The sequence below is a fragment of the Muntiacus reevesi genome, chromosome 11 (assembly GCF_963930625.1).
Source record: "Muntiacus reevesi chromosome 11, mMunRee1.1, whole genome shotgun sequence".
Classification (NCBI taxonomy): domain Eukaryota; kingdom Metazoa; phylum Chordata; class Mammalia; order Artiodactyla; family Cervidae; genus Muntiacus; species Muntiacus reevesi.
In genome coordinates this window covers 13,409,211-13,480,831 of record NC_089259.1, presented here as the reverse complement: position 1 = coordinate 13,480,831, position 71,621 = coordinate 13,409,211, and the positions used below count along the sequence as shown (strand labels likewise).

General features: G+C 45.7%; 1 protein-coding gene across 4 annotated transcripts; it reads right to left on the bottom strand.

The window, feature by feature from the left end:
• Positions 1 to 21,193: 21,193 nt before the first annotated feature.
• On the bottom strand, positions 21,194 to 46,636 carry SERP2 (stress associated endoplasmic reticulum protein family member 2). 4 transcript variants are annotated; one of them, XR_010658536.1, is made up of 5 exons: positions 45,981 to 46,128; positions 39,119 to 39,191; positions 29,129 to 29,227; positions 28,150 to 28,397; positions 21,453 to 21,495 (listed from the first exon to the last, which is right to left on the bottom strand). XR_010658536.1 is itself a non-coding variant. In XM_065902230.1 (5 exons), exons 2-4 carry the CDS (start codon positions 46,062 to 46,064, stop codon positions 29,172 to 29,174), a joined length of 213 nt encoding a protein of 70 aa, XP_065758302.1. In that variant the 5' UTR covers positions 46,065 to 46,098; positions 46,523 to 46,636; the 3' UTR covers positions 27,589 to 28,397; positions 29,129 to 29,171. The 4 variants fall into 4 exon arrangements, 3 of the variants coding, with proteins under 3 accessions (XP_065758303.1, XP_065758302.1, XP_065758301.1); XM_065902230.1 differs by lacking the exon at positions 21,453 to 21,495 and adding an exon at positions 46,523 to 46,636 and having other exon boundaries at positions 27,589 to 28,397; positions 45,981 to 46,098; XM_065902229.1 differs by lacking the exon at positions 21,453 to 21,495 and adding an exon at positions 46,322 to 46,410 and having other exon boundaries at positions 27,589 to 28,397; positions 45,981 to 46,098.
• Positions 46,637 to 71,621: the final 24,985 nt, after the last annotated feature.

Genomic DNA, 71,621 nt, shown 5'->3' with positions numbered 1-71,621 from the left:
CATTCCCTTCTCCAGGGAATCCTCACAACCCAGGGATCAAACCTGGTTTGCCCACATTGCAGACAGATTCTGTACCATCTGAGCCACCAGGGAAGCCCTTCGGGGGCAGGCGTAAGGGATTTGAAGACATGAAAGCTATAGAATTGAGAGGACAACATGACCAACTAGATACCACAGTTCCTGGGAGGAATCTCAGGGCAGAGACCATGGCCTTGGAAGTTTCTTCTAACCCAGCAGTGCTGACGCCTACAGAGTCACACAATAGAATCGAGGATTGAGGCACACAATAGGATCGAGGGGAGGGGGCTTCCTACATAGCCTCTGGCTCTACTCCACCGCTTTCCACTTTCAGAGGGGACACTGAGTCCCAGAGACATGAAGTGACTTCTCCATGATCACAGAGTTAGTGGCCAAAACAGCCCTGGACCCAAATGTAATTGCAAAGGAAAGGGAAAACTTGGTGAAAGAGGAAGAGAGGAGGGGCATTCATTCATTTGTCCACTTTTTCATCCAACAAATGAGTATTGCCTTTTAGATGCTGGGGCCACAGATATGAATACAACCTGGTATTTGCCTCTAAGGAGCTTCTAGCCAGGGAGGGGATGCCAACGGCTGTTGGAATGAAGCTCTCAGGATACCGAAGGACAGAAGGAGGAGTCATGTGTGCCTGGGTTGTTGAAGTGGGTGGTTGATGAGTATCACGAAAAGCTTCCAGAAGGAACAACTTGACTGAGTCTTACAGGATGAGGTGGACTAGTGGAAAGGATGTGTCAGACACCCAGCCAGAAAGCAAGCTGTGTTCCAATGCCGCCCTCAGGCTGAAAAAGTCAGTGCTTCTTGGAAATCACGTTTTGATTGGCGGGGCAATTGGGAGGGAAGGTCAGAGAGCAACGGGGTAGCACATGTTACAGCCTTGCCCCTCGGAGGTCTGGCTGGTGCACATTGGCCAGGGGAGCAGGGAGTACGTTGCATCCCTCCCTCAGCTAAGAATGGGCGCTCCTGAGCGGACCCCTGGGCTCCGGGACTGACTCCATGGCACCGCCAGCCGCCAGACACCACGGGCTGAGGGCCAGGACCCTGGAGGCGAGGTGGACTCGTAAATAATGCAAATAAAAAGTGACAGTGCTAAAATCCAGGAGAGAGCATTGGGGGAGGAGTGATTACCCTTAGCTTTGTAGGGGCTTGCAGAGTCAGGAATATTGCGGCAGGCAGGATTTTGACAGAGTGGATGGGGAGTCAAGGAGTGAGAAGAGCAAGGCTGGGCGGGGGCCTCTGAATGACTCTGATGAAATCTCTGCCTTGGGGAGGAGCTGCCATGGATTTCAAAGCAATCAACAGCTGGAAGCTGTGTTTTCTCTTTTTCAGAATTATTTGCTTATTTCTGGCTGTGCTGGGTGTTCGTGGCTGCTCGGGCTTTTCTCTAGTGGTGGCGAGCGGGGGCTACTTTCTGGTTTTGGTGCTTGGGCTTTTCACGGCAGGGGTTTCTCGTGTTGGGGAGCACGGGCTCTCGGGTGCGTGGGTTCCAGTTGTAGCAGCACATGGGTTCAGTAGCTGCGGCTCCTGGGCTCTGGAGTGCTGCTCACAGTTGCCGCTCTAGAGCACAAACTCCGAGACTCGTGGGCTCTTCCCAGACCAGGGAACGAACCCATGTCTCCTACATTGGCAAGCGGATTCTTTGCCGCTGAGCCACCAGGGAAGCCGTGGAACCCGCGTTTCCTCAGAGCCTTGATTCCTTGTGTCTGCCCAGCCCGCCTCCTCTCGCCTGCTGGGGTCAGGGATGCTCTGAACCCTGTGCTTTTCCCTTTTGCCTGCTACTTTGTAGAAGTTAGATAAATGCCTATTGATGAATGAATAAATGGGAAAGAGTGATAAGAAAAAATTTGGGAGGACTTCATCTTTGGTAATTCTGGGACTATAAGACAGAAGGTTTTGTTTACCCAGAGGACCCAAATCTTAGCTTCTTCTCCCAGGCCTCTTAATCCTTTCCTATGCCTTGGATCTGCTTAGTGCTTAGCGATCCCTTCTCAGAGCAAGCTTTAGTTTTGTTTTTTGTTTGTGATTTTACAGTCTTTGAAAGGGAATAGATTAATTCTTTCTGGTTTGTTTGTTTTAATGACCACCGCACTTATTTCAAAAAGCATTTCTCGACAAAATCGGAACTCAACATCTCCTAACAGTGTGAATTCAATGAGGATAACTTTAAAAAAGAGAGAGAGAGAGAAGGAAAGGAAAGGAATGGGGGGAAAGAAGGGGAAGAAAAACTGATGCATTTGCCAATCTCATCATCAAGGTGGGACTCTCTGGCAGGGAGGTGGCATCATGACCATCCCCTTGAGGTCCCCTCACCAGGAAGCAGTGATGCTGACGGGTAGACAGGGTCTACGCTGCCTCGACTGCCCACAAGTGAGCATGTTACTGGCAAACGGACACGCAGGCTGGGAGTGCTGAGTGTCTCAGGGGCTTAGGGGCCACCGGACTCAGTGGGCCCCTCTTTACTCCAGAGCCCTCACTTTCTCTTCTCATCTTGAAGAGACAGGGACCGCATCGACTCTGGCCAAGGAACACACACTCCTTCTGCAAAACCTTAGGCTTTTGGAAATGTCTGAACATCTGTGATGCTTTGCCCTTACAAGCATTTTCTTTCAGAGGTTGATTGCATCTCCCTTGTAACAAATATTTATAGTCCCTTTTTATGATTATCATCGTATAGTTCATGCCTTTGGTCCACAAATATTTGCCGAGTGCTCACGTCAGCAAGAGCAAACCATCCATGCTCCCTCCAGGACTGTGGGGCCTGTCGCCGTGCGGGTAGATTCCAAACATTCTTCCCAGTTTGGTTAAGGGAGGCCCTTAGAGTGCGGATGAGGAGCACTGAGGGGAGAGATTCCGGTCCTGGGCTGACGGGGGCCTCACTGCGGGCCTGCCGGGAGGTGAGAGGGTGTCAGAGGATGAGGCTGTGGTGGGGAGTGTTGATGTGAGCACAGTGACAAGGAACCCATGTGGGGTCCATGGGGTCGGCCCAGGCTGTGGCCCTGCGGGAGTGAACTGGTTGACATGCGACGCTGATTGGCAGGCTTTATGCCACTCATTCCTTCCCCTGATCCATCCATCCACGTACATCTAAAGAGACCTTCTCTACCTGTGTACCCTCTCCAGGTTCCACGCAGCCTTGAGTGCCAAATACAAGCCCCTGCTGCCTGAGAGGAGAAACAGGAAAGTCAGTGGTTGGAATCTAGAAAAGGACCGAGTGAGCCTCAGCCAGAGGGGCTGCCTTGGAGCAAAGGAGAAAGTGACCAGCTCTGCCGGAGGGGCAGGGAGGAGAGAAGAGGGGATTCCAAGGAAGCAGGAGCAGAGAGGTGTGAGGCAAGACTGCCTGGCCCGGAACCAGGTAGTTCAGCCGGAGCCAGGCTGCTCGCCTCAGAGGCGGCCGGCTGATTGGCAGGGAGAAGCGTGGTCACATTCAGGGCCACCAAGGGCTGGGGCCCAACCCGATATACTCAGACTGGCCTTCAGAAAGCCTGAGTGACGCCCGTGGGGAGGGCTGGCTGGGGGGGCAGGCCTGGGCTGGGACTGATGCTGTGGCCCTGAGCCCACCCAGGACCCTGGGAGGAGGGGCGGATCCAAGAACCATCTAGAAAAACATGGACAGGTAGCAGATGGAGGGAGAAGGAAGCCGAGGGGAGAAGGGAGGGCCGGGGCCTGTTGCCGGGTCACCCGCGTGTTTGGCCGCAGGAAGCTGGGCTCAGTTTCGAGCGAGTTCTGGGGTGCCTGATGGGGGAGCCTGGGCACAGCTGTTGGTTGGAATTTGGAGTTCAGGAGAGTCGAGGACCCTGGATCGGAGCTTCGCTTCGCACAGTCCTGTCCTGATCAATGAGACCAGCTGCAGAGCTGGTGAAGGGGCCTCTGGGGCTGCCACCTGTGACCTTGTGCGAGTCCTTTCTCTCGCAGGCCTTGCCTTCCTCTTCTGTCCACTGGATTGGGTAGTGGTACGAATGTGATGCTATAACCTATACATTGTGCTTAGAACAATGCCTGCCGCACATGCATGCGTGCAGCACAGACACACCCAAAGCGTGGTAGCTGCTGTGTCAGGACTGCCTGGGACCCCTCACATATTAAGAGGTGGTTGAAGCCTTATGAATGGATGAGATGGCTCAGGCAGAGAGCACTGTGAGGCTGAGGATGGCGTGGCCCTGAGCACGTAAGGATGTTTTCTTACTTCACCACTGTTTCTGCGTCTCTGAGTCAGGTTACTGGTCAGAACAAATCACGGGGCTGTGGTTTAAAATCTTTTAAACACAAGTTCTCATCGGGCCTTCTAAATATATCAAACCATTTAGTTTTATGAGTGAGTCAAATTAAACCTTTACTCTTTATATTGCAAGAAGAACAAAGTGATACTGTAAATACCATAGATGGCATTTTTAAGGTGCGTGGGAACCGCGGTTGATCCCAGACTTGCTGTTAACCAGCAGGGTGACCTTGGGGAGACATCCACTCTCTCTGAATCCGAGTTACTGTAAAATGAGTCACTCAGATGATAATCGTCGCTCAAGTTTCTTCCAGTCCCAAAAGTCTAGGTCTAAAGGCAGCTAGCTATCTGTCTGTTGTAGTTACTTGATATTGGAGGAGGAAACGGCAACCCCCTCCAGTATTCTTGCCTGGGAAACCCCATGGACAGAGAAGCCTGGTGGGCTGTGTGTGATCCATGGGGTCACAAAAGAGTAGGACACGACTCAGACTAAACAGCAAGTTACTTGATGTACTTGAAAGTTAAGTGGTGGATCTTCTTTAAAAACATCTGTATGTGGTGGGAGGGATTATCCACAGCAGGCAGGATGCCAAACCAGTTGGGGAGAGGACAGTGGTTGCGGGTCTGGGAATCCTGCTGCCCCAGCTGGGAGGGTAGCAACTCAGGTTGGGGCCCCTGTATGTGCTGGAGGTGGACACCACCCCCCATGACCATATCAGACACTATCTCTGCCTCCATTGCATTTAAAATCTGTCAGGCAAGTGAGAGAGTGAATAAGTCTCAATAATGAATGAAATGATGCTAAGATCACAGGTAAATTCCTCAGTCTCTTCAAGATTCTCCGTAAGATGGGGATACAGACACTTTACTCAAGGGGTGTTATGAGAGTAACTGCCTCAGCATGGGTTTTTTCATTGATTTTTGATGGGATTTGCAGGGATGCATACAGTATGTGTGTGTTGTGCTAAGTCACTTCAGTCTTGTCCAACTCTTTGCAGCCCTATGGACTGCAGCCCACCAAGCTCCTCTGTCCATGGGATTCTCCTCCAGGCAAAAATACTGGAGTGGGTTGCCGTGCCCTCCTCCAGGGGATCTTTCCAACCCAGGGATTGAACCCACGCCTCTTATGTCTCCTGCATTGGCAGGCAGGTTCTTTACCACTAGTATCAGCTGGGAAGCCTGTATAGAGTATAACAGAAGCTAATAAATAAAGACATGGAAGCAAAGGGATAATAAGATGAGAGAAAGGTAAATTAGTCTCCAATGGCACATGGATGGCCTTTTGTAGTTGCTAGCAGTAGGCAGCAAATTCAGTTCTGAGCTTCTAAGCTGTCAAAGAAAGCAAAAAAATATGATCAGCCTGATTATATCACTTCTGGTTAGAATTTTTCAGTGGTCTCCCACTGCCCTTAGAAGCCAGGCACTTCATCACCCCACATCTTCCTCTGCTCACAACAGCCGCTCACATCCCATGGCAAAGAGCAGCCCACCTTCTCTCTTTCTTGTGCCAGCCGTGTTCCCGCTCTTGTATTCTTTCTTTCTGGGCTTAGCTCACCGTCTCTTCCTCTAGGAAGCTTTCCCTGACCCCAAGGCTGGTGAGAGTGTTGCTGTCTGCTCCCCAAGAGTCCTGCACCTCTTCGCTGTACTTGCTGGTCTGTCTTCTCTTGGTAACCCATCTCCTTCCCCTTGGCTCCCTCCCTCCAGAGTACTGGGTACACAGTAGATGCTTAGTAATTATCAGTAGAATGAATGGATCTGCTAAACGTTGCACAGTCCTGAGATCTGTGTGTCAGGCTCCCCCACGGATCTTCAGAAAGAGGATGTCCTGTGGTGTGGGGGACACCCTGGTGGCATGACTCACAGCCTGGTTGGCTGGACTGAGTAAGTGGTGATCTACTAAAAATGGAAAGAGGCTGATGGTGGTGGTTCCAGTAGGAATCTCAGATGATGAGAACTGATGTGGGAGTTTCCTGCAAGGGAGGGAAGGCACGGGGAGAAGAGTGAGCTGAAGATAGTTTATAGAAACCTGCAGAGGGCATTTTAGGGAGCCTGCTTTCTATGACCACCCCTTGGAAGGTGGACCTGTAGAAATTAGTGAGATTTTTGAAAATAAACAAAAGATCAAGCCCAGAAAAGAGAAGGCAGAGGATGGTACAAACCCATAGACCCAGAGGACATATTCTAGGACAAAGGTCACAGAGGTGAAAGGCTAGTGACTAATCTGAATTATCCAGACAATGAGTTCACATAGTGAAACCTTTCAGACTTGCTGAGCTGTGAAGATGCTGTGGTGAACTTCATGGAAAAATCAGAGAACCACAACAGTCCACACTAACATTTCACAAGTAGACATTGGTCCAAAGATATTTGGATATTTCATCATTTTATATCTAGGTGCCTCATCTTAGGCATATATAGACTTTCCAGGTGGCACAGTGGTAAAGAATCCACCTGTCAATGCAGGAGATGCAAGTTTGATCCTTGGATCAGGAAGATCCCCTGTAGAAGGAAATGGCAACCCATTCCAGTATTCTTGCCTGAAGAATTCCAAGGACAGAGGAGTATACTGGGCTATAGACCATGGGGTTGCAAAGAGTCTGACATGGCTGAGCAAATGGGCACACAATACATTTATATAGGTGCCTTATCTAAATTATATATACATATGTGTGTGTATATCAATCATTGGGTTCTAAGTTATTTGAAAAGAGTAAGAATATGTCCATTTCATGCATTTCCCACAATATCTGCCTTAGAATCTTCATACCATACTTGGTTGTTGAATTAAACTGAATTAGAAGTATTAGAAAGGCATGGTTTGCAGATGAAGAGAAGTCATGCTAAGCTTAGTAGTATAGGCTTGCACTTTAGACGGCTTACAAAGGATCACTTATTTATAAAATTATTCACTCCCCCATAAAAAAAAAAATGACCCAGAGCCTCTGTTAAAAAAAAAAAAAAACAATAAATAAAAAACTCAGGGATTTTACACAGTAATATATTCCATGCGAGTCATCGCTATGAAATGACTTCCAAGGAAATCTGAAGGGTGCATTCATTAAGGGTGTGATGGTCCTCCCCTCCATTGGTCAAACCACAGCTGGCATAATTCTGTTCTGGGCCCCATGTCTTCTACAGAAGATGGATAAAGCCAGAATAGATTCAGGAAATAATGGCCAGGAGAGAAAAGAGCCTCCAAGTTGTGAAATGTAGGAAACAACCACATGATGATTCCATTTACGCTTTCATTCCCCTATTCATCCGAACTGGAACCTTGATACTAACAAGAGACTATTTCACCTCCCTTAATCCCTCTTGGATCCTGGCATTGCTCTGTGTTCCCCAGTGTCCCCGGCTGAGTTCTGGAGTCCCCTGTGTCTCCTGAGGCCCTGTAGCAGCCCCCATCCTCTGGGCCTGCTCACCTCTACATATTCCACCTGACTGTCAGGGCGAGCTTTCCAAAATGCACAGCAGTTTGTGCCACTCCCTGCTGAAAATTTCTAACAAACACGCCTGCATTCAGCGCCTGACTCAAGCCCACTGTTAGCTGTATCCTATTCTCTCCAAGTCACAAGCACCCTCAGCTCTGGCCAGGCCACAGGCCCAGCAGGTCTTCCAATAGGCCGTGTACTTTCTCATCTTCCACTTTTGGACATCTGGTCTCACCTCCACAGTGAGCTGAGACAGAAACTCAACTCTAGCTCATAAACAACAAGAGAAAGTATCATGAATATAATAAATGCCTGAATATAAAGTAACCCATAATATAAAATATTTTCCAGTAAGAAGATTCTCTGCCCTGACTCAGTTTTCCCCCCAATTGAATATTTACATTTACTGGGGAGAAGGGTGAGACGGCAGCAGATAGTTTTAACTTTATAACCGCCCAGCATCCTGATTTCAGAGGCAAAAGACAGTTTTCCTCCTTAGCAGAAGACCCCACCCTGCGGAAACGCTGAGGGTCTGGTCTTTAAAACCTTCCCTGAGCCAATCACTGTGATCAGGATATGGGGGCTTACTCTGATTGGTTCCTGCAACAGAGAGGGGCGGGGCATAGTGTCTGGGACCCAGAACCGTAGCAGAGGAGGAGTTCCCAAAGGAGGAGTTCCCAAATGAAGGGATGCAGGGGAGACGGACCACCATGTCTACTCTCTTCCAAGCCCTCCCTCACCTTCTTTGAAGGGTCAAGTGCTTCTTCCCAAGTGCATTCAGAAGTCCTCATGAACACCCCTCTCAGCACGGGTTGTATCACTATGGTTTTCAGGGTTGTATAACCTTCTTGCTCATCAGATGTAAATTCCGAGAGAGCAGGGATTTTATTTGTACTGGTCATCTTCTGTCTACCCTCCATGTTCACTCATCACCCTCTTCACCCCGCTGCCCATCTGGACTGTATCACTGAGCCTCTGGGCCTAGTTTGGCCTAGGGATCTCCCAGCAGGAGATGAGGGGGAGAGAGGAAAGAGGCTGAGATATTTGTCCCTCTGGCTCCTTGCTCTGCTGTTCACAGCCCCAGGTTCTGCACTATCTTTTTAGGTTTCCCTATACCCTTTCCACACCAGATAAATAGCTCCTTTATTAAACTCTCCTCATATTACCCAATTAAAGCATGCCACCTGGTTCCTGCCAGACCAGGCCTAACACAGTGCTCTATTCATCTTTGTTTCCCCAGGACCCGCACTGAGCCTTCCACACCATGGGCACTTAATAAATTCAGGAATTAAGGAATGATTGAGCATTGGCTAGATCTAGGAGGGTTGAGTTCCATATTGAAAATGGATCAGGGGAATAGGTTTCAAATATTTTTTGGTCAGGACTCAGAGAGAAACTCAGCTCAGATTGCAGTGCAGTGGACGCATATGTGTTTTTATATAGCTGAGTGAGAAGTTTTGTGAAGCAATGCTTACTTTCATGATTTGCAATGCACTGTGGTATTTTCCATTTAATTCTTTTCTGTTTCAAGTTCAAATTCTCATTTGCTGTTGTTCAGTCACTCAGTTGTGTCTGACTCTTTGTGACCCCATGGACTGCAGCACGCCAGGCTTCCCTGTCCTTCACTATCTCCCGGAGTTTGCTCAAACTCGTGTCTATTGAGTCGGTGATGCCATCCAACCATCTCATCCTCTGTTGCCCCCTTCTCCTCCTGCCCTCAATCTTTCCCAGCATCAGGATCTTTTTCAGTGAGTTGGTTCTTTACATCAGGTTGCCAAAATATTAGAGCTTCAGCTTCAACATCAGTTCTTCCAATGAATATTCTTTAGGATCGACTCATTATGGTCTACTAAATTGTCTTATGTTTCCCCCAAATGGTTGTAACCACGGCTTGAGAAGCACTATCCCAGTAGCATTTAGCTTTTACTCCCTGCTGGAGACTCTGGGATTCCAGAGGGAGAATTCTAAGGCACAGTGGGTGACAATGTAATAGTGTCATAGGGACAATGCATTTCGTGAGAATTGGCTTCATTGCCTTGAAAAATCAAACAAAACTGCCATTTTATCTTCTGTTTCTCATAGAATTCTTACTCAAAGTTAGCCTTTTAATGTTGAGAGTAATTTGGAGGAAGGAATGGATGAGAGCTCTTATAACAGCCTGATATATGTGAGCAGTGTTAAGCATTGTGTTCATAAAGTCAGTGTGGGGACCACAGGCCTGGGAGCCTGAGAAAGGTGAAAAGGAAAGCTAACCGTGTAGGCCTGTCTAGGGGACCCTGCGCCTCTCCTCTGTCACCTGCTGCCATCAGCAACTCCGTCTCCTTCTTAGTGGCTTATGCTGGGCTTAGGTGTGTCCCACTCTTTTCGACCCCGTGGACTCTAACCCTCCAGCTCCTTTGAAAAATCACGGGATTTTTCAGGCAAGAATACTGGAGTGGGTTGCCATTTCCTCCTCCAGGGGATTTTTTTTCAACCCAGAGATCAAGCTCTGTGTCTTCTGCACTGGCAGGCAGATTCTTTACCTGCCGGGCCATCGGGGAAGCCCATCTTAGTGGCCTGGTCATATGTAAAGCTTGACTAAGAAGGTGCCACCAGCCAGTCCCGGGCCATCCGGGTCTGGTAGTCAGCAGGCCATGCCATCCACTTGCAATTGGATATTGTCTTCCTGTTTCAAACCCAGCCCAAGTCTGTGGTCCCCTCCACCTCAAAAATTGTATGATTCTATTTTAAAAACTAAGCTTTATGTTCTCTAAAATTGACTCTCCCCTCCCAATTCACCATCTGTCATTCTCTTGGTTTCTGAACTGTAACGCCAACTTGGAAGAGTGGAAGATGGTAAGAGATGTTACTTAGCTGTGATTTGGTATCAAATCCTCAAACCCCATCTTGCACTGGACATCACCTCCCTTCAAAGTTCTTGAGAGAGAAAAATGCCAAGAAGATAAGCCCAGATGTGGACTCCAAAGTGGAGGCTTGGCCTGTGATACAGGCGAACTGTCATATATTTGTCTGTGTTCATTCTTTCTAAAAATTCCTCCCAGCGCCTAGGATATGTTGGGCATGGGGGAGAGAACAGTGGACAGAGTCCCTGTTCTGGTGGAGCCGATGTCCTGGCAGGGGAATCAGAAGAAACAAATAAGCCAGTGTATAGTACCAGTGGGCTTCCCCAGTGTCTCGCTGGTAAAGAATCTGCCTGCAATGCAGAAGATGCAGGAAATGCAGGTTTGATTTCTGGGTCGGGAAGATCCCCTGGAGGAGAGCATGGCAACCCACTCCTGTATCCTTGCCTGGAGAATCCCATGGAGAGAGAAACCTGGCGGGCTATAGTCCATGAGGTCGCAAAGAGCTGGACGTGACTGAAGTGATTGAGCATGCATGCGTGCATAGATACTAGCATAAAAAATGTTGGTAGTGGAGAATGGAGATTCTCCATAAATCCAGCTTAGGTGTGTGCCAGGCAGTGTGTGTGTGTGTGTGTGCGCGCGTGCACTTGGGAGCACCATTTTAGTGGTATCAACGAGGGCTGTTTGAGAAGAGAGCTGAGTGGATTTGAGCCAAGGAAATACTAAGGGAAAACTGCCCTCCAGTCCACACCAAACCTTGGCCACCATTTTAAAACCAATAGGCTCAGGGATTTTAAAACTTGTTTTTAATTGTGGTAAAATATATATAACTCAAAATGTACTCTCTTAACCATTTTTAAGTGTCCAGTTCAGTGGTATTAAGTATATTCACAGTTGTGCAACCATCCCCACCATCCATCTCCAGAGCACTTTCCGTCTTGCAAAACAGAAACTCTACATGCATTAAACAATGCTCTGTTTTCATCTGCTCCCCAGCCCCTGAGAACCATCACTGTACTTTCTGTCTCTAGGAATCTGACAATTCTAGGTACCTCATTTAACTGACTTCCCTGGTGGCTCAGTGGTAAAGAATCTGCCTGCAATGCAGCAGACCCAAGTTTGATCTCTGGGTTGGGAAGATCCCCTGGAGAAGGGAATGGCAACCCACTCCAGTACTCTTGCCTGTGAAACCTCACGGACACAGCCCAGGGGGTCACAAAGAGCGGGACTTGACTGAGCGACTAACACTTTCACTTTCCTCAGGCAGCAGGGAGATCAGTGAGCAGCATCTAGGGAGAGGGGAAAGGGCAGGGAATTCCCTGGTGAGAGAACGCAAGGGCTGCCTGGCCCGGGAGGAGGTCAGGGTGCAGCCCAGGGCAGGACTGAGGGCGAGATGCTGGGGGCACGGCCGGAGGAGCGTGCAGAGGCAATGCTATGAAATACCCGAAAGCCAGGGCAGAGAATACATCACCTTGTTAGAGAGTAGAAATTGCTGCTCCTTTGAGAGAGAGACAGAGACCAAGGCATAAGGAGACAGCCCGGCATCCACTGGGGATGTGTTGTCAAGGGGCGCTTCCTAGGGAAAAGCCCAAGATTCAAGGCTATTTTCAAGGCTGGTCCTCCGAGGCCTGCGCCCGGCCTCCCTGTGCAGTAACGCCGGGCAGTCAGGCCATCCGCCGGCTTCCTCCTGTCTCCGTTGCCACGGGTAACAAAACCCAACTGTGTTATTACATCAGCGACTTTTCCCTTCCTTGGCCCCCTGGGAGCCCCGCCAGGTTGGATAGCAGCAGGAACCTTTTCCAACACAAATAAATGTTGATCTCAGGTAATAGCGCTGATATTAGAAAACAGGGAGAGACGCCCGTAAGGGTTTCACTCAGATTGAAAGGAGTGGGAGCCAAGCCCAGGCCTTTCAGGGCTGTGGCCCAGGCCCGATCTGGGAGACCCAGAGCTGCAGAGATGGCTCTGGAAATACAGGTTTGGTGACTTCTGACAGCGAGTGCCCTTAATTCACGGGGGAGTCTTTCTGCTTCTCTGCCATCCTTTGCCTATCCTCAGTATTTGCTCTAAAATAGAAACACCCAACCTAGGCCCTAGGTTTCCCTAGGAGGGAAACCTCCTGCCCTAAAGGCAGGGGATAAATAAAGGGCTTGCCTCCTGTGCAAAGAGCTCACATTTTCCCACATGCAGACCACGGATCAATGTCATCAACCTTTCTCCTTTCTTTCATTCTTCCAAATCACATTTCAGAAGAGAGCAACCATGCCAGTTTTGTGGATGTATGTCTACTATGTAGATACTTTCTGGGTCCCCCTCATCAGTTCAGTTCAGTCGCTCAGTCGTGTCCGACTCTTTGTGACCCCATGGACCGCAGCACTCTGGGCTTCCCTGTCCATCACCAACTCCCGGAGCTTCGTGTCTCCCTCATAGTGGATGCCACTGTATTCCAGCAGCCACCTGGCATCCTCAGGTGGAAAATTAGATGCTGTGTCCAGCCTCTGAGTGAAAGGAAGGCCATCGAGAATGCCCAAGGTGACTTTGTACCCTGGAGTTTTTAGGAGCCCGTGAGACTAGCAAGAGATGGCAGCCCCCAACCCACCCCACTCTCTGCTCTTCTTGGGTTCCCGAGACACATTCCCCTTGTCCATGGGACCAAGAATGCTTCTTCTGTGTGTGTCTTGCTCCCTGACGGTCCTATTCACACCTTGTCACCAGAAATGCATCTTTATTTTACTCTCGCTTGTCCCTTGCCAAACCCCAGCTTATCCAGTCTGAATAATGGTTTATCGAAACAACACTAGTCAGAGGAAAAATAGGGGGAAAAATTAAGCCCCTTTCGCCTGTAGAAATAATACAGGTCTTGTGTGTGTTAGTTGCTCAGTCGTGTCTGACTCTTTGTGACCCTATGGGCTGCAGCCCGCCAGGCTCCTCTGTCCATGGGATTCTCCAGGCAAGGATACTGGAGTGGGTTGCGATGCCCTCCTCCAGGGGATCTTCCCAACCCAGGGGTCGAACCCGGGTCTCCCGCATTGCAGGCAGATTCTTTACCGTTTGAGCCACCAGGGAAACCTGGACAAATTTTTACCATCCCTCCTTAGAAACATACCCCTGCTGGATGTGGTTCTGAGAGTGGAGATTGAGTGTGTGGAAGGGGGTCACGTGCGAGACCCTGTGACCTGGCCCAGGCACAACAGATGTGGAGATAGTGTGTGAATGACAAAGTAACTCACTAAAATGTCAGGAGAGTCCTTTCCTCCTCCCTCCCTCCCTCTCTCCCTTCCTCCTCCCCTCCCTCCATCTCCCCCCACCCCCTGCCATTCTCCATCTGTTTGGAATCTCAAGTGCTATGGGAATTAATTGCGTGTCCAGTCTCCATTCTAACATATTAGGAGGTTTGAAGATAGCAAGCATAATGAGAAGGAAAGAGGCAGTAGGTCAACCCCTCCACAGATACAGTTGTCTTCTGTATATGAATTTAGAATCTTGCCTAAAACAACGGGAATTACTATGCGCAACAGTTGTAATAGAGGAAAGAGGGGCAAAGACCATAGCATATACATCTTGAATTCTTTCTTCAATGGCTTGGATGGATTGTGTTGACCCATTCCACACTTCCCCTTCTGGGCATTCTTGCTGCTGGAGCACGTTGTTCTAACATAGGGCCCTGGCAGAGGTAGGATTTTGAAAACGTAGCAGCATTTCTCTGTATAGTCTCCACCTGTCCTGAGTAGCAATTACTCTTATATTATTATATGATTGCCAACAATAATTACATATAATCGTACACGTATATATAATTATATATATAATTTGTATAGCATTCTACAGTTTTTTCAAAGCAGTGTCACATACATCATATCATTTGCTTCCCACAACAGCCCTGTGATGTGGGAGGCAGGAGATCTTCAAACGGATGAAGGAGGAAATCAAACCAGAGAACAAAGTGATGAACAGAAGCCAGGAACTCGGGGGCCTGATTTCTGGTCCTGAGCTCTTTCTATGGTTCAGTTCTGCCTTCCACAGCTCCAGCCTCACTGAAACTATGCCCTCACCAAGAAGCTATCGTTCGCTGACTTATTTATTCATTCATTTCATGAACACATCCGTTGGTGTTTAGTTGCTGAGTTGTTGTCTGACTCTTTGCAACCCCTTGGACTGTAGCCCGCCAGGCTCCTCTGTCCATGGGGTTCTCCAGGCAAGAGTACTGGAGTGGTTTACCATTCCCTTCTCCAGGGGGTCTTCCCGACCCAGGGATCTAACTCACATCTACTGCACTGCAGGCAGATTCTTTACCACCGAGCCACCAGGGAAGCCCCTCATGAACATACATGCTCCGTCAGTGGGTTGCCATTTCCTTCCCCATCATGAACATGTTGATGCACATGAACAATATTGAGCACCAAATTTTCAATACAGACTTTTTTTTGTATTGAATATCGAAACAAAACCAGCCATTCCTGTGGTGCAGAATCAGTGCAGTGGTGAAGAGTGCAGATGAAGGGCCAGCCTGCTTGGGTCTGCAGTCCAGCTCCTCTGTTTAGTTGCAGCGTGACTTCTGGCAAGTGTTTCAAACCTTCTGGTCTGTTTCTTCATGGGTTCAGTTCAGTTCAGTTCAGTTGCTCAGTCATGTCCGACTCTTTGAGACAGCTTGGACTGCAGCATGCCAGGCTTCCCTGTCCCTCACCAACTCCCAGAGTTTGCTCAAACTCATGTTCATTGAGTCAGTGATACCATCCAACCATCTCATCCTCTGTCGTCCCCTTCTCCTCATGCCTTCAATCTTTCCCAGCATCAGGGTCTTTTCTAATAAATCAGTTCTTAACATCAGGTGACCAAAGTATTGGAGTTTCAGCTTCAGCATCAGTCCTTCCAAAGAATATTCAGGACTGATTTCTTTTAGGATGGACTGGTTGGATCTCCTTGCAGTCCAAGGGACTCTCTGGAGTCTTTTCCAACACCACAGTTTAAAAGCATCAATTCTTCGGCACTCAGCTTTCTTTATGGTCCAACTCTCACATCCATACATGACTACTGGAAAAACCATAGCTTTGACTAGAAGGACCTTTGTCAGCAAAGTAATGTCTCTGCTTTTTAATATGCTGTCTAGGTTGGTCATAGCTTTTCTTCCAAGGAGCAAGCAGCTTTTAATTCCATGGCTATAGTCACCATCTGCAGTGATTTTGGAGCCCAAAGAAATAAATCTGTCACTGTTTTCATTGTTTCCCCATGTATTTGTCATGAAGTGATGGGACCGGATGCCATGATCTTAGTCTTTTGAATATTGAGTTTTAAGCCAGCTTTTTTACTTCATGGGTAAGACAGGGGTAATTACGGCTTCTATCCGAGGGGCATTTTGTGACGCTTCAACGAGCAGATACTCATAGATACCAGAAGAGGACCTGGCCCACATTAAGCCGTATGTGTTAGTCATGAGTCTAACCTACCTTATGGGGAGACTGAAATAACACAGTGACAACAAATGTGTGTGCAAGACTATTAAACGCTTGAGAATGCTGCATGGCAAAAGGGAAAAGCAAATATCGTATATTAATTACATATATATATACATGGAACCTAGAAAAATGGTACTGATGAACCTATTTGAAGGGCAGGAATGAAGACGCAGATGTAGAGAATGGACTTGTGGACAGAGCGGGAGTTGGGGGGCGGGAAGAAGAGGGTGGGAGGAATTGAGAGGGTGGCAGGGAAACACACACATCACCAGATGTGGAACAGATAGCTAACGGGAAGTGGCTGTGTAACACAGGGAGCTCAGCGTGGCACTCTGACAGCCTGGAGGGGTGGGATGGGGTGGGGGTTGGTGGGAGGTTCAACAGTGAGGGGACATATGTCTACTTATGGCTGATTCTTGTTGTGTGGCAGAAGCCAACACTCCATTGAGAAACAATTATCCTCCAATTAAAAACTGAAAAAAGAAAAAGAGAATGTTTTTCAGCAAATTTGGGGTGATGACTCCAAATGCTTATTTCTTTCTGGATCTTTCTTCTTCTGTGTTTTTTTTTTTTTCCTCCAGATTTTATTTATTTATTTATTTTTAACTGAGTGGAGTTTTCGTGCAGGCTTTCTCTAGTTGCAGAGAGTAGGGGCTACTCTCTAGTTGCGGTAGTTTTGGCGGGAGGGCTCAGTCACCCCAAGGCATGTGGCATCTTCCTAGACAAGGGAGCAGATTCTTTACCACTGGACCACCAGGGAAATCTTGGACTTTCTTCTTAGTAGTAACATATTTTGTCTCCCCCATAGTTGACCTCCATCTTGCTCCCATCAAGAAGTAATGGATGAGTTATAAACATCTTAGGACCAACCAATGTTTGTGTTTTTGTTTTTTTAATTTATTTTTTGACCACATCAAGCAGCCTGTGGGATCTTAGTTCTCTGACCAGGTATCCAACCTGAGTCCCCTGCATTGGAAGCAAGGAGTCTTAACCACTGGACCACCAGGGAAGTCCCCATGGCCAATTTTTAAACTATTCATTTGGAATTCTCTTCCAGAGCTCTGTGAAGCTCTGCTCAGGTCTCTTTGTTCTCCTAATGCAATATTTAAAGTTTGTATCTGTCACAGTGAGATAAACTAGAAGTCTCTGTGTACAGGCTTCTATCTTGGGGACTTTCGAGATGTTGTAACATAGTCTGTGCCTCTGTTTTGAACATTCAAGGCTGAGAATCTTCAGTTACTTCTCAGAAAGAGCTGACTCCCTGGCTCCACCTTAAATTTGGCTTTGCCTTCAAGGTCTCACCCTATCACTCCAGCTTTCCACTCATACCTTGGCACTGATAGAATTAATATCCTTTCTATTCATCCTGAGAGATTCCCTCACAACTCTACCAAGGCAGATCAATTGCCTATATTACTTTTATTATTTAAATTCTAAATTCCTTCTTAGGAGAATCTGCCTTCTGTCAAGAGCAATGGGTTTGTGGATATGCAAAACCTCCCAACATAATCCAGTGTTCCAGGGGATGAGGGCTTGTGTACCACAATCTGAGATTTGTTGTTGTTCAGTTGCTGAGCTGTGTCTGACTCTTTTGTACCCCATGGACTGTAGCATGCCAGGCTCCTCTGTCTTCCACTATCTCCTGAAATTTGCTCATATTGATGTCCACTGAGTCAGTGATGCTATCTAACCATCCCATCCTCTGTTGCCCCATTCTACTTTTTGCCTTAAATCTTTCCAAGCCTCAGGGTCTTTTCCAGTGAGTTGGCTCTTTGCATCAGGTGGCCAAATGATGGGAGCTTCAGCTTCAGCTTCAGCATCAGTCCTTCCAATGAATATTCAGGGTTGATTTCCTTTAGAATTGACTGGTTTGATCTTGCAGTCCAGGGAATTCTCGAGTTTTCTCCAGCACCGCAAATCAAAAGTACCAGTTCTTCGACACTCAGCCTTCTTTATGGTCCAACTCTCACATCTGTACATGACAATCTGAGAACTGCCACTCAAGAGCAAGGCTTGGCAGGACTCACCGGCTTGTTAAATAAAGTTTTATTGAAACAAAGCCTGTCCATTCATGTATGTGTTACCTATGGCTGCTTCCAAGCTACAAAAGTGTAGCTGAGTAGTCTCAAGGCTGTATGGCCCACAAAGACTAAAATATTTACTCTCTGGTCTCTGCCGAGAAAGTCTGCTGACCCCCATGGAGAAAGGCAGACCCACAGGTGGCAGATGGAAGCCTGAGGACTGGATGATTTTCAAAGAAAGGAGCTGAGACTTATTGCGATGCCTTCACAATTTGCAGCTGAAGCCTGATGATGAGTTGTGTATGATAAAGGATATCACTCAAATGATATTTTGCCTCCAAAGCAAATGTAATCCAGGGTGGAGTAACCGCAGGCTGTTACGTCAGGATGCTCTCATGTCTGGAAGGGCTGAGAACTCTCTTCCAGCCCTGTGCAGCCGACATATCTCTCTGTGTGCGTTCATCCCCTCTGAAGCTATGAGCACACTCTCTGTGCACGGCCTTCCCAGAAACAGTGTTTGATCTGTCATGATGCCCTGGGAGGCGAGAATCTGGAAAGAGCCAGAATCTGGAAACAGCCCTTCGCATTTCCGCTGCAGACGAATTCCCTCTTACAGAGATTTTGAGGGTCAAGTCGTAAGCACCCTGTGCCCCTGTGTGTGTTCTTCTTAACGACAGAGATGCGCAGGACCTGGAGCGAACTAAGACACAGTGTCTTAGGGTCGCTGAGCTCTGCGGAGGGTCCCAGATGTTTCCAATGTCAGAGGAGGGAGGCCTTCTCATGCATCAAAGTTGATGCCGTGTTAGGTTTGGGAATATTGCCTCTGAGTCCCCATTTGATTTAATTAAACTAAATCTGCTGGTGAATTGGTTCCCAAAGGCTTAATGAGTGGATGGGCAGCATTGAAATCGTCTGGATATTGCTTTTAAAAATACCCCATCCCCCACCCAAGCCCACCCCACAATAACTGTGATGCACAGCAAGTGAATGCTGACAAGCAGAATCTGGTGTTTTTGTCCCAATGTTTCAATGGATTCAGGAGGTGCCAGTTCTTTCTCTGTAGGCTCTGAACCCTAAATCCCCAAAACTGCTGCTTAATGTGCTCCTGGAGGTGCTGCTTGGCGGTGACCGAGATGAGTGGTCAGGTTCTCATCAGGATTCAGGATTCTGACTTTCTCACCTCACAAGCCCTGCTTCTCTGTTTCCCATGAAGGGCTTGATTTTCTCCTGAGGAGCAGTGCTTTTCACACTGTAGGTTGCAATCTACTCATGGTTTATAAAGTCCTTTAAAGAGGGTGCAACCAGCTTTTTAAAAAAAGAGGACTGGGAAAAAAACCAGAGTGCATCATATGTGTTAAGGGTAAGGGTTGTTCTGTGATAATTGCTTTAGTAGGTGTGTTGTATATCCAGTTGCCATATGTTTCTTTTTTTCTGCTATTTTACTTATTTAGGCTGCACTGGGTTTTCATTGCAGTGAGCAGGCACTCTCTAGTTTTGATATGAGGGCTTCTCTTGCTGCGGGAGTATGAATTCTAGAATGCAAGGGCTCAGTAGTTGCTTTATGGGCTTCGTTGCCCCATGGCATGTGGGATCTTAGCTCCTAAACCTTGTATCGAACCCGCGTCTTCTGCATTGGAAGGTGGTGGATTCTTAATCACTGGGCCACCAGGGAGGTCCCTACCATGGGTCATGGCAAAAAATGTTCGGAAATCTCCCTTGTACAGCCGTGACCCTAACTTAGGGCAGCTCTGGTCTCCGCGAGTAGAGGGCTCATGGAAGAAGTCACCAGGGCGGGCAGACTGTCACATACGAGAACTTCTGGGAGGTTACCTGGAAACTAACAGAAAGCCAGTTTGTGGACGATTGCATAGCCTGGGGAGATAACTTCACCACAGGAAGTTTTACGGATGGCAGACGACTCAGCCCACCACACCTGTCACCTGGCGACAACTGGGTTTACCTAGAGCCCAGTCTGTCCAAATTTCAGTTTCCATTTCCTTGAAATGGGGATAACCACCCTATTGATTACTACTGTTGTGGGAAAGACCAAATGAGGGGGGGAGAGACTCTTTCCTGTAAAGGATAAACCTCAAAGCTCAGACCCAGCCATCACTTTTCACGATGTCTAATGGGTGTGCTTTTGTTGGCATTAAGCGGGGGAAGAGGAAGGCTCTTAGATCAAGTCTAGGCCCCGTGGGAGTCAGTGAGGGTGTAAACGGGAGCGCAGACCAGGGAAACCTTACAACAATGGGTCTGGCCTTCGGCTGGCTTCTTGGCAGGAAGCCACGGGGTCTGATCTCACACGGATCTTAGTCACAAGAAGAGGGTGGCCAGACAGCCCAGATAGTGCAGGGGCCAGCTAGCAGAGTGCCTACGAGTGCAGCCCCCAAGTGGGGGGAATGTCTTTTGCCAGCTCCGGAGGGCTCAGGGTGGGGGTGGAGGTGGGCACAAGGATGGTAGCCTGTCCCTGAGGCCGCTAATTTCAGAACAGCCCTGCCACCCTCTCCTCAGTGGGAAACAAAGAGGAAGGAGGGAAACGCGGAGGATGGGAGAAAAGAAAGCTTTCAAGAACATCACTAAAAGGTCTGGGGTGAAGGATTCTTGTGGACAAAAAGCCCCCGTCCTCTATTCCGAAGGGCCACTTATAACAAAGCCCCTTAAGTGGTAACTAGAGGTCCTAACTCTTTCCTCCATTTTCGTTTTTAAAACTCACAATTACTAGGGCTTTTCTGATGGCTCAGATGGTAAAGAATCCACCTGCAATGTGGGAAACCCTGATTTGATACCTGGGTGAGGAAGATCCCTTGGAGAAGGGAATAGCTTAACCACTCCAGTATTCTTGCCTGGAGAATTCCATGAACAGAGGAGCCTGGTGGGCTACGGGCCATGGTGTTGCAAAGAGTGACTAAGTGACTAACACACCCAATTATTAAGAGATAAAATAAATGACTAAGAAAGCAAAAATGGAATTAAGATAGCCCCTCCGGAGCTATCTTGACCCCTCGATTTCGGTTTTCTCACTGGAAGCCGCACGGGAGATAAGGTTGAACAAAGACATTTATTTGTAAAAGCAATTCCCAATGGAGCAGAGACTGTATCCATAGAAAGTAAAGCAGAGATCATGGGGGCCCACATGCAGACATCAGTGAAACCCAGGGCGAATCCAGACAGACAGCACTGCTGCAGACGCCGGAAAGCTCCCCATCCTGCCGACTGCAAAGCAAAATGTCCTTTCCGCTCAAGAACACGGGTGTACCGAGATGCCCTGTGAGAAAGCAATTTGATCTGACGTCCACGATGAAGTGATCAGGGAACAGCTGAGGGAGCCTTTGTTGTTGTTTATTTTTTTCCTCTTCTGGGTGACTTGCCGGCTTCCCACAGATACCCGGCTAAGAGCTGAAGTGGTCCTCCACCCTCCAGTGGGAGGGGGCGGTGTCAAACCCCCAGGGCTGGCTCACATGCCCATTCTGATGCTCTGAATGATCTGGAAGATAGCTGGACGAGGAAAACAAAACAGTCTGCTCAGACCCCGACAGCACACAGCTGGAAACCCAACCCCACCGCCAGCCCCGCTTCTGCTGACCCGGGGCCCTGGGCCTGTTAGCACACAGCTGATTAGAGATTTCCTAACAAGGAGTTAAGTTAACAAGAGGTCAGTGAACTTCTTTAAAAAGGCACTCTTGCTCTGTCTGCTGATGGATGCCGCGGGGATTTATGGATAACTCCTGCTAATTCCACCGAGAGTGGAGGCCAGCAAGCCCTCAGATGCTTAGAGATTTGGCCCCCGTCCCCAGAAGGTTCTGATGCTGCTGGGGAGTGGGGAGCAGGGCTTGCGTGCGGGCGGGGCACTCATTTAACAGGTCATCAATGCTGCCTCTTCCCAACGGCTGTGACCTGGAAAAGAAGCTGCCCTTGAACTGGAAGGAAGGCCAGGTGCTGGGAACAGACAGACATGTGGAGGTGGGCCCCCCTGGCTGCGGATAACCTTTGATACAAGTGCATCTTCAGGCGGCCTGGAACTTTCTGAAATTCAATTTGAAATACACCAAGAGCTGCACTGATTTATTCAGGGTGCTGTCCTCACTAAGTGGAATTAACACCTTCCTGATAAACTGAAGGGGTGGGTAGCCTGAATGTCCAACAAATTGCTGGGGCCCATCCCCTCCTTATTTGGGTTACAGCTGATTGGATAGTTCCCAGTCTGGTTTGGCCTAAAGGGTTTAAATGTGTCCCAGGAGAGGAAGGTCCAACTTCTTTTTCACACCTTCCCCAGATGTAAAATATACAATATGGGTCCATCATGATGAAGACAATCATGATGATAACAGCAATGAACATGTACGGAATGATTTTTTTCATTTTTTCTTTTTTTAAGGAACATCTGGGTACCGTGTAATCATCTGTGAACACAGAACAAGCAGAGGTGATTTCAGGGGTTTACCCCCTCTCCCCTTCATAAAGTCTTCCTGGAATAGACCCAGGAATGCTGTATCCTAAGTAACGAGAGTGAAAGGGGCTACTCAGAACCTTCAAAAAACAAAGGGCTTGAGATTTTATCATCTAACATTAGTGAGCATATGCCATGGGCCGGGCACTGTGTTTGGGGACACAAAGATAATTCACAGGGGCTTTTTCTTGGACAGCTAGATTTGAAGGGTAGATTAAGCATGAATGAAGTTGGGTGTCTTTTTTTTTTTTTTATGATTTTTTTGTTTTTGATGTGGACTATTTTTAAAGTCTTTATTGAATCTGTTAAAGTATTGTTTCTGTTTTATGTTTTGGGTTTTTGGCCACGAGGCACATGGGATCTTTGCTGCCCGAATAGGGATTGAACCCACAGCCCCTGCAATGGAAGGCATAGTCTTAACCACTGGATTGCCAGGGAAGTCCCAGTAGTTGGTTTTTTATAAACTTAAAAAAAAAAAAAAAAAAGATCACTGTGTACATCATCATGACTTTCCTAAATTGGATATACATCCAGCGAGATTTAATGTTAGGTTTTCATGAATGTTCAGTGTGACCATAATAAGAAGTGATAACTGATAAGGCTCTGCTGTGATGGTGTTACAGCGGATGCACAGTGTTTGATCTGATCCCCAAATACCTCCAGTCAACTACACATCTTGGGCTCTCCTTTATGCTTCTTAGTGGTTATTTGGGCTCGAGGGTTCTTGTGTCTAGTCACATCTCTGGTGTTACTACACCAGTCTGCAGTGGGCCCTCTTCTGTTATTATGAGCTGCAGACTAAATAAAAAACAAAGACTGGTAGAACTATGTGTAAAACTAGAGTCAACTAGTTGTATGTGAAGGTTGGACTCTTTTCTAGATAAAGGAGTTAATTCAACAAGTCGTGATATTTAACCCTGGCTGTGCTCAGAGGTTTTCTTGGCTTATTCTGATTTTGGGATGACTTTTGACAGGAGAAGTTGCTAGATGGATGAGGAAGTACTCACCCAAATGTATAAACTTGCTGGAATATGGACATTTCCATCTTCCTCTAGCAATGCTAACAAGGAATAAAAAATAAACATTCTGTGTTCTGGCTTCACATATGAGTCCTAGCAAGCAGCTGTATATTCAAGTACATTAGGAAAAAAATATTTACATCCACCACGCCTCAGGCTTTGTTCTTGGGATCAGGAAAATATCCCTAATTTGGACAAATGGGCTTACTTCAGAAGAGAGTGTTAGGGTCAGAGGGAACTGGGTTTGACTCTCCACTCTTCACTGACCAGCTGTGTGACTGTATGAATAATTTAACCTCTTCACACTCGTCTCCTCTGCTGTGAAATGAGGACCATGTTGCTTGCTGTGTTTTTTGTTTTTTGTTTTTTGCTTGCTGTGTTAATATAGGGATTAAACATATGATATAGATGAGGCTCCTCACATATCAAGGTTTTGATACATGGGAGCTATTGGTGTTACTATTACTACAATGATTGTTGTGGCTTCTCCAGGTATGCCCATGAAGACCAGAGCTCAAGGGCTATTTACCACCTGCCAGAGTATGAATTTTTGGAATTCACTAAATAGTTATGGGCCCTGATTTCTTGAATTTATAAAACTGTAGATAATATGTACTCCAAAGAATTGCAAGGAATGACTATGATGACATAAATAAAAGATGCTCACAATAGATGCTCCAAAATGTTGTTTCTCTGTGATATTTATTCTTAGACAACAAATCATTTTCAGCAGTATGTAGGCTGATGACTAGGAAACAGTCTGTGTCTTAGTCCATCAGATTCCATTTAAGTTATTCCATGATTTCGAAAGTGCTGGGTAATGATAAAACCACTCAATTCTAAGGAACTGCTGCAAATTTCTCTCAAGAATCTTAGACAAAGTTTGCTTACCTCAGAGTAGCAACACTTATATTAAAACTTACCTATCTATGTCTGCTTTAAAAACTAAGGAAAGGTCATTTTTGTCCCTTATTGAATCCATGAATTAACATTTAAAATCTGATGGTCTTTAATATGTTTACAGGTGACCCTTTAAAATCGAGTCCTCTTGGAGAAATTACTTTGAATAAAGTCTACTTTAGTTCACCATTTGCCTCCACTGCTAAGATAATGGAGAGAGGGTTGCATTTTATGATTTTTTTTCAGTTGCATCAAGGTCTTTAAAAAGGCTTTACCATCTTATACCAATTATATTAACTGTACTTTTGTGTGCACGCCAGTAATAACCCGCCAAGCAATCCAGGCCTCCCTAGTGCTGACTTTCCGAGGCAGTGAACGGGAAGGGAGCCAAGATTGGGTTCAAAGTGGGAAAGGAAGTGGGGAGTCTAGACCCTGACAAGTTAATAACTTAACAGTGGGTGAACAAAGCAGACAAAACAATTGAGTGGGCTGCAGGAAAGGGGCTGTGGGCAGGCAAGTCAGCAGGAGGAGAATGCCAAGAAAGGGAGGGGTGGCAGGCATTCGAGGTCAGGGGATCCGGCCTTGGGAAGGTCACAGAGGTTCAGAAAAATCCAGGCTAGAGTAGGAACTCCAGAATCCGAGAGCCTCTGTGCTCTCCCATCTGTTTAGGATCTTGGTTCTTGTTAACCTCGGTTGGCTCCATCTCTTTTATTCAGCTGTTCCCTTTCAATGAAGTCCTTAGGGTTTAACATGTGAGAAGCACTTGCAACTCAAAAATCAAACAAACCAGGACAATCTTCTTGACTCCACATCTCCCATCCACAGATACCCTCCTCTTTACAACCATTTCCAAAAAGCTGTCTATAGTCCTCACTTTATCCATTTCCTTACCTTTAATTTCTCATTCCACCGCACTCTAGCTTCTGCTCTCTTCCACTCCACTGAAATAGCTCTTGCTAAAACCACAAATGACTTTCCAAGTCACCTAATCCACAAGCATCCTTCAACCACCTCTTGCCGTATACTCCTCTTCACCGTCACTGAGCGCTCTCTCCTAGAAACTCTCCCTTGTCTTCTGTGACACATGATTCTCCAGGTTTCCATCTTCTTCCTTCTCTCTACTCTTTACACTAAACCAGGTGTATGGGGGTCATCCTGACTCTTCCTGACCAGTCAACAAGAATGCTGAAGTTCCCCAGTATGTATTCTGGCTTTCTCCTCTTCATTACATTCCTTCTCCTGGGTGATCTTACCAATGGCCGCTTAGTTTTCGATGACTTACCAAGATGTGCTGTCAGCCCTGACCTCTCCTAGGAGCTCCAGACCCACACCTTCTACCGTCTGATTGATACCTGCACACAGGTGGCTCAAAGGCCCGTCGAACACAATAGAAATGCCTCATGGTCTCTTCCCACTGGCAAGCTTGGCATCCTCCTCCTCCATCTTGCAAATAAACCCAAAACACCAGAGTCATTCTTGGACACGTCTAGTTGATGACCGAGACCTGTGGGCATTACCTAAAAATCTTGTGAATCTGTGTCTTTCATTCATCCTTCCAGAAACCGCCATCAGCTTTCCCCTGATCCCTGAGACAATCTCCAGCAGGTCTACTCTTGCTCCTCTTCAATCCCTTCTCCACACTGCAGCTAGAATTATTCTTTAGATAAAAGCAAGTGAGATCATGCCATCCTTGAGTTCCTAGCATACCAGAGGCTTTGTATTGCCCAATAAGTGAGATCACACCATCCTTGAATTCCGAGCGTACCAGCAGCTCTCTACTGCCCAATCCTTTGCAAATGACCAGCATTTCCTGGCCCCGGGCATCTTGTCCATACTCACCTTCTCCATTCTCTTCCTCCTTTATGGCACATCTTCCTGTTTTCAGTAGCTCCCTGATCTCACGATCGGACTTTCACACATGCCATTCTTTCTGTTTGAAAGACTTTTCCCATCCTACCCTATTGCCTAGTTTTTTTTCGTAATTCAGAAGTTATTGCTTCAGAGAAGCTGACTTTGACCATCTGGAGCAAGAGTTCTCTAACTTGTGTATCACAGTGTCCTGAACGTGTCTGAAAACAGGAGCTGAACCCCGTTCCTAGAGTTTCTAATCCAGTGGGCCCATGGTGGGAACTGAGAATGTATATTTCTAACAAGATCCTAGGTTATGCTGAGGCTGATGGTCCAGGGACCATGCTTGGAGAGCCACTTACCCAGAGCACACCATCCCTTTGCATTACAGGCACACTTTGTTTTATTGTCTCTTTTTCTTTTTCTTTTCTTTTTTTTTTTTTTAACAAATTTGTGGCAATCCTGTATGGCTGAAGTCTAAGGGTGCCATTTTTCCAACAGCATTTGCTCATTTCTTTCCTCTCTGTCACATTTTGATAATTCTTACATTTCAAACTTTTTCATTATTATTATACTGGCTATGGTGATCTGTGATCAGTAATCTTTGATATTACTGTTACAAAAAAGATTGTGGCTTGCTGAAGGGCTCAGATGATGATTAGTGCTTTTCATCAATAAAAAAATTTAATTAACATATGTAAACTTTTTTAAAAGGTGTAATGTTATTGGATTCTTAATAGGCTACAGTATAGTGCAAATATAACTTTTATATGCATTGGGAAAACAAAAAACTCATATGACTTTATTGAGATATTCATTTTACTTGCAGTGGCCTGGACCCAAACCTGCAATATGTCTGAGGTCTGCTGGTACATGCTTTCACAGCCCTATGTGCCTCTCCTTTAAACATATTCATGGTTGAAATTTTACACATTTCAGCATAATTATTTGACTGACTCATCCTTCTTCCCCACTCGACCACAGGCTCTAGGAGAGCAGGGATGATTTTGTTCCCAGATCAACCCCTGGGTCTAAGCTCAGCACCAGGAACACAGTAGATCCTCAGTACAAATTTATTGAAGAACCAAAAGATGAAAAATTGCAAACAGCATGGAGGAAAATGCATTAAAAAACTTCAATTGATTACTCTGCCAACCAAAAGAATCAGCATCATATGGCAACCTTGAGATTCAATTGGTCCAAGAACTTAGTCCTTGAGGGGAAGTCAAGTCATAAGAACATAAACTTCCTTAAGGTTGGGGGCTGTGCCAGCCCAATCTACTCTCCTCCTGGGGACTGACTGACCCCAGATAACTGCAAGTGGCTGAAGAACACAGGCATGACACAAGTGGATCCTCTAGGATACTGTTGGAAAGCTGGAACCCTACCAGACAATGGGGGCTTCCAAAAATGATGTTTATTGAAAGTAAGTGGTTGACGATAAGAGAGATCAAGGAAGTTGCTGAGAAGAGAGATCAAGAAAGGCCAGAGGGAATCCCCTTTTGGAGGATAAGTCAACTTTAGAAATCACACAACTTTTATTTTTCACTTAAAAAATTTAGAAAATTAAAGCACCAGTAGGAAAAGTATGGGTCCCACAAAAGACAAGCAGAAATGGTTAGAAGACAAGACATCATGAGGTGGTTCTTTCTTTGAAAGAATCAGCACAAAGAAGGTCAAAGGCAAGATGCCATTTCCCAGTGGCTTCTCCAGAGATGGAGAAGAGGGGAAAGAGAGGGAAGCCTGGGACAGGTGAGGGCAGGAGGATGATGTTAGAAGAAGGGATCATATTAGCAAAGAATGGGGTGCTTGCTCTGTAAAGTAAAATGACAGACAGTAGAAGCATTCTTCTGAGAAGGAACCCATAAAGAAACCCAGAGGACCCAAAGGGCATGGGGAAGAAGGAAGCATAGACAAGGGAGGTGTGAAGATCACCTTGAGGGAGCCAATGGGTGATGAGACATCTTTTTCCAGACTGTTCATCTCAGATCCTGAAGCAGGAGTTCCAGAGCAGACGCATGTCCTCAAGCTTTCCTTTGTGGTGAAACAGAGGGATTTTCCGGGGCGGTTCAGCTCCTCAAACATCCCACTTTCCAGTCTTGGGGCTGTGACACCCTCTGGGTATCACAATTTCAAGATAGTTCAGGTAGTCTCCAGGAAAGGCCAGTGTTTATGTGGTCAACCTGTAAACATGGTGAATTCAAATCTATCCTGAAGCAAATGTCCAGGAAAGAGCAAGGTGACAGAGAAGCCTCGTGGCCCAGTCAAGAAACAGCCCATGGCTGGGTCGGGGCTTTACCCATCTCAGAGCAAACCCAGAGAGTCTGTCCAAATGGAACTCTGAACTGTGCACCTTTTCTGGCAGGGAAAGTAAGAGATGTTTTAACAGGAGTTCTTTTCAATACCCAGTCATATGCTAAATGCCTGTAGTTGGTGGAAAACTTCTGCTCCATGGTCGTTTGGGGGAAATGATAAGAGAAAAGGATGTAGGGTGATAAAAGCAGATGGGTTTGGAGTTTAGTTTTGGGAACTAGCTCTCTTTTTAACTACGGGACGCTGGCTGATTTCCTCTACGGACCTGTTTTGTGATTCGGAGAAATGAGTACCACAGCTTCTTTGTAGGGACTGTGTGATAAGAAATAAAATAAAAATGTAGGGCCTGGCATTATAGTAAGTATTCAAGAAACAGTAGTCAAAATACTTGTATGACTAGATCCTGCTCACCCCATGGGCTAGTCTTCAAAGAATTCTTTCTAGAAGGAGAGAAGAGGCTCTAGCTCTAGCTGCCCCTGCAGAGATGACACCACCGATTTCTGGCTGGCAAACCCTGAGCTCTACCTGTCCAGGTAGGAGCTGGGGCTCCTGACTTCCCCAATATCACAGAGTTGTGCTCCCCCACTACAAATGTTCTCACCTTCGCAAGAGTCACAGCGTTATCTTTCTTTCCTTGTAAACATTCAGAAACTTGGTTTGAACCTTGCCAGGAGTGTTGAGAGGTGGGGACACAGCACGACTAAGGGCAAATGACAATAACAACAAACATTTGTAAAACCACTACCAGGACTCAACTAAACACGCTGCACACACTGTCTCATTTAATAATCCCCAGGATTCATTTCCATGAGGATCTGAGGAGTTTTCAGATAGACTCTTACCACTTTTAACAGTGGGAGAACTGAGGCTTAGCGTGGGTATAGATGTGAGTAGCTCGGACAAGGTCACCGAGTTAGCAGATGGCAGAGCCATGTTTCCAACCCAAGGAGGCCGGCGCTGGAGCTGGCACATGTGGGACTTGGTCCTTTCTCTCCTCCACGCCGTCCTTAACAGAACAAGCAGTCCCAGGGAGGGAAGGGGTATTGGCACTTCCAGAAGTGGAGAGGCATGTTCATAAAGGGAGACTGCTAGACCACCTGAAATGAGGCTGGGAAGACAGGAGACTTCAAGCCCAGCCAAGAACAACTCAGGGAATCACTCTTCCTATCTGTTCTGAATAGGCTGTCTTGAGAAAACGGCCCTGCCTGTGATACATCATCTCTACTCCGTTCCACCCGGGCAGGCAGAGTGCCTGCAGAAGACAGGAGAAGAGTACAGTCTGTTAACTGCCAGACAAAGGGAATGCTCCTGCCCAGAAGCAGTGCAGCTACTCACAACTGACGGTGCAGGCTCTGTGGGAAAGGCATTAACTCTGCAATCACAGAGGCCAGCGCTGGGCCAGACATCATTTCCCATGTGATGTGCAAAGAGGGTCCAGATGTGTATTCCCTTCTGGGGATGAAAAAAAATCAGAGTATCCAGCAACACAGGAGGTATCCCCTAAACACCACACACACACACACAGACAGGCACACAGTCAGACATGCACACACATACACACAAAACAGGCAGACACATACAAACACAGAGACACACGCATAAACCCACAAACACATATATGCAAATACACAGAGACACACAAATACACATAGGCAAGCCCCCCCCCACACACACACACATACACATGAACACACATACAGACACGCAAATATACACAGACACAGACGTAAACACACACAGAGGCATACACATACACATACACACACATACACAGGATCTCACTGAAGATCCTGCCTCAGTGAGAAGAGCTTTTCTCTCATTTGTTTCCCTTTAAGATTTGAACAAAGAGGTCTACTGCTTAAAAAAAAAACACCAGAAAGCAAGAAAAGGCTAAAACCAAGAGTCTAGACATTTTGTTCTCAAAATACACTTATTTTTTTCTGATTATACAAGTAATATATGCTCATTGACAAAATTGGAAAATATAGAAAATTAGGAAGGAAATAAGTCACTGGTTAATCCTATTACCCTCGAGGTTTCCCTTTGATGGGGGATATAAACTCATCAGTTTCAAGAAAACCCAGGCTTCAAGAACCACGAAAATGCGCATAATCTCTAATTAGGAAGTGAGTATCAGGTTCAGCCAGAGAGAGAGAGAGAAATGAAGTTGAAATGAGGGACAGATGAGAGAACTAGTCTGAGGGAAGAGAGCGGGGCTGGCTGGCGTGTAAGCTTCCTTCTGAGAGGCGTAAGCACACTGGGGATAAAATGGCGGCTCCAGCGACCGGGCTGAAGCCTCCGTGAGGGGAGAGGACAGACTCTGCTCTTCGCTGCTCTTAGCTTCCTGCTTCCTGCCCAGGTCCAGGGACACGCCAGGGCCCCGGAGACGTGAACGACACCACCGGGTCCCAAGAATCACGGGACCACCGACTGAACTACCACACTGTCTGGTCAGCTAGCCTGTGAGGAAAAAGACCTCATTTTCCCAGGTCCAGGTGAAAATTATAGCTCAAGAGGACAGTTAAAAATGCTGAAGACAGTAACACTTACGGAAAGATCCTAGGTATATAAAAAATAAAAGACTCCAAAGGGGGAAAAGTGCGGAAGACAGGGACTTCCCTGGTGGTGCAGTGGTTGAGAATCTGCTTTTCAGGGCAGGGGACGTGGGTTTGATCCCTGGTCGGGGAACTAAGACCCCACGTGCTGCAAGGCAGCTGAGCCCGTGAACCACAACTATTGGGCCCACACGGCACCAGGAAAGGTCCCGAATGACGCAACTAAGACACAGGCAGAGAAAGCAAGCAGGCAAGAAAACAACTCCATGCACAATCACGCCAGAAACAGAAACGCTGATGCTTAGGGATAAACTTAGCAAAAGATGTGTGGAACTTGCACACTAAAAACTGCCTTAAAACTGCTGAAGACGGCCGTCCAGTGAACACGGCAGAACGGACGTCAGGGGCTGATCTCCCCGCTGTCACTGCTGTGTTCAGGTCAGGCGTTACTGACCCACGGCAGCGCGCTCCCCACACAGCTCCGGGCTGGCTCGGAACCCTCCTCCACGAGGCTCTTCAAAGAGCCCAAGACAAAAGGGAGAGAGGAAGCCCAGGGGCAAGAACTGTGGGCACAAACGGCGTGTGGACGTCGTCAGTGGTCCAGGGAAGCACCGCAGACAGCAAGTGTCTGGAGCAGATAGCGCTCTCGGCGTATCTGTGTGACGGCATCTCTGCTGCCTCAGACAGACACTCCGGGTCACGCTCGTCTCTGAGTCTCAAGATAAAAACAGAAGCTACCAGACAGTTCCCTAAAGAGGCAGGGTTTTGAAAACGGGACTGAGAGTCGGGAGGAGCTGCTTATCTGGAAAGAGGACCCCCGGCCTGCAGAAATGGAAGATGATTTTTTTTTTTTTAATAAAAATGGGAGAGAATAAAACAGCCGAGTCTCTAAGAGAGGGCTGTTGAAAGCCTTGGGACTTCAGTGTCTATCTAGAGGTCTAGGAGATCAAACATAGACAAATGCAACCCAGTTAAAAAGGCCCCAGGAAAAATTTCGGGTCAAGACCTGAACAAGAAAAGTTTCTGCACTGTTTGAAATAATCATCTGAAGGGACTCAGAAGAGGGATGTGACTAAGAGACAGGTTATAGATTTCTGGTGGAAGGTATGTATTATTAACAACAAACTAAACCCACCAAGTAAGACACAGCCCTGAGATGGCCTATGTGGACAATTCCATGTCTCAAAAGAACACGCTGCTCCCCTGAGCTTTTGTATCTCACAAAGAAAACTTTTTAAAAAATAACAGAAAAGGGGTGTATTTTGGTTGCTTTAAGAAAATAAAAACCCAGGGTCAGGAAGATCCCCTGGAGGAGGAAATGACAGCCCACTCCAGTATTCTTGCCTGGAAATCCCCATGGAAGGTGGAGCCTGGCAGGCTACAGTTCATGGGATTGCAAAGAGTCGGACATGACTGAGTGACTGAACACACACACAAGCAAAGGGAAGAAACTCACCGGTCACTTCTGATATTCAACTTTAAAGTACAAACCCCTATTCACTGATTTCAGTCTGCCTGTGGGTGCTTCCTTTCTCCTGCCTGGGTCTGTCTGAAAGGCTCTGATGCTTTCTCGTGGGAACATGAGTCTCACACACTGGGAGTGTCATCACCGAGACAGCGTCCCCTCCTCCTTGGAGTGAAGAGGTGGGGTCTACAGCTCTCTGGAAGGTTCAGACTACTGTGAGTGGCTGCATAACGGCCAAGGAGAGGCACAGCCTGGGAGGATGGGGGGCGGGGGGCGATGGGAGACCAAACCGCCCTGTCACGTAAGGCCCACCCATGGTACCACGACTTCCCACGAGGGTCATGGGGACGGAGGTGGCAGTGGCTGAGGCTGCAGGTTTCAAGCGTGCTGCGGGCCAGCACATACATCCCGGGAGCCGTTCAGTGCCTGGACAACCTCCAGAAGGGCTCTTCCTACCCCTGTTTAATTCATAAGGAAATCAATACAGAGTGAGGAACTGGTCCAAGGGTTTTCAGCAGATAGCGAACCCAGGCTCTGAACCCACATCTGGTAGCACCCCAAACGAACCTCCCCTCGGAAGCCTCTTATCCTTTTACAGCCAGTTGGTCAGTTTTCAAAGAAGTATCTTGCTGGAGAGATCTTTTGCAATCCTGGAAAGTGGAAATTTCCTTCCTCTGAAGTGAGGTGTGCTAGATAATGTCCTCTGACTGGTTACAACCATGGATTCGGGCTGGACTGGGACTCCCGGGGGCCTCCCTGGTGAGGAGTGGGCATTCCCTGGGCGCATGTTTCTGCACCAGGGGACTCTCTGGGTGCCTGGGCTTTGCGTCCTCACTGCTCCCCTGGCTCCTCTCCCATCCTTTTCATCATCTGACTCTTGTCAACGCCCAGCACCGCTGGCATGAAAGGCATGTGTGGAGAATGAGGAAGGCCACAGGAAAGAAGCTGAGGAGGGAGGGGTCAAGACTGTGCTGTGACATGTCACTCCCCTCGATGAGGGGTCCCGGAACCTCCTGGAGGTTTGTTAACTTGTTTTCCCACATAAAATGGAGTAAGGGTGACCAGCAAGTGAGCATTTACTTAAGTGTCAATATTTTTACCAGTCTTCATTCTTTCCCAGAAGATACTAGGAAAACAAATAAAACGGGCATTGCGTATGACTTCTGACCTGAATATTTATTTACCCTGGTACACTGACAGTATTGCTGTGACTTTTTAAATTGAAGTGCAGTTGATTTACAATGTTTCAGGCATACAGCGAAGTGATTCAGTGACACAGATATGTCTGTGTGTGTCTGTAAGCCACTTCAGTCCTGTCTGACTCTTGGCGACCCTATGGAGGGGAGCCCACCAGGCTCCTCTGTCCGTGGGATTCTCCAGGCAAGCAAGAATACTGGAATGGGCTGCCATACGGCAAAGTGATTCAGTGACACAGATATATCTGTGTGTGTATGTAAGTCACTTCAGTCCTGTCTGACTCTTGGCAACCCTATGGAGGGGAGCCCACCAGGCTCCTCTGTCCGTGGGATTCTCCAGGCAAGCAACGATATTGGAGTGGGCTGCCATATAGCAAAGTGACTCAGTGATACAAACATATATATATATATTTTTTTTTCAGATTCTTTTCCACTATATGTTATTACAAAGATGTTGAGTATAGTTTCCCGTGCTATATGGTAGGTCTTTGTTGTTTATCATTTATGTATAATAATATCTGTTAATCCCCAATTCTTAATTTATCCCTTCCCCCTCTTCATCCCCCTTTGGTAGTTGTTAAGTTTGTTTTCTATGTGACACTATTCCTAAAAAGAGCCCTTTGCCCAACCATCAATCAGAAAACTGGGTTAACAGAGTAAGGCAATGAAAGTAAGAGAATTAGATCACACTTTTCGTCTCTGTATAAAAATCTAGGGACTTCCCTGGTGGTCCAGTGGTTAAGTCCCCTTCTAATGTAGGGGACTCGGGTTGGATACTTGGTCAGGGAACTAGGAGCCCACATGCCTCAGGGCAACTAAGCTTGCAAAACTACTGAGTCCTCTCGCCACAACTAGAGAAGCCTGTGCGCTGCAACTGAAGAGCCTGCGTAGCCAAAAAAAATATGAATAACTAATTATATGAACTCAGAGAGGGCGAATGGCCTCCTCAACATCCCCGGGACTTGGTGAAAGGGAACTTAGGGCTGGCCTACGGTATATCCTGTCCACGGGAAAGGGGTCCGCTGGACAGGGACAGGAAGCAGCGTGTCTGCAGGGGTATGGACACCCCACCGGAAACGCCGGGGTATTCTGTGTGAGCATGACAGGCGAGGCGTGGTGAGAGGGCTGCCACCCACATCACAGATGGACAGCAGGACAGCAGGACGTGGGATGTGATGGGTCTTCATTACATTGTGCTACAACGGCAAAGTATGGTAAAGACGGTAAAGTACCTGCCTGCAATGCAGGAGACCCGAGTCCGACCCCTGGGTTGGGAAGATCCCCTGGAGGAGGGTAAAGCAACCCACTCCTGTATTCTTGCCTGGAGAATCCCCGTGGACAGGCGGGCTACAGTCCATGGGGTTGCAAAGAGTCGGACACGACTGAGCAACTAACACTTTCGCTTTCGAAAATCTGAACAGAGGTGAGAGACAGCAGTGAATGAGGGGCTTCAGCCATCCAGGCGCTGAGGAGGCTCATGACGTAAAGCAAAGGAACTGATAAAGAGAAGGGCTAGGTTTGAGGAAATTGCATTTTTTAAAATTTAATTTAATTTTTAATTGGAGGATAATTACTTTACAATGTTGTGATGGTTTCTGCTATACATCAACATGAATCAGCCATAGGTATACATATGTCCTCTCCCTCGAATTCTTTTAAACGTAGAGAAAAGGTAGGTAGATCACCAAATCACTTAGCTGTAAGGCAGAAATTAACACAACGTTGTAAAATCAACTCTACTTTAATAAAATCAAGGAGAAAAAAGACAGGTAGGAGCCTATGGCCTGTGACTCTAGACAGGGAGGGACTTGGAGGGAAAGTGGGAACTGCAAGAGGAACTGAACAAATCGTGACTAATCCCAGAGAGATGGCAACAGGGACAGAGCTAAAGGAGCTATTGTGTTTCTCATGACATGTTTGGCTTAGAAAAGGACACAAAGATAGAAGGAACGGCACAGTACCAAGGACGAATTGAGAAGAGTGACACATTTCTGTGAGAACAGTGCTGAGGCCTGAAATGAAGCTTGCAAAAAAAAAAAGCTAAAGTTGGCAAAAGAAATCTGAAAAGAAAAGAAAATTTTAAAGGGACATTATTTTTAGCTATGATTAAAAAAGGGATGAGGTTCTTTGCTTGGATCACAACAGCATGTTAACAGAGACTGAAGTTGAGATGACCCAACTCCCTGTTCGCTGTCTAGCCTTTCCATAGAAGCCAGTAGTCTTAACTAGGAAGAGGTAAAGAAGCATCCTTATAGCACTTCCCTGGCAGTCCAGTGGTAAAGACTCTGTGCTTTCAATGTGTGGGGTACAGGTTCCATCCCTGGCCAGGGAACTAAGATCTTGCATACCATGTGGCATGGTGAAAGTATTTTAAAAAATAAAATAAAGAGATATCCTTAGAAGAGCCTCAGGCAGGTGGGAAGGGGATGTGGCATGCCCTGAGTGGTACGTCCTCTCAATCATTTTAAGTCCAAATCTCCAGGCCCTACACGCTCCCATTTCAAGCCCCTGGATGAACCAACAGATAGGACAGCAGAGACAATGTACTTGATCCCTGAAAAAACTAGTGGAAACTGGGAAGTTTCCAAAAGATTACTGCCAGCAAGCGTCCCACTGTTCTCACGCAGGAGGGGGAGATACAGTTCCTACTCTGTGACCCAATAAGGCTGGCAAAATTTTAACAAAGATGTAAAGAAGGTTTTAAATCCCTTTGAAAAGGATGGGTACTGAACACTAGCACAGGTAGGAGAAAAATAAGCCAGACTATTGGGTTGCCCTCTTCCTTACATGGGCTTCCCTGATGGCTCATAGGGTAAAGAATTGGCCTGCAGTGCAGGAGACCCGGATTCAATCCCTGGCTCAGGAAGATCCCCTGGAGGAGGGCATGGCAACCCACTCCAGTATTCTTGCCTGGAGAATCCCATGGACAGAGGAGGCTGGTGGGCTACAGTCCACGGAGTCGCAAGACTCAGGCGTGACTGAGCGACCAAGCAGGAACACTTCCCTATATGTTACCTAAGGGCACAGGCCAGAAAGGGTTCCAGTTACTGTGCATCTTGAAGCACAAAAAGCAAAAACAAACAAACAAACAAAAAAACAGCTCTGTATCTATTTAGTTCCTAACAGCACAGGCTGTATGATGACGGAGGCTTTGGCCATTCTTGAGCCTGGGGTATTATCTCAGGCCTCCAAGCCTTTGTCACTCGGTGCTCCCTCATGCGGAATAACCTTCTCTTTGTCTGGCTGTTTGTCCTTCAAAACTCAGCTCAAATGGCAGCTCCTCTGGGAAAGCTTCTCTTCTGCTCAGTATGATTTAGAAGCCCCGATCCACAATCTGATGCCCACGTTGGAATCCTAGTACCCGATGTGATGGTGGTAGAAGGCAGGGATTTGGGGAGGTGCTTCGGTCCTGAGGGTGGAGGTCTCATAAATGGGATCTGTTGTTTCATGTAGTTGCTCAGCCATGTCTGACTCTTTTGAGAGCTACATGAACTGCAGCCCTCCAGGCTCCCCTGTCCTTGGGATTTCCCAGGCAAGAATACTGGAGTGGGTTGCCATTTCCTCCTCCAGGGGATCTTCCTGACCTAGAGATGGAACCCGGGTCTCCTGCTTTGGCAGGTGGGTTCCTATCACTGAGCTACCATCAATGGGATCAGTGCTCTTACACAGGAGACCGCACCGAGCTCCCAAGCTCCGTCTGCCGCGTGAGGATGTCATGTGAGGATACAGGGAGAAGTCTGTGTTTGGGCACAGGGCCCTCACCTGACTATGTTGGTACCCTATTCTGACTTCCAGGCTCCTGAACCATGAGCAATAAACTTCTGTTCCTAAGCCACCCAGCCTATGGTGTTTTGCCAAAGCAGCCGGAATGGGCTCAGCCCCTTATCCACGCTTGCCAAGCCCTCTGTGCGCTCTGCTATCGCAGTGCTCATCCCCTGGGCTGCAACGGACAGCTTCCTTATCTGCCTCCCCACCGCCTGCTGCCTCCTGGAGGAGTTTCTATTTCCAAAGCCTGCCCAGTGCCAGGCACACTGGGGACCCTCACGTCACCGGGACTGCTTGCAGGAGTTTTGCTGAGAGGTTCAAAATCAGGCTGAGGGGATTTGTCTCTAATCATGTTCTGTGGGCTTCTCCAAGGCTAGACTTTTATCAGCGACTTGGAGGAATAATATTTTTTCAAGAACCCATAAAGCTGAGAGAGGAAGATAATTAGATAAAAGGCTCAAGGTTCAATCCCTGGTTGACTATAAAACCTGAAAACATAGATAAGTTTTTATATAGATGGATTTTTCTCCTTAATTTTTCTGTGGCATGCTAACAGCACGTGTTTTTCTTTTTTTGGTTTGCTTTGCTTTGGGGGGAAAATCAGAGGCAGATCATGTGAGGTAACATGTCACAGAATACAGGCACTGAGGGAAATGCCGCATTGGTGCACCATATTTATTGCAATTATCACCAGTGCTCTGAACTATGCATTGCTAATGCAGGGCAACACACTGAATATATCATGTAGTATCACTAACCGTATGGTACATTATCACTTAATATCAGTAAGCTATTTATTATAGATGTTCTTCTACACATCCAGACTTTCTGGCTACACTGTAGAAAACCAGCTTATAACCAACAATGAAATTATAGTAGAAATGTTCACGAAACTTTATGTGTGCATGCTTGCATAGTTGTGTCTAATTCTTTGCGTTCCCATAGACTAGCCCACCAGGTTCCTCTGTCCATGGGAATTCCTAGGCAAGAATACTGGCGTGAGATGTCGTTTTCTCCTCCAGAGGATCTTCCCCACCCAGGGACTGAACCTGGGTTTCATGCATTGCAGCCAGATTCTTTCCTGATGAGCCACCAGGGAAGGCATGTGTTCGAATGTGAGTATAAATATCATTCTCTGCACTTGCCACCTTCTGGCATCAGGTGATTATACCGTGAGGCTCAGGTCCAAGGTTCCGTTCTCCCTAGCATCTCTGCAGAGCGTCTCTTAAGGCCTAAGGCCCCTCCCTCTTTCTGGAACATGAATTTATCTCAGGCAGATAGGTGCTCCACTTTCTGTTCCAAATGCCCTTTTTTAGGTCAGGTCTTCAGAGAAAGCTTTAACTGAACTCTGAAGTGTAGCCAGCCAATTTAATTGCTCAGTGTAATCACTTTATGATTATGATTTGATAACATATCAGTTCTGTCTCTATTCCTATTTGGTTTGCTGGAACGAAAACGAAATCAAAACCCATTAAGAGGAAGGCTTCAGGCAGCGATTAACTTGAATCCCAGACCAATATATTTTTGGCATATTTATCTTGTGGATAAAACATGTGTTTTTATGGGACAGAGGAGACCATGGGATAGTAAGGATAGTGAGAAGCCCATACCTGAGCCGCAGACAACAAAAACGAACAGTGCCAACAGCCATGGTCCCACAGGATATTTCTCTTCTTGTGGCCTCTGAAAGTGAGTGGGAGAAAGTAAGATGAGGTTCATTCATTCAAGAAGCATTTACTGAGTACAGCTAGACACTGTCCTAGCGGCTGGGGACCCATCTGTGAACAAGACAGATCCAGTCTTAACGCCAGTGGGCAGATCTAGATGAAAGTGTGAGTCATTCTGTAATGTCCGACTCTTCTTGACCCCGTGGACTATAGCCCACCAGGCACCTCTGTCCATGGGATTCTTCAGGCAAGAGTACTGCGGTGGGTAGCCCCAGCCTTCTCCAGGGGATCTTCCAGACCCAGGGACTGAACCTTCATTGCCCACATTGTAGGCAGATTCTCTACTGTCTGAGCCACCAGAGATCTAGATGAACAAAGTCAATTTAAAGAATCAAGACTGGTTTGGAAAAGCTCATCAACAGCCTTATTTACATCCCTGTAACTCAATGAACTTGGTGGTTCTTAAATAATCTGGAGACAGACGAGGTATAATACGTAAATCAGTATAGTGATTTGGGAGCCAAAAAAAATGCCATTATTAATAATTGTTTCTGTCGGCTGAAAGCACACTTCATACCGGGCACTCTAGGAAGCAGCCGATATTCACCATTTCCAGCGCTCACAACTCCACATGAGGTCAGTCTTTTCACCCCACTTCTGTAGCTGAGAAACTGAGGCTCATGCTTTGTTAACTTCAGCAAGAGCTGGGATTCAAGTTTAGATTTGCCTCATTATAGAGCCAGGAGTTTTGCCTCCAACAGACTCCCCTCAAATTCCTGCATCTGTGGCTTCCAAGCTGGGTCACAAAGCACAGCCATTTTCTCAAAACTTTCCAAGTGCCAGGACTTCCTTCGAGATCAAGTGGGTAAGACTCTACCTTTCAAAGCATGGGTGCTTATAATCTCAGCCGTGTCTGACTCTTTGCGACCCTATGGACTGTAACCACCAGGCTCCTCTGTCCATGGAATTTCCCAGGCAAGAATACTGCAGTGGGTTGCCATTTCCCTCTCCAGGGGATCTTCCCACCCAGGGATGGAACCCGGGTCTCCTGCGTCTCCTGCATTGGCAGGAGGATTCTTTACCACTGCACCACCTGGAAAGCAGGGGTCCTATCTCTGGTTGGGGAATTGAGATCCCAGGTGTCTCATGGTGTGGCCAAAAAAATAAAGAGAACTCTTTAAAAAATAAAAAATGATGGTTTAAAAAAAGAAAAACATTTTAAGTGCAAGAAACCTGGGAAGTCACTGCAGTGCAAATCCAGGGAACAGTAGAAAGCAACCACATGTGGAGGTGAGAGGAGCAGCATTTTGTAAAAAACCTCCTAATTCTTAGTGAAGCTGACTCTTTGGAGAAATCTCTACTTCTCTGGGAAGCACAAGGGGCCTGTGGTTCCCACACAGATGAGTCCTGCGAACCTCTTGCTCATCTCAAACCAAAAGAACAGAAAGTCCCTCTGCAACCCCTCTGGGTCTGTGTGCCGGTAGGGCTTGGTCCTTACAATCCAATCAATCAATGGAAAACCAATATTTTCTGAGAGAGGCATCTGAAAGTGGAGAATTTCTCAAATGCTAAGGGAGAAGGTAGAGTGAAAAAAAGAAAGAACTCACTAAATATTTCCTCACTGGCATGAACCAAAAACAGGCTGTAGTCAACATAGATTAAAACAAAACAAACTTATTTTATCGTAGATAAGGCAACAATTCTCTGGTTCTCAGCTTACTTGTTCCATTCTTAGAGAACGTTCTCTCTTCTACTTCTGTTGAGCTCCCTTGGCACTTATATCACCAAGTACTTTTTCTAGATAGCACTTAGCAAGATTTGTATTGTGATGTTTATTCTTGTGATGCTTTGTTTAATGTCTGTCTCTCCACTGGACTGCAAGCCCCACAAGGGTAGGTACTGTGTCTCTTTCATGTATCATGGCATACCAATGCCTGATGCAGAACTTAAATATAGTAGATGCTTGAAAAATGTTCATCAAAGAATGAATAAGCATGCAAGTTTCACTAAATATGATGTCTTAGGTCACCTAGGGGCTTCCCTGGTGGTTCAGACGGCACCTGCAATGCAGGAGACCCAGGTTCAATCCCTGGGTCAGGAAGATCCCTTGGAGAAGGGAATGGCTACCCATTCTAGTATTCTTGCCTGGGAAATCCCACGGACAGAGGAGCCTGGCAAGCTACAGACCATAACATTGCAAAGAGTTGGACATGACTCAGCAACTAACACTTTCACTTTCACTACTTTGTAGGTCACCTAGAGTAAAGAAGGATCTAGAAAAGATACTGGCTCTTTTATTAATTCTTCCAAATTGGTGATAGGGTTATTCCAGGATTTCTCTTACTAGAGAAGTATACATTAGTGTCAGGGGCAGATAGGATCTGACTAAAGATCAAAACAACTCACTTCTCTGACTTTGAGAAACTTGTATCTACCAACACTTGTATGATAGCAAATCACACTGAAAGGGGATGGATGGTTTCTTCTGACTAGAACAAGGACAAAATCAGTCAAATAATTGCACAGAATAACTCTTTAATCAGCGTTTTCACTGTGTCATTCTTTGGCACTTAAGACTTTAGTCAAGATGGGAGCAAATAAATAGTTATTTGAACAGTGTAACATTTACTCCTCCCCCATTCACCAACTTCCTAATCATTTGTCCCAGTTGACCAGAAACAAATTCTGTTGCTGTCATTCCACTAATGCTATATTAAAAAAAAAAAAAAAAACCATTTAGTTCTATCTCCAGCAAAGTCAACAAGTGAATTCAGGAGGCTGTAAATGGGATTATTGGTCTAGGGCAGATACCAAATGGAGTCCTTTATTTTTCCTTTGCGGAAACTCCACTCAAATTATCAGGATGCAGAACTTGGAGCATATACCACAGAAATCTTTTTGATGACATTTCACAGTGAATCAATTGTACTTGGGGACTTTCAGAGCTCAAGAACAACTTGGTTGGTCATAATACCTATATATATATTTTTTTTTTTTTTCTTTTTTAAACTAGAGTACAGCTGCTTTACAATATTGTGTTAGTTTCTGCCATACAGCAAAGTGAATCAGCCACGTGTGTGTGTGTGTATCCTCTTCTTTGGATTTCCCTCCCAGTTCCCTATGCTATACAGCCTGTTCTCATTAGCTATCTATTTTATGCATGAAAGTTAAAGTATTAGTCTCTCAGTAGCGTCTGACTCTTGCAAGCCCATAGACGGAAGCCGGCCAGGCTCCTCTGTCTATGGAATTTTCCAGGCAAGAATACTGGAGTGGGTTGCCATTCCCTCCTCCAGGGGATCTTCCTAACCCAGGGATCAAACCCAATGTATTAATCCCACTTTCCAAATCCATCCCATTCCCCCCTCCTCCCTTGCTATCCATATGTTTGTTCTCTATATGTGTTTCTACTTCTGCTTTGCAAATAAGTTCATCTATACTGTTTTTCTAGATTTGAATTCCCGGTGGTCCCGCTGTTAAGACTCCATGCTGCCAGTGCAAGGGACATGGGTTCGATCCCTGGTAGGGGAACTAGGATCACACATGACTTGCAGCACAGGAAAAAAAAAAAAAAAAACAACCCTCTATCCCAATATATCCTTTCCTGAGAGCTCTGAGTTACTTCATTTTTGGAAACATTGCCCAGCACAAATCTGTCAGGACAATTCACTCAAGCCTGAATCTATTGCTGGGAAAGTTTTAAAAAAAACAAAACAAAACACTAGAATCGTGCAAATGACATGGTTCATTTCCAGCAGGAGTTTGACAGTCCCTGGGCCCCAAAATGGGCCTCCCTGGAGGTTCAGACACTAAAGAATCTGTCTGCAATGCAGGAGACCCAGGTTCAATCCCTGGGTCAGGAAGATCCCCTGGAAGAGGAAATGGCAACCCACTCCAGTATTCTCGCCTGGAGAATCCCATAGATAGAGGAGCCTGGCGGGCTACAGTCCATGAGGTCACAAGAGTTGGACACGACTGAGCGACTAACACTTTCATTTTGTTGCAGAATGTGTTTCCCTGTGATAAGATACCAGCAGGAGAACTCTGAAATGTAAATGGCCCCTTTATTCTGAAGAAGTTACTACTGTATAATTATGAAATGATCATCCCATTACTCTGTTATCTGGGAGAACAATATTGATTCACTCCATAGCTGTACACCAATAATGAAATACCTGTATACAATTAAAGGAGTTTACTTCTAAATGACTAGTCTGGCTTTTCCTTTAGAATCTGTTCGTGTGTCTGCATTTCATTCTGAACAAGTTATCCCTTGCAAGTTACTTCTTTCTAAGTATAATAATGTTTGATCTGTAATTAGGAAAATGAGATTTAGGATTTAAAGTGTTTCATTTTGTTTTTCTGAAAGAGAATTTCATTTTTCTTTTTGGATGCTGATCCATGTACAATAAAGTTAACCAAAAAAGCCTTTCTAACCAAGGAAAAAGAAACATACCTTGTGGCTTGGTTTAGAAATCTTTCATTACAAAGTTAGTAGGACCATTTAAATACTCTTGTAGGCGCCAGGCACTTTTGAAGGGCCTGCTCCATGGTATATCAGAACCTATTAAAAATCAACTCACAACACACATTAAACTTTATTTGAAAATATTTCTGAAAGTTGAATTGAGTTGAACTGCAGTCAAGTTGACTACATTTCTTAGATATTTAAACAGTTTTTTCTCTAACTGTTCCATTGTCTTTTCTTACTTTGGAGACAATCATTTTTTTTTTTTCAGGTCCCAAATGTTCTCGAGTGGTCTTGAAAAGCTCAAGGTGGCAGATGCTGACTTTACTAAGTCTAACAGATAACACAGACTTCCCTGGTGGCTCAGTGGTAAAGAATCCACCTGTCAGTGAAGGAGACATGGGTTCGATCCCTGGGTCAGGAAGATCCCCTGGAGAAAGGAATGACTACCCACTCTGGTATTCTTGCCTGGGAAGTTCCATGGACAGAGGAGCCTGGGGGGCTAAGTCCACTGGGTTGTGAAAGAGTGGACCTGACTGAGAGACCTAACAACAACAAATGGATAACACAGCTCTGCAAAAAAGTTTCTGTTTTGTTGTTATTTTTGCAGTCAGATAAGCTGTGGACTGGAGAGAATTAACAAGTGAAGTCTGATTTTTTTTTAGTTCATTAAAAAGAACCACACAGCTAGAAATTTTCAGTAAATTAGCTAGCCTGTATATCATCCTTGAAAGGCTTGATCTTCTAGGGATATAAACACTGAATGCTTTAATATCCTTAAAAATTGTTTTTCAGCATCAATTTGGACAGTAAGATTTCTTTTTTCCTGAGTAAAAATATGAAAAACACAGATCTATGTGAAAAATAGTTTCAATTCAATGGCATGTTGCCATTTTGCTGCCCAACAACTAAATGATCTAGCTCCCAAATGAGAGCATTTCCAGCACAACTTAAGCCTGTAGCTGTGCTGTGCTTAGTCACTTCAGTCGTGTCTGACTCTTTTCGACCCCATGATGTGTAGCCCGCCAGGCTCCTCTGTCCATGGGGATTCTCCAGGCAAGAATACTGGAGTGGGTTGTCATGCCCTTCTCCAGGGAATCTTCCCAACCCAGGGACCAAACCTGGATCTCCCGCATTGCGGGAGGATTCTTGACTATCTGAACCACCAGAGAAGCCTACTTAAGCCTGTAGCTGTGTAAAAAGATCCAGCGTTGATCCTAAGGCTTCTCTGACATAGTACTGCTTGGTTCTGCAAGAATTCTGGTCTAGTTATGGCAAATCTAGCTTTTTGCTCAGTGAATCAAACCAGCATTGTCTCTTTGGCTAGAAGCAATTGCCTCATCAAGTCAGCAGACTCTTCCAGCCAAACTCCAAGCTTCAGCTAAACTTCCACTGAAGTGTCTGAGATAATATTGATAGATTCCAAGTGTCTTTGCTCATGCACTTGGAGACAAACACTACCCAACAACTCATCTGAGGCCTGCCACCGAATGTCCAGAAATACAGGCCTGGCAATTTCTGCTGAAGATCATTTGTTTTACTGAAAACAAAGGAACACCACACACATAAACACACACAGCCCCCTGTGCATAAGGCACAGATTTTACTTAAACATTGTTATAAAGCTTTAATCTACAGCTTTGGAAGCGTAGAATGCCTAGCAATAAACTAGTCTCTAAAATTCTGGAACATATTATCAAGATGAACCTGAATTCACAGAATGAATAAGAGGAATGCTGCTTTTAGAATTTGGCCTCCAAGCCCCTGGAGAAAAGGCAAAGAGGGAAGATGGAAGGAAATACAGGTTGAATCGCACTTTGAATTCCCAATGTACACAAGAAGAGCATTAAAAAAGGCAGGAAGAAAAACCTTATCAGGGTGTGTTTGTTGGGGAGGGCGGGCAGGGATGAAGCCTAGGAGGGAGAGATGGCAAACGGCCTCATTTAACCCATTCATTCATTCATTCAACAAACGATCTCGCACCTACTAGGTTCCTGTCCCTTGTGTCAAGCAGTGGGTTTAACTCTTCCCTTAAGGATGTGACTTTGATCTTTCTCAGAGACAAAGACTCAGTTCTCTCCTGGGGAGGCCCTTCTGCGCCTCCGTGGCAGCCACTCCCAGAGGGCCCACGGCCAACCAGGGCCCTCTCCGCCCACGCGAGCCCAAGTCCGCGCCCCGGCGTGGGGGAGCGCATTCCTCACTGCCCCCGGGGTGCCGGACCCCGCGGGAGGGGCGGCCCGGGGCGCGGAGGAGGCGGGGGTCAGCCCCGCGCCCGCAGTCCTACGCCAGCCCCGCCCCGGCCCGGCCACTCGCCGCCCGGTCCACGCCGCCCCGCCTTACCAGGGTTTTGGCTACGTTCCCCCTCTGGGTGATGTTTTTGCTGTGCTTCTCGTTGGCCATCCGGATCCGCTGTTTGGCCACCATGGCTCGGGCGCCAGGAAACGCTCTCGACTCCCACCTGCAAGGATGCCCCCCGCGTGAGCCCCCCGACCGGGCCGAGCTCGTCCCGCCCGCCCCGGGCGCTGCAGGTGGCAAGGCGCGGCCCCCGAGCCCCGGGCACCCCGGTCCCCAACCCCCAACGAGCTGGCTCCAGAGAGAGGCCAGAGCCCGGACGGAAGTAATCTTTCATCTCAGGAAACCCTCTCCTACTTCCTCGCCATCCTTCCGGTCCCCCCAGCTACCTAACCAGCGCAGCCCCGAGGCGGGCGCTGCGGCGGGTCCTCTGCGCACCCGGCGGCCGGAGCGCAGCGCGCGGAGCGGCTCCGGTCGGGGGACCCCGGGGGAATCGGATCCAGCGGCCGAACGCGGCGAGGCCCAGGGTTCCGGCGGCCGCGGGCTTTGTGCGCTCACAGCGGGCGGGGGCTCCCCGGCCCGGGACCCACCGAGGCCCCGGGGAAAGGTTTGGGACGGCTGCGCTTCGAGGTGGGGTCGCGCAGTCTCCCCGGCACTGCTGGCCAAAGGCAGGGCTTGGAGGCGGCGGCCCGTGGTCCTCAAAGCACAAGTTGAACGAGGGAAGATGGGGCTGGGCCCGCGCTTTTGGGGGACCGTGGGAAGGAGCCTCCCCTTCGAGGGTCTGGGGACGGGCTTGCGCACGGAAGGGCGCCGCAGGAGCTTTCCGTAGTGCTGCAGAAAGGACCGGATCTTCCCGGGGATGGGGAGAAGGGGGTGTGAGGATGGAGCGGAGAGAGGCCTTCCTGCCTGGGCGGTTACCGGGTTACTCGGAAGACGGACAGCGCCACATCTGAGTGAAACGTGGAGGAAAGACAGGCTTGCTGCCCAGGCAGAGTTTGGTGGTCGCCGCCCGGACGTGGGTAACTTGGGCCACCCGGGGCAACTTGCATCTCTTCTAGAGAATTCCATCCGCCCCCTCACCCCCCCGCCTCAGCCCCCCACCCCAACCCTCCAGGAGCATCTGGACTGGGGGCTTCCCTGCGGTTCAAGGGTACAAATGGAACGTTCCTGACTCACAGCCGTTGGTGCCAGGCCCTACAGACTGTCTACTGTGGGCACAGGGCGCGGAGAGGGGTCCAGTCCTTCACCTTCCCGCGTGCTGGGTGGATTGGAGGTAGCCCCTAGAAGTCCAGAAGAGGGGGAACCTCAGCCCAGAAGTTCTGGGGATGGGGGGAGTGGTGGGAAGAAGAGTTAGACCAGCTTTGGCTCATGCACCCCAGTCCTTCCCTTTGGGGCATCTGTGACTGGGTTTCCACCGGGTTCTATGGAGTGAGGTTCCTCTGTGTCCAGGGGAGGTGAGGGAGTGCTCCTTCTCTCTTTGGGGGGCCCTTTGTGCCCTCATAACTGGCAGGGGCTGCTGGGCTGAGCTCAGCCTCATGTCCCTCCCCATTTCTTGTCAATCAGATGGTAATATGGACTGTTTAGGGGCAGCTTTGGGTAACCTAGAAGAAGCAAGAATTTATCTAGCACCATTAGTAAAGTCTGGTCGTTCTTTTTCTACTCTGAAGAAGAGTTGAGTTTCCACACTAGTTTCCATTGGCTTAACCATTACCCACCACCACCATTATTACAGGACCACAAACCAAGTAGGCCCAACCCTAATGCTGCGCTTTTAATAACAATTGAGTTCTTTCTTTTTAAAAGAATTAATTTTTTTTGAGTATAGTTGCCAGGTGATGCAAAGAGCTGACTTCTTGGAAAAGACCCTGATGCTGGGAAAGATTGAAGGCAGGAGGAGAAGGGGGCGACAGAGAATGAGATGGTTGGATGGCACCACTGAATGAGTGGACATGAGTCTGAACAAACTCCGGGAGATAGTGAAGGACAGGGAAGCCTGGCGTGCTGCAGTCTGTGGGGTCACAGAGTTGGACATGACCTAGCCACTGAACAACAGTAGCTGCTTTGCAATATCGTGTTCATTTCTACTATACAGCAAAATGAATCAACTGCGCGGATACATACATACCCTCCGTTTTGGATTTCCTTCCCACTGAAGTCACCACAGAGCTCTGAGTAGAGTTCCCTGAGCGCTGAGTAGGCTCTCATTAGTTCCCTATTTTATTCATAGCATCGTAATGCATATGTGTCAATTCCAAGCTCACAGTTCCTCCCACCCCCTTGCCGTTCCCCCTTGGTGTCCATACGTTTCTTCTCTACGTGTGTCTCTGTTTCCGCTTTGCAAATAAGACTCTTGGCGGGGAAGGGTGAGAGGCCTTCTCCTGCTCAGTCACGCTTGCTGGATCTGGCTGTGTGTGAGGTCCAGGGCCGGCCTCTCTGTTACTTGCCTTCCTCTGATCTCGTCCACATACCTGAAGAGGAGAAAAGGTAGGACCCACCTGAGTTGGGCACAGACCTGGCTCCGAGAAACATGAAGGGAAAGATGCAGAGAAGGTTTTCCATTTGGGCTTGTGAGCAGAAAGGGGTTCCTCAGGGTCAGAGATCTGCCTTCTGTCAGGCTCAGGTGTGCTGCCTTGCTTAGGAAAAAAATTGGTTTTTGACCCATGACTCCTGCTTGATATGGGGCTTCCCAGGTGGTGCTAGTGGTAAAGAACCCACCTGCCAATGCAAGAGATATGGATTGAATCCCATGGTCGGGAAGATCCCCTGGAGGAGGGCATGGCAACCCGCTCCAGTGTTCTTGCCTGGAGAATCCCATGGACAGAGGAGCCTGGCGGGCTACAGTCCACAGGATCACAAAGAGTGGGACATTACCGGAGCGACTAAGCACGCATTCCTGCCTGCTTGACACTGACCAGTTTTACTCTTTTGTTCTTGCTATGCTTCTTTTCACAATATTTTAAGTTAGTTTGTTTTAATTATAGACGGTATACTCACAGCAAACATTCAAACAGAAATAGGATATAAAGTGATAAAGCAAAGGTGTCATTCCCTGCCCTCCCCACTAATTCCCGTTGTTTCTAGGTTACCCTTCTAGTAGTTTTTACTCCTATAGAAGGCTTCTTTTATATTCCCTTTTAAAAAACAAGCCAACATATGCCAACTGTTCTGTCACTTGCTTTTCTCAGTTTATTGCAATATGATCACATCTACTTTTACATCCCTTCTTTTTCTAATAGGTACACAGTCTTCCATATTTATGGCTATATAGTAATATATTGAACTATAGGTGGGCATTACTTTGCCAACAAAGGTCCGTCTAGTCAAGGCTATGGTTTTTCCAGTAGTCATGTATGGATGTGAGAGTTGGACTATAAAGAAAGCTGAGCGCTGAAAAACTGATGCTTTTGAACTGTGGTGTTGGAGAAGACTCTTGAGAGTCCCTTGGACTGCAAGGAGGTCTAACCAGTCCATCCTAAAGGAAATCAGTCCTGAATATTCATTGGAAGGATTGATGTTGAAGCTGAAACTCCAATAGTTTGGCCACCTGATTCTAAGAACTGACTCATTGGAAAAGACCCTGACGCTGGGAAAGATTGAAGGCGGGAAGAGATGGAGATGACAAAGGATGAGATGGTTGGATGGCATTACCGACTTGATGGGCATGAGTTTGAGTAAACGTCAGGAGTTGGTGAAGGAGAGGGAAGCCTTGTGTGCTGCAGTCCACGGGGTCGCAAAGAGTCGGACACGACTGAGTGGCTGAACTGAACTGAACTGATAGGTGGACAGTTATTTCCAGTTATTTTGTATACATGTGTGTGTTTGCCAAGAATGCTTTAGTGAACATCCCTGTGCATGTATCTTTATGTACTCGTGCAGGACACATGTATATATGTATGGAATAGATTGCCAGAGTTGAAGCTGTTGTACCTTTCATGGCTTCAGTGGAGTTACTGCTTTCTTTTGGGGTGAGGCAGTCTCCTGCTCTTGCTGTTCTGTCGCTAAGTCGTGTTAGACTCTGCGACTCCATGAACGCCAGGCCTCCCTGTCCATCACCAACTCCCGGAGCTTGCTCAAACTCATGTCCATTGAGTCGGTGATGCCATCCAATCATCTCATCCTCTGTCTCCCCTTCCCCTACTGCTCTCAGTCTTTCCCAGGTTCAGGGTCTTTTCCAAGGAGTCAGTTCTTTGCGTCAGGTGGCCAAAATATTGGAGCTTCAGCATCAGTCCTTCAAATGAATATTCAGGACTGATTTCCTTTGGGATTGACTGGTTTGATCTTGCTGTCCAAGGGACTCTCAAGACTCTTCTCTAGCACCACTACTACTGTGACTTCCACTGTATCTGCCCATTCCCCTCTTTGCCCTCTATAAGTCTCAGACCTTTATTAGACCTAGAGAATCACCGTTATTGTTTTTTTTAAATATTTTTAAATATGGACCATTTTTAAAGTCTTTTTGGGTTTGTTAAATACTGTTTCAGTTTTGTGTTTTGTTTTTTGGCCCTGAGGCATGTGGGATCTTAGCTGCCCCACCAGGGATCAAACCCACAGCTCGCTCCATCGGAAGGTGAAGTCTTAACCACCGGACTGCCAGGGAAGTCCCGAGGATTGCCATTATTTACTAAGAAGAGTTTTCCCTTCCACCGTGGTTCTTATCCCTTCCTCTCCTTAGCCCCACATGCATGCTCAGTTGTTTCGTTTGTGTCCGACTCTTTGTGACCCCGTGGACTGCAACCTGCTAGACTCCTCTGTCCATGGGATTCTCCAGACAAGAATACTGGAGTGGGTTGCCATGCCCTCCTCCAGGGGATCATCCTGACCCTGGGATCGAACTCACATCTCTTGCGTCCCCTGCATTGTGGGCTGATTCTTTACCGCTGAGCCACTGGGGAAGCACCCTTAGCCCCACAGCCTCCATACTCCAGAGATCGAGCTGGCTCATGCCAGAAGCCGTTCTGCTGGGGAGCAGGGTCCGATGTCTGAAGCTGCATCCTTGGAGTTCAAGAGTAACCACTGTGCTAAGGAGGAGTGAGGCCTGGAGTCATCTTGCTTTTATGAGGTGGGAGGATTGAGGGGGGGAATGGAAACTCGATCAAGAGGAGAAAGCTCCTTTGGGTTAATCATGCTGGTGGCAGGAATTTTATGTCACACAGGTAATTTGTAGTGCTCAACTGCAACTTCTAAAATTCCCTTGGGTAAAGAAGCAGGAAGCTGTTAACCGATTAAAATTGGATTTGGGTTGGTAAGTTTTTCAAACTTTAGAACAAGAATTCATCACAAGCCTGTGACCATTAATCCTAAGTTTGCCCCATGTAGGGCACTGGGTTTTGTACTAGAGAGACTGGGTTTTACCCATCTTTATGAATGATGTACAGTCAAAGCTGCAGCTTCCCTGCTGTCTCAGGTAAAGAATCCACCTGCCAATGCAGGAGACACGGGTTCGATCCCTGATCTAGGAAGGTTCCCTTGAAAAAGGAAATGGCAACCCACTCCAGTATTCTTGCCTGGAAAATCCCATGGACACAGGAGCCTGGTGGGCTACAATCCATGGGGTCACAAAAGAGTCAGACTCGACTTAGTGACTAAGTAACAACAAATAATCAAAGCTTACAGATGTGACTATTGAGCTGGGATGTACTGGACACTTGTCATTTTTCTGTGAGCAACATGCAAACCTTGTGTCTTTTGAGGGGACTCCTCACTGTGTGACTCTCAGGACCTTCTCTCCCGCTATGGGGGCCCAGTAGGGTGTGTGACCAAGCTTGGCCAAGCGGTGCTGCTGTTTGGAACTTTAAAGCTTGAGCAGATAGTGCAAGGACAAAGGGACAGGTTCCACTTCGCCTTGGTGGGGAGGTCTAAAACACCAGCAGTGTTTAGTGAAGAGGGTGATGGTTACGGTGGTGGTGAGCCCAATGGTGATATCTCACATATTCTGCAATCCTTACAGTAAATTCTTCTCCTGCTTCCATTGGCCAGAGTTTATATGTGTTGTTCACAATCAAGAGGGCTTCCCAGGAGGCTCAGTGGCAAAGAACCTGCCTGCCAGGCAGGAGATGTGAGTTTGATCCCTGAGTTGGGAAGATCCCCTGGAGAAGGAAATGGCAACTCACTCCAGTATTCTTGCCTGGAGAATCCCATGGACAGAGGATGGGCTAGTCCGTGGGCTAGCAAAAGAGTCGGACATGACTTAGCAACTAAACAAGAACAATCACAACCAAAAACCCTGCTGAATGTATGTGAAAACAGACAAAACCCCAGAATGTCCTCCTTGGTCATTTCCCTTTCCAGATCTGGAATGATGGCCGTCTCACTTGACGTTTTCAGACATTGACAACTAGTGGCCTCCCCTCAGCCTAACTCATCAAGGGGACCTGGGCATAGAGATCTTGATGACAGGTGCTGTAGTGGCCAGTTCTTGATACTGAATGAGGGTGACAGGTACCCCCTACATAAGGAAAACTAGCAGATCGCTGATGCTTTAAATTAATATTTTCAGTTTCTTCTTCCTCCAAACCGTTTCCAATACTGCTGGAGAAGAGGCAAAGTTGGCAAATCTCAGCATCATCTCCTTTGCACATGTTAAATTCTGATAAGAATGTTCATGATGTGTCAACAGTAGGCAGAGAAAAATAGAACTGACAGTCATCACTGTCTGCTGCATGTGTTAGAATCAACGCCTTCAATTATGACTTTATAGAATTATATCATGTTGTAACTGGAGAACTCAGTCATTTGTTTCATGTTTATTGAGTGTCTACTATGTGCCAGACACTATTTTAGATACTGAGGATTCAATGACTGATACAAGAGTTTCTGCCTTTAGAAAGCGCTAGGTTTTATGGCAGAGACAGAGAGCAAACATTGGGAGACTGCCCTCATTTCACAAATGAGCAAAGGCCTTGGAATTGCAGAGGGAGTTGCGGCGGGGTTGAAAGCAGCAAGGAGGCCTCTTGGCTTCCTGTTTTCTCGGAAGGAACATTTACTAGGCAAATCTGAGTGGGAGCCAGTGTGCAGGTTTGAGAGATTTGGAGTAGCCTCTACATGCTCTGAAATAAATCACACACATGCACGCACACAGACACACACACACACACACACACACACACACACACACACTCGCATACTGCAGAACAAGAATAAACTATGTTCCAGACAAGCCTTGATCTTTGGTCTCTAAGTGACAGCACAAGACAGACTTTAAATATTATGATAACTGTCATTCCTTGACCCTACAGGTGATCAGATTAAGCCTTAAAATGGAAGATGTGATTACCCATCTTCAGTCTGTAATTGCCTGCTCACAGCTGTTATTAATAGCAGTAAAACCATCCTATCCCGAGGGGCGAGGGATAGTACCCCATTACAGTGTTTTCCCTAATGACCTCCCATGGCAGTGCACTCAGGGCTGCAGGGATGCCAAGTGTTTCCACATGTTTGAACAGTCAAGCCGTGCTGTGTATCACACTCCTGCCCGTGCCCTGCTAAAATCTCAACTGTGATTTAGCACAAAGCCACCTTGTTTCTGTTCAGTTGGGTGCATGTTTTTAATGGCTGGAAGAGTTTCCTGGTAGGGAAGAAATAACATCAGTAATATCTAACATTTCCTAAGGACTTCCTGAGGGTCAGACACTGCTAACTGCTTTACCTGCACTTTCTCACTTCTTACACAACCCTCTATGTACGTGGATCCCGGAAACAGACAAATCCTGGCCCCTTCACTTATTAGCTGGTCTCTCTCCTCATCTATAAAGCGGGGATATAGCAGTAATGCTTATTAGAGTTCTTTTGAGATTAGATGAAATTATTCATGTTAAGAACATTAAACGCAGAGCATAGATCCATGGTCATTACTTAGTAAATGTCAGCCTCTGCTAATATCTCCATAGATCACTAAGGAAATTGGTTTATAGAAGTTAAGTATCTTGTCTAAGGAAGGTCAAGACAATGAGCCATGGTCATCGCCCTCACATAGTTCGGAGTCTACTTGAGGTTCTTAAACAGTGCTGAACGTTGTAAGCCCAGGTGAACCAAAGAGCCATTGCATTAACAGACAGAATCTTTCTTGGTCATTTTTTCTTTTAAATTATTTCAAAAACCTAAAAAATAATTCAAGCATTACCACATTGAAGGGATATAGAGAAAAGTCAGACTTTCTCACCTTTGACTCCAATAAGTTCAAAACAATTTCTACCTGTCTATGCATATTCAAGTATGTATGCATAATACATTTTAATATGTGTACATGTATTATATATGCTTATTTATGTATAATATATTTAATAAACTCTTTACAAAATCATCTTAATTCCCCCTTAAAAAATCTCAGGTAGTATCCTGCTATTCAACATGATCTGTACCTTATTTTATTATTTTTTTTTAACTTGATGTATCATGGAGATTGATTCACATCATTATATCTAAGTGTATATCATTCTTTTAACATGGTTGCATGATATTTCAGGTGTGAAGAAACCATAATTGATTTAACCAGTCTCCTATTGATAGATATTTAGATTGTTTCCAGTTTATTGCTACAAAAATCAATGAAGAGCTTTGCCTATATATTAAAAAAAATTTTTTTTTTGCCTATATATTTTTGCAAAAATGCATGCATATATTTGTTGGAGGACTTCCCAGAAGTGTGATTACTAGGCCAAAAGTTATGTGTTGAAAAGTGTATGGAGATTATCAAATTATCCTTCAGAGACATTGTATCAATTTGTATACTTCCTCCATAATGTATGTGAATGGTTTCAGGGTATTTTTTCTTAGTTATATGGCACTGGGCAAGCACTCTGGTGAGTGGCATTGCTTCTTTTTGTTTGTTTATAGACTTTCCTAGTGAGAGTGAGTGCTGTAAGGAGGCCCGGTCATGAATTTGTCCACTCTGCAGTCAGTTAGCTTTGCTGTCTCCTTCATCAAGGTTAGCACTTTTCTAGTCGGCGAGTCACAATAGGGACCAGAGGAGAAAATGGACAGATGGGCAATATTCCTGACCATTTCTGGATTTCCTTAGAGTCTACCTCCCTAACAATAGAGAATTAGAAAAAATTTAAATGTTTTAAAAATAATATTCTGCTTTTTAAGCCTCACTGTACCAAGACATGTTTATATCTAGTACAGAGCTCTAAACAATTTAGAGAGAAAGGACTTACATTTATGAACAATCCTGATTGTACAGAAATTGCTTTTAATAGACTGTGAGCTCCTTCAAGACACAGACCATGGATGTTCATTATGGTATTCCCAGAGGGTGTCTGATGACAGATTAAGTGAATACTGAATGAAAAAATAGTGAATACAGAGAGAATTTGGAAGATTTGGATATTAATTACAATAAATATCTATGTAGTGTATTATATAGTTTGTATTTCATTCATTCAGAATACGTGTCAACTTGTGTTAGATATGCAGAGCAAGGTCATACTCCAAGCTGAAACCCAGCCATCTATAGATAACAGTAAGCCCCTGTTTTCATTGCTTATGTTAGTTTCCTTTGATTTAAATTCAAAGTTTTATCACCATTTAGAATAATATACATGTTTTACTGGTCCGGATCACTCACTCCTCATTATAGTTGTTATTTTTATGTGTCATGTTGATTTTTTTTTTTTCTTCAAAATCCAGTCCTTTCAATAATGTCATCACACAGTTGCTTCAAAGGAGCTTTGCAGATGATGAAGAATGCTCTCGGCCTTTCTGAAACTTGTCACATCTAATATACTTTAAAAGGATTTCATAAAGAGCTTATTGGCAATGATATGAGTATGGATTAGTAAACCATCTGCAGAAAGCTCAGACGTTCGCATGAAACTGTTTGCACCAAAACCACAGTAGCGTTTGAATCACACAAAGTCCCTGGGTGACTTTGTATGTGGAAAGCTCTGAGCCATTCTGGTTTCCACATTCGTCTGGGTGGAACTGTGTCCTAGGCAGGGGCTGCCCCAAGGCTGTTGAATATCACAGTGAAATCTGAGCAGGGATGAGGAAAAAATAGGTGAGGGAAGAGGAAAAGGAAGATTTGAAGGGAGCCCCTCCCGGTCACCTAGAAGCATCAGTCCCCTCATGTCACGTGGAGATACATGCCTGGACCAGAGCCATGGTGTCACTCCCACACCCACATGCACACCCTTTTCACGTAGAAGCAGAAATCAGGAAAGAGCCAATCTATGGGAAGAAAGGAAGTGATTCAGAGCAGTTGGCAAGCCTCCTCGCCAAACTGATTCCCAGGAATTCCTCTGAGCATAATATTGGGAGGGTGTGTGGTTCAAGTCCGCCTTTTAATCCAGAACCCTTTGTCCAAGAAGGATGAAATACCGCCAAAGAGTGACAGGTGTCACCACATCCAGTAGGGGTCAGGCCCACGGAAACACTGAATTCTTCCTGGGAAGTAGGTCCTATTCTTTTGTCTATTTTCTAAGATATTTTACCAAGCTTGATCAGTCAACCCCCACACCACTACTGGGAGATAGGGCAACATCATCATTATCCCAGGTTTACAGCTGAGAAGCTAGCATACAGATGGTGACTGTGACAAAATTCCCAGAAATAAAGGACCTTGGGGTCCACAATCTGGTTAGAAGTGGGGAAGAGGGGCCCGTGGTAGGAATGTACCTTTTGTAAAAAAATTATTTTACTGAAGTATAGTTTATTTACTTATTTGGCTGCAGAGTGTCTTAGTTGTACCAGGCGGGCTCCGGAGCACATGGGCTCAGTAGTTGCGTCATACAGATTAGTTGCAGTATGGCATGTGGGATCTTAGTTCCCTGACCAGGAATCGAACCCAAGTCTTTGGCATTGCAAGATAAATTCTTAATCACTGATCCACCAGGGAAGTCCCTCGTTGATTTATTAATGCAGTGTTGTGTTGATTTCTGCTGTATAGCCAAGTGATTCAGTTATATATATTCAATATGTTCTTTTTCATATTCTTTCCCATTATGGTTTGTCACAGGATATTGAGTATAGTTCCCTGTGCTATACAGTAGATTCTCGCTTATTCATTCTGTATATAACAGTTTGTGTCGGCTAATCCCAAACTCCCAGTCCATCCCTTCCCCGTGCCCCCTCCCCCTTGGCAAACACAAGTCTGTTCTCTACATCTGCGAGTCTGTTTTGTAGATAAATTCATTTGTGTCACGTTTTAGGTTCCAAATGTACTTGATATAATATGGTGTTTGTCTTTCTGACTCACTTCACTGAGTGTGACCATCTCCCAGTCCATTCGTGTGGCTGCAAATGGCCTCCTTGCTTTCTTTTTTATGGCTGAGTGGTATCCCATTGTATACATGAACCCCATCTTCTTTATCCATTCATCTGTTGATGGACGTTGTTTCTATGTCTTAGCTATTGTGAATAGTACTGCTATGAAAATACGGGTGCACCTATCATTTCGAATTATAGGAGTGTGTCTTGAAATTTTATTTGCATGGCATTCTTATAGAATTGAGAAAACCTGAAGCATACACGGCTTCTATTCCCAGCTCTGTCTCCTTGGCACCAGCATGGCCCACTGTGACAGACGTGATTTTGCCAGAGGGTTATCACTTATATACCAGTGGTGGCACCGGGTAAGGGTTCAGGTTGCTGAACCTGAGGGGGTTGCCAACCCCTCTCTGCGTTGTCAGAGCTCCCCACTGAACAATCCCTGAGCCCACCTCCTGCACAAACTCAGGGGACCTCAGGGTTGAAAAGGACCTTGAGAGCTATTCAGTCAACTCCTCCGTTAAAGGTGATGCAGAAAAATAAAAAATAAAAAAATAAAGGTGATGCAAAACAAATGTCAAAAGAGAAAAACTCATCCAGATGGTTGCTTGGTAACTGAGAGCGATCATTTTCATATGCAAAACCTGTACTCAATGAATTTGAGTGTGTGTGAGTGTGCGGGGTGGGGGGGGGGCTCATTTTTTTTTTCTTTCTCTATCACTTTGGTACTGTGTAGGACATACAGTTAAAATACGTTCCATCATTTTAACTCAGCTAATGCTTCCCAGGTGGCTCTGTGGTATAGAATCCATCTGCCAATGCAGGAGACTCCTGTTCAGTCCCTGGGTCGAGAAGATCCCCTGGAGAAAGAAATAGTAACCTGTTCCAGTATTCTTGCCTGGAAAATTCCATGGACAGAGGAGCCTGGCGGGCTGCAGTCCATGGGGTTGAAAAAAGCCGGACACGATTGACTGAGCACACACATGCACAAATATCATTCATGAGTAGAAATCATACACAAGACTTTGGCAGTGAAAAGAACACAATCTAGAAGGAATGGAAACATGACTGGTTCGACTGAGGGATTTTTGTTCCTTTGCTCTGAAGGAGCAGAAATATTCTTCTTTCAGATTCATTCTGGTTAATATTAGCATTGCTATTTTAATAACAAAAGTTCCCTCTTTTCCTGGTGAGCCCAGTTCTCTGGGACATTATCACAATTCATCCATCCAGACGTTGTCTTTTGTTGTTGTTGTTGTTTGTTTAGTGGCATGGTGCTTCTTTTCTGTGCTTTTTCTTTGCCATATTTGATATTCCATGAGTGTGTTCTCTTGGTTCATATTTGCATGATCTGTTTCCTCTTTCTCTTCAGCATTTTCCACCATGTTCTATTGTACCATAGACACGTCAATGGCATGGACATTTAGGCCCATGGACTTGGAATGGGTAAAGTTGTCCTGTATTAAAATGGTATTGTCTGAATGCACATTCAACATTTGGACTCCATGCAATAGGAAGTCCTTGAATTTTCATACTGTTATCTACCACAAGGGAAACCTCTACTAACAAGCAATTCATCTAGTTCATTCTTCAGGTCTACTAGTCTGATTGAGAAAACAAGGCCTTAATGAACTCCAACTATAGCCAAACCTGAGTGCCAAGGAGGAGCCTCTTCGCCTTCCCATGATCCCAGTCTCCCCAGCTTCCTTCATCCTTCCTGGGATGCTCACACCCGGGTGGCCTGTCGCAGCTGTGTGGCTCTGTGGCTTCTGAGCTTAGTTTGGTCCAACTCTTGGTTCTGCTCCAGCGAGAGTCAGGGAGAAGGTGTCATGTCATGACTGGTGTTGTATTCTTCCTCTCTGTCCAAACCCACAGAGTCTAATCAGTACCCAGCAAGCCTTATTACAGAGCTGGCTTCCTCAGTGACAACTTAATGAAAAGGGACCTGACTCCCCTCTTTGTTTCTCTCCCTCCGTTTCCTTGACTCTGACTGCACCCCACGTGAACTCACTCCCATAAATGGGGTGGGTTGCTCTCTCGCATCCTCGGACTGTTGAGATCTGGAAACAATTGCCTCGTCTGACACTTCTTTCCAAGGCTAAACTTGTCTCAGTCGAACTGTGGTCTCTCCTGCTTTGTTGGCTATTTGTTTTCCTAACTCTGAAGTGTGCTTCCGCCTCACCCACCCCCTCCATCCTGTGTATTTTGTTTAGCCAATGTAGGCGGTTGCCAATATAAAAGGAAGAAAATGACCGGTTAGAGCTCTGAATAGTTTAGAAGGAGGGGGAGGAAGGGGAGAGGAGGCCAGAGAAAGAGGGATGGGCCATTTGGAAAACTTCTGACTGAATAAGACCTCAGCAGCCAAAGACCTGGGATAGCTGTTTGTAGAGTCTGGCTAAATGCTGCCTCATGACCGCAGCAGCCCATTTGGAGAAATGTAGTGTCATTCCCAGTCCATAGGGTGACAAAAAGTGGGACACGACAAGCGACTTAGCACAGCCCAGCGGTGTCATTCCCCTCCCGCTGCTAGTGTCTACCAGCTATTTCCCTTAGGGTTCACTTTCTTTTTTTCATTTTTATTTCAAGTGTTGGAGATGTTCTAGGTTTTGTGTGTGTGTGATAGAAAATATGTAAAACTGAACATATAATGTAAAGACATTTTAATACATAGCATGAATATTAACCATTTTAAAGTGTACAATTCAGTGGCATTAAATATCACCACTGTTTCTAGAATTTTCTCATCATCACAAATGGAAACTCTATACCCACTAAGCTCCCCCACCCTTTCCTCAGCCCTTGGTAACCTCTATTCTATTTCTGTCTCTATGAATTTGCCTCTTTAGGAACTGAAACACAGTTTTGAAGTCTTAGCATCCTTAAATGGATAACAGTTGGCTCCAAGCCCCAGCACACTTCTATCAGATTGTGGAACGAACCATCTGGTGGACTAAATCTTCCCTTAAATAATCCAGGAAACAACCACGGTTCACCTGAATTACTCATACTATGGCTCCTAGCAAACAGTCTGACGTTCCTTTGTATCCTCTTTAAGAGCTTTCTTTTCTCCTTTCCCTTCTTTCACGGTAATTTTCAAATAGCTTACTAGAAACTGGCTTGTCATTAAAAGTTGACAATTGCCCTGGTCATTGCTCCTAGATTTTAATTCTTCATTTTTTTTAAAGAACATTAAAGAAATTGAATTATAGTGGATTTGCCATGCTGTGCTAGTGTTTGGTGTACAGAAAAGTGATTCAGTTATGTACATGCATATATATTCTTTTTCAGATTCTTTTCCTTTATAGGTTATTACAAGATATTTTGTATAGTTCCCTGTGCTATGCAGCAGGACCTTGTTTATCTCTTTTATATATAGTAGTTTGTATCTGCTAATTCCCTACTCCTGATTTATTCTCCCACCTTCCCCTTTGGTAACCATGTTTGTTTTCGATGTCTGTGAGTCTGTTTCTGTTTTGTAAATAAGTTCACTCGTATCATATTTTAGATTCCACATTTAAGTGATATATTTGTCTTTCTCTGTCTGACTTACTTCACTTAGTATGATAATCTCCAGGTCCATCCATCTTGCTGCAAATGACAATAATGTGTTTTAAAACAAGTTCCCCATATTCCTTTGTTAAAACTGTGGTAAAATATATAGAACATAAAACTCACCATTTTAACCATTTTAAAACTCACAGTTCTGAGACATTAAGTACATTCATACTGCTGTATGACCATCACCACTATTCATCTCCAGAACATTCTCATCCTCCCAAATCAAAACTCCATACGTACCCATTAAACACAAGCACCCCATTTGCCTCTCCTCTGGCCTCTTATCTTTACACATCTGCCTATTCTATGTGCCTCATGTAATTCCCTTTAATTGACTCAATGTCTAGAAATCCAACTCAACAGCAGAAATGGGATGCCACATCAAGAGGAAGCAGGCTTGTTAAATTTCTAGAGTTTATTTTAGACTTCTGTTGTGACACAGCTGGACTTGCAGAGATTTACAACTTGGGGTTCATGGTTAAATATCAGATTTTTTAGATTCCTTTACTTTTACAAATGCTCATACTGGGTTAGTTGCTTCTAGGAATCAGGAATCAGATGGTTTATGTTTCTTTAACTATAGGCAGAGCTAGCTGATTTCTAAAAGGGAGATTGTTTCCTCAAGGGACTGTTGACCTAGTTAACAGCTAGAGGGTGGATCCTTGGGCGTATTCAGAGCACTTTCCAATGCCTTTGGGGTGAGAGTGTAAATAACACCTATTTTCTTGGCCCAGGTAAACAGAGGAGCCTGGCAGGCTATAGCCCATAGGGTCGCAAAGAGTCAGACACGACTGAAGCGACTTAGAACAGCACAGGATAGCTACTAGAACTGAAGCAGGTGACAAGTAAGCCATCTCAGTGTTCTGGTTAGAGAAGTTGTCATCATTTTTTAGTTTTAGGAAGGAGGAAAGGATTTGAACTCGTTTTCTCCCATCTTGCTCCAGAAGATCAAGATAAATGTGTAGATGTGCTTAAAAATAATAAGAACAAGAGCACAGAATGATTCTCCCAGAATGCTCAGGCACTATCTTCCCTCAGGAAGCGTTAGCTGACAATTTGACCTGTAGCTTTTGCCTCCTCTGCAACCCTCAGGTGCTTTTCGGTCTCATTCATCTGATGGGGGCCATCCATTGTCTGTGTTTAATATCTGATTTACTCTCTAATAAGATTATAAGATCATCAAAGACAAGAATCAGGTCTTCTCTGAAGTGTTTACCATTGCATCTGCCCTGGAGCTAGCTTTCTTTAAGCACCAAACAGCATTTTGCCCATAGAAGGTGGTCAACCTTAATTTGGTGAGACTGTTCCTAGAAGGAACAATATCTGATGTGAGGTCTCTGGACTTCTGTTTTTCTGAGTTCTCATTCTTTATCATCACCTCTCCTTCTTTTCTCCTCAACACGTGTGGGGTTTTCCTTTCTTCTGTCCACAGTCCATGCTACCTAAAGCAGGGGCTCGTGAGCTTTCAGGGCAGCTGTGGTGGAGCAGAAAGAATACTGCATTAGGAGTCAGAAGACATGGGGTTGAGTTCTGGAACTTTACCACCCAGAAAGACCTTGGTGTGCTCATCTGTAAAAATAAACATAACTACTTCCTTTGTAGGGTTGCCATGAGGATTACGCATGGGCTAGGATGTCCAGGTGCATTTTGATCTGTAATGCTATGTTGGGAGATGTTAGGGTGGTTAGGGATGTGGCCTTGGGGACCAGCTCACCTGGGTGGGAAACTTGGCCATGTCCCTTAAACCCTGTCTCAGATTCTGGATCTCAAAAAATGGCAATGATTATGATACCCACTTTGCAGTCTTGTTCTAAGACTTCAACAATGAATGTGTTTGTAGACACAGGGTAGGGCTTCCTTTGTAGCTCAATGGTAAAGAATCTGCCTGCCAATGCAGGAGACACGGGTTTAATCCCTGGGTTGGGAAGATCCCCTGGAGAAGGAAATGGCAACCCATTTCAGTATTCACTTCATGAACAGAGGTGCCTGGTGGTTACAGTGCCCGGAGTTGGACACGACTTAGTGACTAAACCACAGACACGTGGTAAGAAGCATGTGGATGACATTGATTATCATGTAGTTATAACGAGGTGTTATTTTTCCATAGTGAGGTGTCATTACTGAATGAAGATAAATTCCAGTCTTAGCCCCAGTTTTGTATTTTGTTCTTATCTTTTTTCTCCAGTTTGCAAGGTGTTTCCACTTGGATAATTTATCAACACTGAAATCTCTGCCTAAAATGGAGTATATAACCACAATCCTAATATCTCCCCAAACCTTGGCTGCTCTTCAGTTCTACTACTGGTGGTGGCAGGCTCCATCCTTAGTTACCCATATTTACATTCTCACAGTTCTCCTTGACTCTTCCCCCACTCCTTCACCCTCTGGGTCCAAGTCGTCAACAGGATGTGCTGTTTCAAACATACTGAGGTTCAGCCAGAAGAACTGGAGACAATGTCCTTTGCTCTAAGAGAATATTATGATTATTAACCAGCTGTTTTGGCTGGAGTTTTCATAGAAAACAAATCCATCTTGTGTCCTTTCAGCACGTGAAAAAGTGGATGATTGATCAGCAATGGGTCGTAATAACAAACTTTCTGAAGATCAAAATCACACATCAAAGAACTCTGTGATCTCACTTTCCTGGTTTGAAAATAAAAACACAGATGCATTCTTGATTATGTATATCCTAATCCTTCTGAACTGTATTACAAAAAAATCTACCATATGATAAGCTTCACACGTGCTTATGGCTGCATTTTCTAGGAAGAATTTCCATTTCGATGTGTTGGTTCCCAGATCGTGTTACTAGTGAGTTAGACAGGATGGAAAATAAGCTATCAAGCTGACATCTTGGATGAATGCAACTACAGATTAATGGGTAGGGGAATTCTTTCAGGGCTGTGAGGAAGTACACTGTAAGTTGAGCAGTAAATTTCATCAGAATATGCCAGAAGACATGGGCAAATTGCCAGGCTGGGATATGATGGCAGTGAATACATTGGCTTTTGCTATCATGACAAAATGTCAAATGTTCTTTTTTAAAAATGATTATATGGGTTCATAAGATGGAAAGAAAGAAAAAGATAGTTGAGTTGCTGTTTTTTTTTTAATGAAATAGTTTCAAACAGTGATCAAATGAGCAAGAAATCTAATAAATGATCTGGCATGCCAGCTTGTTGTAACAGACCACAAAATAAAATCTTGTGATTTCTTCCAGGTCGCTTTTAGAGGAACCAAGAAGAAAAGACAAATATCATATGATATCACTTTTATGTGGAATCTAAAATATGATACAAATGAATTTATTTGAAAAAAAGGGGAACAGACTCACAGATATAGAGAGCAAATTTACGATAACCAAAGGGGCAAGGTGGAGGTGAGGGATAAGTTAGGAGTTTGGGATTAACATATACACACTACCTATGTAGGGCTTCCCAGGTGGCACAGTGGTAAAGAATCTGCCTGCCAATGCAGGAGACCCAAGAGACATGGGTTTGACCCCTGGGTCGGGAAGATCCCCTGGAGTAATAAATGACAACCCTCTCCAGTATTCTTGATTGGAAAATCCCCTGGGGGCTATAGTCTATGGGGTTGCAAAGTGTCGGACATGACTTAGGAACTGAATATACACACACACACTACAGTGCGTAAAAAAGAAATAACAAGGACCCGCTGTAGAGTAGAGGGAGCTATATTTAATATCTTGTCATAACCTGTAATGCAGGGGAATCTGAAAAAGAATAGGTGTGTGTGTATATATGTATACCCACATACAAACAGATATATATATAGCTGAGTCACTCTGTTGTTCACTTGAAACTGACACAACACTGTGGGTTAACTATACATCAATTTTTTTTTAAATGGTTTAAAAATTAAAAGAGGAAGGTTAGATTGAAAATTCGAATATTTAGGTTCTTCTATTTCCTTCAGCTATACGATCTCAACCCACCACTTATTCCCAAGCCTCATTTGTCTGACTTGTAAAACAAGGATAACATAATAATATTTATTCTCTTAAATCATGAAGTGGTTGTGATGATTACTTTAAAAAAATAGATGAAAAATCTTTGAAAAATTTAAACTATAAAATATCCTCTTATTAGATATAATATTTTTTTCCTGGGATTTACACCTTTTCGCTACCTCATTTTTTACTGGTTCCAAACTTCCTCTTATCTTTTAGAAAGGCTCAGCAAATAGTTCTGTTGTTTATTAAGGAGATGAGCTTGGAGCTTGTTTACAGCTGTTACTGTGCACTTAATAATTTCTTCTGAAATGCTTCTCTCTCTCCTAGGAGCCCTGCAGGACAAAGAGAAAGTGCATTGGAGGGCCACTGATTGATCTGGGGGATACAGGAGGGAGCCCCATTTTGTTCCTAAGGAGACTAAGATGATGGATTAGAATGAGGTAAGTTCTTATTAGTGCTTTCCTTTAGGTTTGACAAGATATATTCAGAAATAGCCTAATAATGTTAACTGATATATCTTGATTTACACACAGGTACTATTTGAAAGAGGAAGATCAGGAATCGTCATATTTAATAGACTCTAAGATCCCATTGCTTCCAAGATGTGTCTTTATATTGTTTCCTGTAAGAAATAACACAGAATACCACCAATTATAATTTTAAGATATTAACAATTGAAAGCAGGCCCTGCTTTCAGAACTTTTAAATCAAGAGAAACTGTATGACAGAGTTGATGAAATATGGTAATATTCTGAGTGTCTACTGTATCTAAGGAATGAATAAGGATGTGCCTTCTTTATTCATTTAATTCTTTCAACAGATCCAAGAGGCAAGTATTCTTTTGCCCATTTTCACAGATAAGCAGGCTGAGATGCAGACAGGTTACTCTGCAAAATGACCGACAACTGATAAATAGTGATGCTGGAATTATGATCCAGGTCTGTCTGATTCCAAAGCCTATAATGCCACATTAGGTTTCATTGACCTTGACCTTGGTGACGCTATTGGTAAAGACCCCTCCCGCCAATGCAGGAAACATGAGACACGGGTTCAATCCCTGGGTTCAGAAGACCCCCTGGAGGAGGGAATAGCAACCCACTCCAGTGTTCTTGCCTGGAGTATCACACAGAAAGAGAAGCCTGGCCAGCCACAATTCATAGGGTCACGAAGAGTTGGACACGATTAAAGCGACTTACCATGCATGCTTCATTTGTTCTCTTGGCAATTTAAGGCTAGGAAATGTTTGGCTGGCAATATTGTGTCCCCCTAGGCAATTCTCCCTTTATTTATTTATTCTGTTCTTGTTTTGGCTGCACCACAAGGCACGTGGGATCTCAGTTCCCAGATCAGAGATTGAACTCGTGCCCTCTGCAGTGGAAACACAGTCTTAACCTCTGGACAACCAGGGAAGCCCCATCCTGCTTTTAAAATCATGAGTTACCTTTGACTTGCACTGGATGTCTGGCCCCAGAATTAGATTAGATCCAAGACACCACTTTGCTGAGGTCTCTTCCTATAGATGGACTGCATGTTCTGCCCTCAGTCGAGAGAAGGCCACTCCAGAGACGTGACGGTGGTGAGACTCCTGAGGTAGGCAGCTTCCCAGGGCAGTGCCTCTTCATGATGCCATTTTTATTGTGGAGGAAAAGTTTGCAAGTCAGAAACAGCAGAGAACATAACACACACCCGGTGCCCACTAGCCAGACGCAGCAGATGTCCGCGTTTTACCATACGTGCTTCAGAGAAGCCAAAATCCCTTCTGTTCCCCTTCCCAGTCCCGTTGTTCCATTCCCTCCTTCCTTAGATGTCAGTTGCTGCCATCATGAATTTAGTGTGTCTCTTTGTTTTCCCTGCTTAACATAATAGTATATATTTAAAACATTTGCAGAGATGGCGGCGTGTTATATTTATCATCCTATGAATGTCTTTGTTTCCTTCACATTATGTTCCAAAGATGTCACCATGTACCATGTTGGTTTGTATGAATCCAATTCATTCATTTCAACTTCTGCTTATTGTTTCGTAGTATGACTATATCACAAAATCTATCAATTTCCCTATTTTTGGCTATTATATAGAATGTTAGGGCTTTTCCAAAGGCCCAGCAGGTAAAGAATCTGCCTGCCGTGTAGGAGACACAGGAGACTTGGGTTCAATTCCTGGACCAGGAAGATCCCCTGGAGTAGGAAATGGCAACCCACTCCAGTATTCTTGCTTGAAAAATCCCGTGGACAGAGGAGCCTGGGAAGTGCATTATATATACTCTAAAGGGTCACAAAGAGTCAGACATGACTGAGCACCTAGGCACACACACACACAGAATGTTATAGCCAATGTCCTTCTGCACATAAGGGACGTTTCCTTTAGTGTGTACACCTAGAATGGTTAGCTGGGTCACAGGCCATGTGCATTTTCCATTGCCGAACGTTCTCCAGTGTTTGGGTTGGTTTCTACTCCTGTCAGTCATATGTGAGAATTCCCATTGCCCCCACGTCTTCAGTAACACTTGGTATCGGTCAACTTTTCAAATTTTGTAAATCTGATGAATGGGAAATGGTAACTGTTGTTTTAATTTACTGGTGAGGTTTTACTTCCGACAAGCATCAGGGCTCATCTGAATGGCCTGTAACCACGGCTCTTCAAGTCTCGGCCTCCCAGGCTTTGTTATCACGCTATCCGCCCTCCATCATCACCTCAGTGTTTGCATCAGATGGAGAGGTGGCGGCAGGTTAGGGTGTGGCCCGCAGCCTGTGTGGGAGGTGTGTCGCGTCCTGAGGCTGATGACTGTCTTTGTTCCCACATCCTGTTAGTCTGCAGGACTGCAAGACCATAACAAATATTGACCCCAATTTTCTTAAGTGTAGGTTTCTCTCTTTTAATTGGTTGGGGACATTTAGGAGCCTGATGAGTTCGTAGAGTAGAAAATGCCTCCAGCCATGGGGCCTTGGAGGAAGATTTCCTGCTTCCGGATAAAAGCAATATTTCTTGGAACTCCCCTGGTGCCCCAATAGTTGACTTCGCCTTCCAATGAAGGTTCGATTTCTGGTCAGATAACTAAGATCGCACATGCCTAGCAGCCAAAAACAAAACCAAAACGTAAAACAGAAGCAATATTGTAACAATTTAATATTTTAAAAAATGGTCCACGTTAGGACTTCCCTCTAGCTCAGACGGTAAAAATAAATGGCCCACATTAAAAAAAAAAAAAAAAGCAATGTTTCTTAAGAATCTGTGCCCACAAGACATGGTGGCAATAATTTGTTGGTTACAATTCTCCCTGGATTCTTCAAGTCCAATTATGAATTAGACCTTGTGTAGCGTTAAGGAAACTGGACTTGAGGTACTTAGCTGATCTCAACTCCACCTCTTAACAAACAGATGATTTGGCAAAATATCTTAAAGCCACATTTTTCTCATCTGCAAAGAGGTGACCTTAACGCCTACACTATAGAATTGTTAGGATTAGATGTGGTAACGCAGACACAGGTAAGGGCTCTTTGGTTACCTATTTGTGTTAATAACTATCTGATTTATTTTAACTGACTCAACTTTTAGAAACTGGGAACTCTCAAATAAATACCTTGATTTCTTGCTTCCCTTTAAAAAAAAAAAAATCAAAGCTCTGGTAACACTGGACAAGATCCTATGTATTCTGATAATCCTAGGAGGTCCTCTGGATGGTCAGGCTTTCTTTTATTTGTCATGCCCCTCCTCCCACATTTATTTACATCTCCTGCCTGGCCCTTGGGGGAATCAATTTGCAGCTTCCCTGATTGCCAGTCTTCAAGGTTCCTTCAGGGAGATTAAGCCATTGTTCTCTCAGCAGGTCCTTAGGGATCCTGTCTACTGCTTCCAGGGATGAAGGGGACAGAGAAATAATATTTGGTGACTGGCCGGTTCTGTGCCAGACATCTGTGCTCTGTACTTTACATGCCCTGTATTATTTAACCTTCACAGTAGCTGTGAGGTATTGTGTGTACTATCATCCTCAAATACAAAACGCAAGATACGTATGAAATAAACTTGATGAGTTGAATAAACTGCTCCAGGACATGCCACTACAGAGAGGCAGAGCAGGGATGTGATGCTGGCTATTTAGAACACCTAACCTACTCGTGATACTGTGCCAAAGGAGAGAAAATTAGCTTATCAAAGATTTTGGGGTTCATCACTGTTAAAGTGAAAGTGGTAGTCACTCAGTCTGACTCTGTGACCTCATGGACTGTAGCCCGCCAGGTTCCTCTGTCCACGGGATTCTCCAGGCTAGAATACTGGAGTGGGTTGCCACTTTCTACTCCAGGGGATCTTCCCATCTCGGGGATTGGTGGGCAGGTTCTTTAGCTTAGTAATGTCACTTGGGAGGCCCTCCTGACAGGTCAATGTACAATGAAACCCAATGTGGCATTATAGGCTTTGGAATCAGACAGACCCGGATCAAAGCCAGGTCTCTCGCATTGCAGGCGGATTCTTGACCACTAGCGCCATGTAAGGCTCCACCTAAATGTTCTGACAGTTGTTGCTCATTTTCAGGTCTGTTTTTGGGAAGAGGTGAACCAGGATCACCCGGAGGACCGGCACATTTGAGAACCCCAGGGAGTCATTTTCTGTGCAAACTGGAGCCACCTCCTCCTTCAGTGACCATTTCCCTCAAGGACCAAGAGACCTCCTCAGATGAGGTGTGCATGTATCTTCGGGGAAGGTTATAAGTTTGGCTGTGTCCCAACATGCTCTGAGGCAGAGGTTTGGGGCTTAGCCAGTCAGACCTCCTTTTTACCTGTCTGACTGAAACTTCCCAGCAGAGCTCTGGAAAGTCAGAGAAAATGTCAGCTGGAGCGTTTGAGCAAGTAGAAACAGGATGTATTTCACACCGAAGGTAATTACACGGTGGGTGTAGTAAAGGGGACTGAGGCAGTTGAAGTCACACAACAGAGATGCCTCCGATTGGCTGAGGAATGTTTCTCTGTCATGGATAAATATTTTGCAGCAGTTACCTGGGTGAAAACCAGCTTCCTGTAAAGGATTGATTTAAAAAAATAAATAAATAAATACTCTTGAGGGCTGAGTGCTCTGTAATTATTTCCCAGCTAATGGTACCAACTCAACTTTATGCAAAGGGAAGGTTCAAAAACAATCTTCATCCTTCAAGGACCATTCCCAAGTGTGTAACTATTGCTCCACAGCTTCAGAGTGAGAACTACTTGTTCCCTTGTTCTTCAAACAGAACTCACAGCTATAGAACACTCCTTAAAAAAAAAAAAAAGAAAGCCATTTAATTTAACCCTCTTAATGTAGCTGAAAGTCCTGTGTGTGATCTTAGAAGGCAGAAGGCTTAACGCTGAGCTCCTTGGCCAGGGAACTTCTGTAAGCCTTTGTTTTCACCTCCATAAATAAGATGATAATATGTCTATTTCTACTAGGTGTAGGGAAGTTCAAGTGGGATTGTGTTCCATTAGGCAATAAACATCGAGTGTTGCTTATGTCCCTGGCACTGTGCTAGATAATGGAAGCAAAAAAGAAAGGATCCTTTAGCCTCAAGAACTCCCAGTGTAGAGGGGCCAGAGCCTTCAACGAGTGACCTGTTTCATACCAAGGGGTGCCGTGGAGGCACAAGCCCGTTCCTCGGACAGGCGCCCCAGGAGGCCCACGGCCATCACCCTGGAACGACAGCACGTGGGAGGTGGCACCACGCTGGGTCGTGAAGGTGTGTCGGCCCCCCGGAGACAGATGGGGACGACCAGGAGGAGAACCGTGGGTGGCTGTGAAGCGGCGTGGGATTAGCCGCCGTCCTCTCGGGTGGCTCGGAATTACCCGGGGCACAGGACAGGCTGGGGGCGGGAAGATGAAGCTAGGGAGGAGGGAAGGCAGGGTGGGCAGAGCCAGCCTGCGCGCTGCCCGTGACTTGCTTGGGTTTCCTGCCGCAGGCCGGCACTGGAGAAGGAATCTTGGCAAGCGTTAGCAGGGTGAGTAAGGCACCGCTGAGGTTGTCCCGGTTTGCCCTCATCACGTAACATGCAGCCGGTCGACGGCTACCCAGCCAGCTATGTAGAGCAGACCTCCTCTGGACCTTGATCACTCCCGAGTCTGCTCCTTTATAGAGTCAGGTACCTATTGTAAGTGACTTCCCGCAGCCGTCCGCGTCCGCGGGTCCTTCCCATCCCACTGCCGCACCCGGTCTAAGACTCCTCACCAGTCAGATCACAGGCGTGCTGGACCACCCCGCCCAGGGCGCCGTGTGCGCTTAGTTCCCTCCCGTATTCTCGCGAGAGTTCCCAGGCCGCAGACAAGGCTGCCCCTTGAATCTCAGCATCGCTGTCTCCATCGCTGTGATTCTATGGTCTCCCCACCCTCCTCGACTTTGCCTCCAGCAAACCGTGAGAGGAGAGGCCTGGGTCTCATAACAGGTCAACAGCCAACTTCCCAACCACCAACTGCAAAGGGAGCCTGCTGGTTCTACTGCTTTTCTTACCTTCAGAGCTGATAAAGCATCGTGCCCGCTGCCCTCCTTGCCTTGGATATCTGACTGCTTAATTTTAACAGCTAAATGAAAAACATTATGTCAATCTACCATGCAAAACAGCATTAAAATGTAAAAATATATGTACGGTTATAATTTTTATTTGACTAACAGCTGACAAAATATTAAATATGACTGAATTTAATTATCATTGTACATGCATGGATGATCTTTTCATAAGTGGCAATGAATGAATAATAAGACCTAAATAATAATAAAGTATTATATAATTATTAAATACATTTTATTTTCTTGCCTTATTTCAGCTTAATTATGATTTATGTTATAATCAAGATTTTCATATAATTTATGCTCACTTGTAACAATGACATAAAGGGTTAAAATGACCTTGTAATTATTTGAAGGTAACAAAATATAAACATTTTATTTCTAAACAAGTGGAAAATTTTAGAATTATTTTAACATACATTTCCAAATA

What these genes read in the sequence shown, in the direction of transcription:
- SERP2 (XM_065902230.1), bottom strand. Translation starts at nt 46,064, where the DNA reads ATGGTGGCCAAACAGCGGATCCGGATGGCCAACGAGAAGCACAGCAAA. An exon ending in GGAACGTAGCCAAAACCCTG is followed by an intron (nt 39,192 to 45,980) that starts GTAAGGCGGGGC and finishes ACTCACTTTCAG; the next exon opens with AGGCCACAAGAAGAGAAATA. An exon ending in TTTTGTTGTCTGCGGCTCAG is followed by an intron (nt 29,228 to 39,118) that starts GTATGGGCTTCT and finishes ATTTGCCCTTAG; the next exon opens with TCGTGCTGTGTCCCCACCTC.